This window comes from Corapipo altera, unplaced genomic scaffold (genome assembly GCF_003945725.1).
Source record: "Corapipo altera isolate COAL_440 unplaced genomic scaffold, ASM394572v1 57, whole genome shotgun sequence".
In the NCBI taxonomy this organism is placed as follows: domain Eukaryota; kingdom Metazoa; phylum Chordata; class Aves; order Passeriformes; family Pipridae; genus Corapipo; species Corapipo altera.
In genome coordinates this window covers 4,613,977-4,686,065 of record NW_020884905.1, presented here as the reverse complement: position 1 = coordinate 4,686,065, position 72,089 = coordinate 4,613,977, and the positions used below count along the sequence as shown (strand labels likewise).

The window sequence follows — 72,089 nt, the reverse complement described above, 5'->3', positions numbered from 1 at the left end:
CTACTGTCTTATGTCACAGCTACCATCTGGGATTTAGTCCACAGTCTGCAAGCAGTAATGATAGAAACTCAAGACAGGTCAGGTTACTACAGCTTAGCTATCAGACTCCTTGAAAACACACTGTGTAACCTTTAGAAAAACAAGCTTCCAATAAACACAAGAAGCAAGTTCCAGTCTCTGATCAAGAGTTCTCTTATCTCTTAACCCTGGTTCCCAGGCTAATGAGACTACTTTGAGAAAACTGTCTTTAAGTGTCTCCCCTTTATGGCATCCAGAATTCTGCAGGCTGTACAGCTCATTACATGTTCTCATAATACTGACTAGCCTTGCCATAATCTGCCTCCTTGCTGCCCGAGTGTAGGAACTCCTCACATCAAATTAAAGGGCCAGAAGCACAGGACATTTCAAGAAGGACAAGGAGGTGGCAGAGTTCGCTGACTCTACAGGGAGTAATTGCTATGCATTCTTAAGGAAAGTATTTCATCCACTCAGGAAGTCTGGAAGATGTACTTTCTAGGAGAAGGTGGTTCAGTGCTGATAGAGATGCTAATATAAACTATACATGAGACTACGGTTATAATTTTAAAATTAAAGACATATACAGCTAATCTTTCAGCCTTTCCTCTCGCCCAAAGTCAGTATTTTATTGTTTTTAAAGCTTTGCATTGACACAGTGCCAACCAAAGGCAAACACTACAAAATACAAGCACAGACCCAGCATATCACTTTGCAAAATAAAAATAGAATGGGGAAGAAGTGCTACAATGTCATGCAAAACATTTCCAGGCCTAATTAAAAAAGAGAAAAAGAAGACAATTTTAGACGGAATTAATTCTCCTTAACCTAGGAAAAGAAACATATTCAGACCCAAGAACTAGAAGAAAAACAGTACCATACACTATTACACTAAAAAAAAGTGCCTTAGCTAAATTCTGTAGCATTCTGTAAATGAAGATTGAATGAAGAATTGCAAGCACCTGAACACTGAAAATTACTGTCTTTTGCTACAATCTGTAAGAAAATAGCACCTAAAACTGGAGACAAATTTTTTTGGGAACCATGAACTTTGTTTACAACACCTAGCCACACACAGACAACAGGAGTAGAGTACTTGAGATGAAGGAGTTGTGGGGCACTGTACACACACAAAACACACAGAGCCACAACTGATCTGTGATTAGCACAGGGCAGTGGAACAGCTCTTGATAATCAAGACTCAGAATAGGATCAGACTAAGACCAGAGCTGCTCTTGTCAGTAACAACCTTATTAAGCAAAGCACTGACATCCCTCCACATCTAAATAAAAATAAAACCCCCAAACACTTATTTTTATTGATTAGGCCTTTCTTTTGGAAGAGTAAATTTTCAAACAGCATGGTGGAGCTTAATCAGTGCCACTGTAAGCTTAGTTCAACTTGCAGTGAATTCAAGAAAAGGGTTTGCCTTTTACATTGTAGTTAGTCTCACTGGGCCAGGTTTACAGAGAGCACATCCCTCTAAATGTAGCCAAGCTGAAAACAATGGCACTGTTCATACACATAATGAGAATTTTGTACAAGTAATGCTCATAGGAAGGAAGGTGTTCAGGATACAGCCCTATTGATAGCTTTTGTGGCACAAAATCACCTCAGTGAAAAAGAATCAGGCTACATATACTGAAGTTTCAAAAAAGAGGAAAATATACTTTGTTATAGAAAAGACAAAACTAGAGTGTCTTTGGATACTTCCTTATCATGAAAACTCAAAATAACACAGAAAAATTCACTCAGCATTTTCAATTATCCATCCAGCATGAAAATAATTCTCTCATAATAATTTGTGATGGTTCTGAAACAATAAAGAAAACATGCAAATTACACCAATACAAAAAAGACTTGATTATGTAACTGCTTTGCTTATTTCACTCCAGCAATAAGCAAGTAAATAGAGACTGAATTGAACACAATTTAGCAATCTTATACTGCAAAAGAATATTCACTTGTGTTACTGCTTCAGCTACTTAAAATAAATAATTTTGGTAAACCATTACCATCAGGGGACCTTATTTAAGGTCTATATCACTGGGACTAGTTTCATCATGTTTGTGCTCCACTTCCAGATTTTCAAGACAGAATTGCTTTGCTGTTAAAAGACAGTAGAATACTTTTTACAAAATCTGTTCAATGAATTTTTAAGTGTGTCAGCATTCTACTTTTCAGAATTAATATTTTGAAATAATCTTTCCTAAGCACTTTTTCAGTGAGAATACTTAAGCATGTTAGAATTTACAAGTATATTTTAACCTCACTAGAGCCAACAGAACTTAAGTACAGGCTTAAGTGTGTTTCAGGATATCCCCTTGTATTTTAGACTAAGATAGAAAAACACTGAAAACTATATCAGGCAGTTTTCAGAGTGCACATATAAGACATTCTACACAAAAAATGGCAATATAATATGCTAATATACTTGGTTATTTCTTTTTTCATATCGTGGTAAAAAAAGACACCAACAATGTTGTTTATGGGGTTAATGAGAAGGAAAATGAACCTTTTATTCAGCTACATGAAATCTAAATTTAAGGGAAGGTTCCTCTTTCTTGGTTCCTTCTCAGAGCAATGGACTTTCCCACACCACTGTGGATGAGAATCCACACTTAAAATCTGATTATTCATTAATGGTGCTTGAAGCAGCATTAACTCATCCTTCAGGCTCTATGAGCTGTGTCAGAAGGGGTCACAGAGTACTGGTGCTGGCCAGCAGCCAGTGACAGCATGGCGAGCAGCCAGCCATTCTGCTATGAACTGGAGGGGGTTCCTGAGAGAATTTTACAGTTTTTCTGTATTTCCACCTTTATTACAACCCAAGATCTCCTGCAGAGTTTGCATGTACAGCTTATGGATACCAAAGGCTATGCTCCTCTTTCGCTGAATGCTCTCATAAAGAAACCAAATCAACAGTGAGATTTTTATGCAACTTCACGCATCTTAGGTGCATGAACTTCTTTTGGCCAAATCACATATAACTTTGCAGAATTGAAAATGTGAGGTAATTCCTGCTTTCCTTGCAAGCTGAGAACAAATATAGGAATTAATAATACTATCTTATCCAAGTTCCCTATTTAGGAGGAAAATAATCTTCTTTGTTACAGTTTCCTGTACTTTAACATTCTTACCCATAAATCATTGGATTTGGTCCTGAAAAATTCTGTAGCAAGATTTGGAAAATTTGTACATATATTATGAAATAAAATCAAGTTACACGTGGCTTCCAAGAAAATAAAATAATTAAAGCTTGTATATAACAAAACCAGTATGGGTTATGGAGAAAAAAAATGCACTTTGGCATGGTACAACAGAAGTAGGCAATATCAACAACACATCATTTTCTCATACATATTTATAGAGGTCTATGTGTAAAGGCAGCTACCAAAAAGGCACAACACAAAAATGCACAGTTCTTTGGGAAATGGACTTTGTATAATCTGATAGAAAAACTTTACTGCAGCATACTTGAAAAAAGATTGAAAATTATTGCCTCACTTTGAACATTTCCTGAAATGCACTGTAATATCAGTACAAAGCTGACAGCATCAATCAGGAATCTTCAGATACTTCATTTGATTTTTCAGAGATGAGAAAGCAACAAAGTGACTAGACCAAGCAATTCCTGATACTTATAGCACATTAATCAATCTGAAACGAACTCTTTTTGTCTGCAGCTGCAATGGTTTAGAAGATATTTCCTAAACAAATAGATAATATTTTCTTTTCTATTACAACTGATCAAACTCTGAGACTTACATGAGAATTTTAAAAAAAACCCACCTAACAATACTAGTACTTTTTTTATTAAAGAGCATGCTTACAGTTGTGAAATAATGGTTACAGAAGTTCAAATAAAGCTTATTTTTTAAATTCTATCTGACCTTGGATTTGACAAAATTGTATACGGGTCAAGATTATGAAAGGGTTTCCATTACATGAAGTTATCTAAGTATTGTTCAGACTGGTTTTCAGGATGAAATACTAGCTGAAGTTTGTATTTACTTCATGTGCAATCACTTTAACCTTGCTATTTGCACAGCAGATGTCTTCTTCACAAGACTACAGAAGCTATTGACTATAAATCTTGATAAAATAAGCTGTTCATTCCGTGCTTGTCAGAGCGCTCTAAAAAGTCGCATAAAAGAAAACAATTACTGAACTGAGGCAAATAGTAAATGCTGATCCTAGAGCTCTTATCGGGACTGAGAGGGCTTCTGACCAAGTAAAACCAGCAGAATTAGAACCCTTGCAAGAATGTCATTATACAGAATTTGATTCACTTGTGAAATTTAATTCATATGAATGCCAAAACTGCAGTTACAATTTTTCTAATTGGCATCATTGCTGAAATCTCAACAGTTAAAAAGAAGATTAAATGAGCATAGTAATTCTGCTACTTCCTTTATCCTTGCATCTACCCATTCAGTCATCAGTGACACAATGTGTGACTAAAGTGGGAATGGAAAAGCTTGTATTCCCATCCTAGTGAGGAAGAGAGTAGCCAAGACTGCCAACTCTATAGTTTACATTAACAAAAGCCTCCACTGAGTGCTTTCCACTATCTCTGGAAGTAGTTTTGGAAAGCCGGTTCCATCCATTTTTCTGCTTTACTGAGTTGATTAAGGAAGTCCGTTCCACTTAAAAAAATGACATCAACACAAGAAGAAGGACTGAGGGCTGCAACTTCCTGTTAAATAGAGAATGGTATGAAAAATACACAGCAGACGGTATTTTGGGCACACGTATCTTCACAATAATGGTTAAAAAAAACTAGATAAGGGCAAAGTTTCTAATCGATCCCAGAAAAAGTTTGGTGTTTTTGAATTTAAATTAGTTGCCTTCAGAGAACTCACTACAGGAGAAAAGTATTATCTTCTTAATCTTTGTCTGCCAGGTGAAACAAAACCCCACCACTCCTGTAATTTCAATTGTCTTCTACAAATGAACTTTCTAGAAATACAAACCCAATTCTGCTTTTACTTACGTGATGCTAATGAGCTGCTCCTCAATTTTCGGAAGCTGACAAGCAGTTGGGCTATTTTCTAGGGCAAAACTGACTTTCTGTGGTGTATCAATTCACTAATGCTAAGCATCAAAAGATGTATTAAGACTGAAGTAGTTTTTTTATACAGGATTCCATGCTTTGGCTTATAATATTCTACAGCCTCTAGGCATCTGGGAATCTCAGAACAAACAGAAAAGTTATCTGCAGCCCTACCCTAAAAGACAATGGATAAAATAAAAAATAATTTTATAAAATTGATAAAATAAAAATGGATAAAAATGATAAAATAAATAATAATTGGATAAAATAAAAATAATTGGCCAATCACACAAGAATGACATATGATAGTACCACCTTTAAGGCATATGTACATAGGGACAAGCCTCAAAAAACAACATTAGCATTCTTCATATCTGTTTAACCAGCTGCCCACGGGATCACAACACTGGGCAGCAGGAATATGTAAGCCTCCTCAAGAGCTCCCTTCTTTTTTGTCTTTCCATCTTTTCAAGGTGTGCAAAGGAAGAAGGCATCAGAGATGTCTGGATTAAACCTTTCCTTGAACCTTTTTCCTTTTGAATTTTCTCCTCGTTTTCTTATGACTGGGAAACACAGGTGTTTTCGCCTTGATTGGCATAAGAATTCCAACTGCTTACAAAGTATATTGACATTAACAAATCATCCAGTTAGTTCATTATTATTATGAAAAGTACAGTATCGATGCTAGTTAAGGTTTGGATGAAGCAACCTGCAACTGAAATTTATCTCATGTTAGAACATGAGATGTGTCTCAGTCTGTTGTACTCAGTACATGATTCACTGTGTATTTTAACTCTTCAACAAAGAACCAGAGACTTCCTTCCACTGACATAAACAGTAAAATTCCTCAGAAGAAACTGGAGGGAAAGTCAAAGTTTTTACCTTGTGACATGTGGAGTTCCCTTGGTAGAGGACTTCCCATGTAAAAGAAGAATTCAATCTTAAATTCCTAAAAGGCATAATCACTACTAAAGGATAATAATCGCTACAGCAAAAAATCAGTTATAGCAGATTGCCACTAGATGGAGCAATTTAATATTAAAATTTCCCTTTATAAAGAGTCTTTCACTAATTCACCTTTGCCATTACCGATTTTTTTTTCCTTTTCATGCTAAGGACACTTAGAAATACTGTGTCCTTGCATATTATGCAAGTAAGAGGAAAGTTGCAAATAAAAAATGAATAAACACTAATGTTTCTATATTTTGCCTATATTGCAGCAAAGACTGGAAACAGTGTGAGGTAAACTGCAATTCTAAAGCTCTTCAGTTAAACTGTTAATTTAATTAATCCACATCCACTAATCTTCAGAAACATTAAGCATTAAGAAATATTAAGCAGTTTATCAGAGTACTATGCTCCCTATTCACCAGAGACAACAGAACTTTTTGCCAGTAGAGATTATTCAAACCTACCCTGAACCTTAGCCTATTATATATTTAGAATTCTTCTATACTTTTATATCAAACTGAGAATTAAGAATATTTTGTACTGACATGAGAGAAAAAGAAACTTGACCTCATTAGCTTGAATCCCAATTTATATCAGTTGTATCTAAGATGGTTGTAGAACTACAGTGCCAAAAGTTGAACCTATGTCTACTTAAATTTCAATTGTTAATTTCAAGCGAAAATTTACAGTTGTGACTATTCAAAATACTTCCTGATAACATCTATCTGTACCTTGTAAAGGTGATGTGTATGCTTAAAAAACAAAACAGCAGTGTTGTTGCTAAAGGCAGCTCTGAGGCACCAACAAAGTAAATCCTCAATGATTACATGGGTCTTACAATCCTTCTTAAATACTGGATTTGCTGGGAAAAGGGAAGCAATAAACAGAGTTAAGGACAGCCTGCGAATGGCAATCCCCACCGGCCTCTGCTTCACCTTTTCCTTTTCAACGACTTCTGTTATACTATACTTATGAAATATTCATATTTCTGATTGATAAGCTGAATGTTATGAAAACAAGTTATAATATACTGTCTGCTGTATCTAAAGTCTGAAAGCCTAATAATACAGTATACAATTTTATTATCCTATTATTATCCTGCTTATTACTGCACTTTTCTAATGTTAAATCAACTTCTACCTGCATAGCAAGTGTAAATAACAACTGGATTTACTGTTTTGTTTAGGTCCATGGGAAAATACATGCTTTTAATGTCTAGTTGTGGAGTTTTTTTCTAATAACTGTTACTATTATCTATCGCAATTAATTAAACAAAACCCAAACATTAGGCTGTTCATGCAACTATCAAGGTAATTGTGCACTTCTGTGCTACAGAATTCAGCCATGAAACATAGTGAAGACATATCACTGATATATCCTCATCATGTCCATCATTATCACAACCACATTCAGCACAGGTCCAACTAATCTAAGCTCTCTTATCTCAATCAAATAGTCATTAAGGACATTGCAGTGCAATGGCCTACTAAATTGATCTCAGAATGGAAAGAAAGAATACAGGACAGGAGGAGGGTAAACCTTTTTATTTTGGTTTTAGCTTATTACACTTCATTTTTATGCTTTGCTCCATCACTGCATTAGTTCCAGTAAGGGGGGGTATGTGCAAGCAACAGATAGAAGAAAGCAAAGAACATGTTGAGAGGAAAAGAATGAGATCATACTGAATAAGGCACTCCATTAGCTGGAGACATTTCTAGCACTTGTGTAAAAGCTGCCTTCATTAAAGCTAACATGTCAACATTGCAGCAAGCAGAGGTAAATGAGCATAAAGAAAACCTAAATTATCATGTTTCAAATATCAACCCAGTATGCTTTAGCCCTCTCCTCCATTAACTCCACCTCAGTGTTTGCCTCTGGCTGACTGCTCCTTGTCAGTGTAGATACAGAACACAAATCAAGGTTCCAAAACATTTTTCCACGTGTTCTTCAGTAGCTTCTAGCTTCATTTTTCTTATAAAGAAGAAACAAGTTCACTAATTGCAAACTACCTGCTAGGGAGCAAATCAACTTGAAAGTGTTTTATGTTTCTAATATTTCATTACGTGATTATAATAAATGGTTCAAATCCAAGGCCAGATTAACAACGTGGGATTTCAGTGAATGCATTTCAAGATATTTCGAAGCAACTTAACCCAAACTGATTCAGCTTAATCCTTTAGACATCCAGTGTTTGCTCTAGAACATAAAAACCATAACATTAAGTGCTTACAAGAAAATTTATTAAACTTCAAAAAAATCAGTGGCTTCTCTGTATCTAAGAAAATTAATTGAAGCATAAAAATTTAATTAATCTCTCAGATGCCTAATAATTTCACTTTCCAGCCAGAAGATTCACTCCACAACCAACATTGCAACTATTTTCCAGTACAGAAATCTCACCTAAGCCTTTCTACATTGTGTTTTTCTCAGAAAACATAAGAGTGCCAGCAGATTCACAAAAGAAAATGCCTTTGAAGAACCTGAAATGTGTGAAAATTTCAGTTATGGCTAGTTAAAAACGTATGTGTGATTAACTTCCCTGCTCACTCATGACCATCCCACTCCAGGGGTGGGGGAGAAAGAAGAAAATAAAAAAAAAAAAGGAAAAAAAAAAAGAGAGATACTAGTCTTACTTCCTCACTTATGCTTAAACAACACTTAATTAAGTGGAATACACTTTAACAAGCCATCTCTGAACCACAGGGTTCATAAGCAGCAGAACATGAATCAAAGCAATGCGAAGCTGCAGTAAATTACACGACAGCAAGTTTGTCTGCTACAGCATGAGAATAAAAAAATTGAGGGTGAGAGAAGACAGAGAGTTAAGACAAGGAAGAGAGAAGGGGAAGCAGTAACATATTTTGTATCAGCACTTTTTTGACTGTCTTTCTCTTGATACTGTTTGATGCAATTGTCATTTTCTCTGAAAGTTGTTCTGTTCTCTCCTGCAGATGTTAGTCCCAGCAGAGCAAGGAGAATGCAATTAGAGCTAGCTATAAACCTGCCGGGTAACTCTCTTCTTCTAAGTGTTCATTAGATGAAGATAGATCTGCCCTTTTAATTCAGAGATGTTGCATACTAAGTACAAGTTAATAACTATTTAGGACTTTAATCCCTGACAGAGTTACATATGCAGGCTACTGTCTCTGAGAAGAGATAAAGACATGGAGAGAAAAAACAGCCATCAAGTTAATCATGACCAAAAATCATTACCATCTAAGACTGAGTGTCTGATGAAGTTCGTTTCAGGACCATTTGACATAGTTATACGTTGTGTCCACGAACATATTCGAGCTGAAGAAAGCACTGATGTATAGACACTGTATCACCAGACACCACTGCAGCTGTACATGTTTTCATGCAAAGGACCCAGTTCCTGTTTCTGTCGGTCTTTGCTGTAGATTTCAAAACAGCAAATTAAAATTGGTTGAGGACAACCAAAAGTTCACAAGTCACACACATCAACTTCCACATCACAGGGTGAGACCAGTCTATCAGTACCATGATGCAGAGGAGAACAGACACAACCTTCTGCCTTCTGCAAACCCTGCTGGGAGCTGCTGTAAAATCTGCAGTCCAGTATTCCTGGCAGCGAAACACTGCCCACAGGCAGGTCAAACCCCACCTTAGAAGAATGCAAGAGACATCTCTGCAGCAGCCTTTCAAGCACAGACCTCCTGCTCCTGCTTTGCAAAGATTTCTCTGGCGATGCCCATGTCTGACTCATCCTTTGCAATACATTTCCCTTTCCTCCAAATGCAGACTGGTACTTCAGCTATGTTGTGAAACTTTTTGTTTCATATTTGAAAGGCCTTTTAGGAATTTGATTTTCCTAGAATCATGGAAAGTTGCACACCCTAGTGCTGCATAAGACGACCTTCAATTACCTCCTGAGCCCAAATTTTCTAATGTCTATTCACAGCAACTTTAGGTCCCAGCCACCTACATTTCTTCAGAAAATCACCCTTCTTCGTAACATATTGTGAATCACTCTTGAATGCATCTTGCCTTGGTTTTGTAACAAACTAAGGTACTTTCAACTAGTCACCATCTGAAGGAATGTGCATGCAACTGGCAGAAGTAAAGCAACGAGAGCAGGAACTATCCAAAGGTACAGTTACCTTGCTTGGCACGATCCTTTATCCACATTGTTACCAATGCTGCACCAGGCCTTATTCACTCCCTGCATTCAATGCAAGAGTCCATCTGGGCACAGCTCATTGCAGAAACACCACCAAGTATAAGCTGGATCCTATAATCAAGTTTAATTAGAATCACTGGGACTTAGCAAAGGTGTACAGATCGATCACGTTGATCCACTTGTAGGCTCATAGCCTTACTGTAAAGGCATAAAGCATGTTGTTATTACTTCAAATAATCCAAGCTGATCTTCTTTAGAGAAATGAGGTCTGATCTTACAGTTGGTTCTGCACAGGTAGGGCTTTCCTCTCCACAAGGTTCCAGAGACATTAATTGGCATATGGCAATTTTTCCTTGTAAGAGGATGGAAAAGAAAAACAGGAGGTAATAATAGGAATAAACCTCCTTCCCCTGGAGCACTCTTTTCTCACTGTCTTCACGTCTTCCCAGGGTCCAGAATTATTAAAACAGATAGAAAGATAAAGTTTGTTGCACTCCTCGTAACATCTGCCTACTTGGCTGGGTGATTATATGCCTACACCCAGCCCTGGTTAATAGTATGTAAACACAGAAGACAAATTTTAAGTAGAACGTGTGCAGCAATTGCTAGGAGGGTTGTGATTACATCACGGAAATCCACTCAAAAGTTGTAAGATTAGTTGTGTAATTAAAAGAGTAATAAAGGAATAGTTTAAGAATACACAAAATTTGCAAGCTCCACAAGAGCTAAATAAACTTACGTATTCATTTCAGTTTCCTGTTTATGACATGTCATCAACTTGTGCTCGTCACTGTCAGTGGTACATCAGTAAGAGCCTCAGAGAGCTCTTATGCTCTCTCTCAGGAGCCACTTCTTAACACAGAATTCCCTTTGAGAAATCTGAGTGAAAGCCAGGTAATTAACTTTTCGAAGTACTATGGAAGAAGTGAGTTTTCAAAAAAGGAAAATTATCCACACTTTTTTTTCAATTTTTTATTTTCTCCTTTTCGGTATTTTCTTAAATAAACACCAGTAAGTTGTTGGTCTAAAAAAGATTATTATATTAATTTATTTTTTTAACTCAAAGTTCAACATGACCTAGACATTTATTTCTAAATCTATGGTGAGATGTATTATTGGAAGCTTTACAAAACAAGGATTTCTCCTATCGTCACAATTTTTTAAGAAGCAAGATAGAAAGTACTGTTCTTCATTAATATACTATTTTTTCAACATCTCCAGGCTGAAGTAAACAAACAAAGAAGGCAAAGATGTATACATTCTCCCATCACATTTTTTTTGTGCCTTATAGTTCCAGGATTTCATAAGATTTTCCAAAGATCCAACCTAGACATGAGCACAGTATTACAAGAGTAATACTGCCATGTCTAGAAATCAGGGTCAACAAATGGTTGCATTATTAAAAATCTGTTGTTGTTGGTATTGGGTTTTTCTTAAATTAATGTGAGGGCTACACTTCTTTTACATAGTTTTCATTATTGCTAAGTGAAAGAATTTAAATATTATCCCAAAGTAGACTTGAACTGTGAATTTTAGCATTACTGCTTTGTGAGATAAGGATTTCCTATTACAGGTATCAATATTACTTGCAAAATTAAATAACCTTTACCCCACCCCATTAAAAAGGTCACTAATTTCTGGAGTTCATTCTGGGCCTAAAAAGGTGTTGAGCTGGCCTAGAATTGCTCTGCCTCCACTCATCTACTAACAGTCCATGCAGAATTGTATCCAATTTCTTCCTTCCCGAGAGTTTCATTTAGCCCATACCCAAGCACGTCTCTACATTGTTGTCCCTGCAGACCTACATCACTAATTTAAACAAGCAAGATTAACCAGAAGCTTAAATAAAAAAATTACTTTTTTCCTGGTAGAGTTTTGCCAGTAGTAAGTATAATAACATAATTAACTCCTCTCTGGGGTTCTTCACATCTCAGTCCTCACTTCTATATGCATCACCACGTGAAAGCAAGTTCTTCCTTAGGTAGTATATTGGACTAGTTAGAACTATTCTAAAAAGTACTCTAAAATTTGCTTACAGTACCCTGCACATTCCTCCAAGAGTTCTGTACTATGCTCAAGGGCTCACAAGGTGTGTTTTGCATAAGGAACACTGAAGTCTCAACTATTCACTTTTCCAGGTCTTTGGGACAAAGACTTTAATAACACGACCTGAAGAAAAGGAACAATTAAAGGCCTCAGTCAGTTGTACTGGCATCCCTTTCATTCAGTTTGCTTTTCTAGCACGCTAATTGAGTGCAGGAATGAGCTAAACATAATAATGGCTGAAGAAATAGCATTCAGATACTTTAAGGCACGGGCTGAACTCAGGATTCCATATAATGCTAAATTCTTGGACTTACGTACTTAACTGCCTTCTATTTTGGGACTCACTCAGAATGTTCCCGCTTGCTCAGTAATTCACTGTCACAGTACTTAAAGGTAGAGCTACAGTTGTCCAGGGCTGCCTCGTGTTTTCCAGACTCTGAAGGAAGAATGATTAAGTATCAGAGATTCAGCTAAAGCAATGTTATCAACCAGTTTCTCTTTTGATTCCTGTGCCACTACACTTCCATCAAAGAATCTAGGACTTTGTCTTTCCAAGTTGCATAAATAACATCGGGAATACAAAAAAAGATTACAGGCCTTGTCTTGAGAGGGGCAATAATATGTTCTAGGCTACACTCAATAGGCAGGCTAGGTTAAGCATCAACCAAAGTCAGCTGCCTGTGTTTAGAGAGAATCTCAAGCTTCACTAACTTTGCTGACACCCACTCATACACCTATGAATTTTCTTTGGGGCACAATCTGTGTTTCCCTCTGACCACATCTTATAAAATACGCGTGCAACCACATTGATTCTCCGCCTTTGCAATGGGAGCAGGCCAGGAGATGAGGAGATGAGCTGTAGCAATGGACCACACACACTGACAAGCGTACGAAGACACTTGTAACCCAGTCATTTCTGATTAATTCTTTATATCCTTCAACACCTATTCTCAAGACCAGTTCAAATGAAGTTTAAATACAGTTTGGAATCATTCTATCACGCTCAAAATGAGAAATTAGTCTATAAATGTCTTTCTTTCCCCACCAACCCCCATCACCTTCTCCTTGCAATGTGCCCAAAACCACACCATGCTCTACAAGTAAATCCATTTCATGGCTTTTGACACATGACCACTAAAATAAGACTACTTCATACCACTGACACTGAAGCTGTGCTGGCACAAATTTTAGATAGTATTCTTTGTAGAACAGTGAGTTTTAGACAACCAGCAAGTAGGTTTCTTCCTGAGCCTGTAGATGCCTGGCCACATAAAACAGAAGTTAAGCCACTGGCTTCATGTGAACTAAGTCTATACGTAGATTTGCATATGTGGAAGATTATGAACTACATCAAACGGCTACATAGGTTTAAGTAAGTGAAAAAGTGTCATTTCAGTAAAAATGTGCATTGATACTGTAGAGCTGTCTTAGTATTACTTTTATGTGAAATTAACTGTGTGCATAAGTTCATAAACTTCTTTTGTACTGCAGCACAGTACTTCAGATTGTCAGGTTTGTTTGGTGCTCAACAGTAGAAATATAAGCACCCTTAAAATGCTTCAAATTTGCTAGGAACAGTAGTGGTAATTTAAATGTTTACTTCTCCCATTTCCTTTTTCCTCAAAAAACCCAAAACAAATGAACCCAACCCTCCAAAGTTTAACTTGCAGTTCTAGAGCAAACAGACTGCTACTGGCCTGTATCCACACAGAGATGCAGTAGTATAAACAGAACAATTGCTGATCCTTGCATGAGGTTAAATCTGTTGAAAATGCCTCAGCTTATATGAGTCTGCACAGACTAAAAAAAAAAACCAAAAAACCAGCTGTAATTGCTTCCACAGAGCATTTTCCACGAGTCCAATTAGCCTAATGTAGCATTCAATATTAGGGTGGAATGAGAATGCACATGTGTATAGACTGGACAACAGAAAGAACGTTTATGGACAGGTGCAGAACCCCACCAACACTCGAAACAGGCAGGAAGCTGAGAATAAATGGTCGTGCCACATGTTGCCACGAGGGAAGAGAAACCATTTCCTCCCAGACACCCAAACTGCCTTTGAAGCTCTCAGCAGCTCATTACTCCGCAAATTGACTGAACTGTGCCAGCCCCCCAAAAAACTCACCAAGCACCCCACGTACAAACGTTTAGCCCTTTAAACTATTAAAAACGGTATTTACAGCCCCCACTCACCACAACCTCCTGGGCCACTGCTCCAGGTCCCCAGGGCGGCAGGTGGCTGCCCTCTCTCCGGGCGCTTGAGACAAGCGTGACCTCTCCTTCCTGAGCTACCTGGCTTAGCTAACCCACAAACCGAGGGTTTCACCTGCCTCCTGGGCCTGGGGGAGCCGAGCCCCTGAAATCCCCAACACCAGGGATGTGCCACTCGCCCCGCCCCCCCACTCCCGCCACCACTGGAGGATTTCCCAGCACCGGAGCTTAACGGACGGGGAAGAGGCACCGGCGGAGTGTGGAAGGAGGGAGGGAAGCGGCGAGGCGGCCGCGGGGCTGAGGAGAGTGAGGGGGCAGAGGGGTCTGAGGGGGCTGAGGAGGGTGAGGGGCCCGAGGAGGGTGAGGGGCCCGTGAGGGCTGAGGGGCCTCGCGCCGCGGAGCCCGCGCGGGGGAGTCACGGGGGGTCGCGCGCCGCCCGCGAGCGAGGCCGCTCTTCCTCCCCGCGCCGTCACGTGCCGCCGGGAGCCGCAAAGCAGCGGCGGCGTTTGCGACAGGGTGACAGCCAAATGGTGCGACATCGGCGGCGGCCGCAGGCGCAGCAGCCGCGGCGCTGCCAGGGCCGAGCGCCGCGCCCGGGAGGGGAGCGCACGGCGGGCACCGCGACGCGCCCCGGACACCGCTCCGCTCCGCCGGGAACGCACGGCGGGCAGCGCTCCGCACCCCGGACATCGCTCCGCTTCGCACCGCGGGCACCGCAGCCCGGGTACCGCACCGCGCCCCCGCGCCCGGCGCGACCCCCATGAGAGCAGAGCGGGCGGCGGCCGCCCCCCCGCGCACCCTCGCCCGCCCGCCTGCCTGAGCACGGAGCGCTCCCCCCGCCCCCGATGCGCCCTTAGTCCCGGCCCCGGACCCGCCTCCCGCGCTCCCCTCCCCGCCGGCGGCGGCGGCAGCGGCAGCAGCAGCGCCCAGGTGCGGACTTCAAACCCCGGCGCAATGGCGTCCAACGCGGCCGAGAGGGAGATCCTCTTCACCGAGATACAGGTAAGCGGCGAGGGGCGCCCCGGGGGCGCCACCCCAGCCCCGTTCCCCTCCTTCCGTGGCGGGGAGCGCGCAGCAGCCGCCGCGCCCCGCCGCCCCCTGCCCGCCGCTCGGCGCGGGACGCCCACCCCGCACCCACACCCAGCCCCGGGCCGGGGGGGCGGCGGCGGAAGCCCGTGCCCACCCCAGGCCTCTTCCCGCCGCTCTCCCCCGGGAGCGGAGGCGCCGCCGCCCGGTCACGGCCCCACCCCGCCGCCGGCCGCGACCCGCTTTTGTCTGCGCTCGGCTCCCTCCTTCCCCCGCCGAGCGGCCGCGTCTCTCCGGCGGGGCCTGCCTGCGCCGCGCCCCCCGCCCCGGCAGAACCCCCCGCCCGCCCCGGGGCTGCCGCGCCCGCCCCGAGCCTGCCGCAGCCGCTGTGGGGCCCGGAGCTCTCGCCCTCCCTCGCCGCCCGGGCACGGCGCTGGTCCGGGCCCCGCCGAGCGCTCCGGGGGCCACCCCGCCGCCCGCGTCAGGGTCAGGCAGAGAGCCTCCTCTCCCCTGGACATGGCACCGCGCAGCAGCCGCGGCAGCTTCCTTCTTATAGGCCTTGAAGAGGAGAAGCCCGGGAAGAGGAGAAAATGGTGCGAACAGCGTTATTTGTCACACCGCGAGGGTTCTTGTCACTACATAAAACTATCTCTAAACAACGCGCGACACTGTTAGAAGTCCTGAAGACTCGAGGGTTGGAGTTTTTCATCCCTGTAGTTTGACCACTTTTGGTTGCCTGCGCAAGTGTTATTTTTCTGCTTGTCAGCTGCAGGGTTAGCAGGGTTAGATGCGATTCGGGAGCTTCACTTTTGTGTTCTTATCTTTAAACGTCAGCTCAACCTGCTACCTCTTAAGCTTCCTTGTCCCGAAGAAAGTTTGCTTTCCTTTTTTTTTTTTTTTTTTAATATACGTCGTTAAGTCTATGTAAGTTGTTATGTTTAACCAGGCAAAGAATGTGTCTCTGAATTTATTAGAGAGACAATAAACGAAAATAAGAAGACCATAAATGGAAAGTATTGAATTTAATGCTCAAAAAGAAAACAGAAAGGCGTGTTTTGAAAAGGAAAAATTTTATTTCCCAAATGCTGTTAAATTCTCCTGTAATTTTGAATGTTAGCAATGTGCTCACTTGAATAACAAAGGAAAAGAAGGCACAACAGAGATGTAGCAGTCTACTTAATATTGTAGCACGTGAGATGGCTGAAGGCTAAGAATCCATCTAAAATGCTGAACTTTAATCAGTGGCTCATAAGTGCCTAGGAAGAATCACTATGTTAATACAAACTTGATACGATGATGTATAAGCTGGTAAACCTGTTTGAAGTGGTGAGCTGTGTGAATAGCTAACTATGGTAGTGTTACAGGCAGGATAAATGGAAGCAACATTTCTGTAGAAGTACCAAGAGTGAGGTTCACATTACTTTAAACAGAAATGAGTGAAGTATTTTGGGAATGGGGAGGGTTTGTTTTTTGTTTTGTTTTGTTGCTTTTTTTTCTTGAAAGATGAGACTGACTATGATATTAATAAAAAAAAAAAGAAGATAATATAAAAAATAGTAATTTTTAAAAAACCAAAACACAACAACAAAACAAAAAAAATCCAGGATGGATTAGATTCTTTGGCTGCACTGCCTCTTCCATTATATATAGTAACTTCTGTATTGATAAATACACTTCCTCGGGCAGGACAGAAAGGTAAGAAGTTAACACGGGAATCCCGGGGGTTTAAGCTTCGTGAACTGCTAACTTTTAGGTATTTTTAAGAGGAACTTGTATATTAGAAGGAAACATTGTAAAGATGCTGTTTTGTTTGCGGTGGTGTATATTAGTAGTGAAACGTGAAGGCATTAATATAACTCTTCTTGGTAATACTTCAAAACAAATTGCTGTTCATATACCTGTACATAAAAGTTGGTTTAGTGGTATGGCCCGAAAAGAAAGAGAACTGCTGTGAAGTGTGAGATACGCCATTTCACACATGTTTCTTCAGGAGGGAACTTCCTCAATCTAAAGAACTCCGACTTAAAAAGTGCTTATATGTAAAATGGGCTTTTGCTTGCATATTACAGTCCTGCACAGAAAGATGAGGAAGTCGTAGAATGCGTGGTTACAGTAAAGGTTAAAAGGGTCAGGTAGTTGGATGGATTTAGATCATGGACAATGGCTTAGATGTTTTGCCAATACTGGTGAAAACTTACTGAAAACAAGCTAAACCCAGTGTAAATCCCAAGCTTGTTCCTGACATGGACTCTAGAGTGAGTATCAGTCAGTGATCAATATAATACATTGCTTTCTGCAGTTGCATGTTCTGCATGCACTTGGTTATGACAGCCCTGTGTACTCCAGCATGGTATAAGTAAACTGTCAGGCTTGGGTCAAGTTAATTAAAGTGGATCACTAGTCAAGAATCAGTTGAACTCTCCTGATTAAAAAGATTGTCACAACTACTGACTTAACAGGATGTGAAGTGGATTCTGAGAAAATATGAAAAACAAAAGACCAAAATAGCTAACTGCTAATAAGAAAGTGGTGGTACATGTACTTGTTTCAAAGTGTACTGGGCTTAATTAAACGGGCCTTAAATAGGCCCTAGGTTGCACTTCTCACAATGACAGTTTTGTATTGTAAGTGACTCCATAACTGTTAAAGCAGTTTCTTAAAAACCTCTGCTAGCAAATATCCACTTGATATTTTTGTCCTGCTTTTCCTACAAAATATGGTATGCATTCTTTTATAAGATGTGGAAAGCATGTCTTGCTTCTTAGCAGGTTTTCAGCTGAGTTTGTTCAAGGTGAAAAATGCAACACTTATTCCTCAGTAGTTAGCAAATGCGTAATATGAAGTAAACTTGGCATTAAAAATCCTCTTTTTGGTTTGTTCTCTTTAGTAGCTTCACCAGTGAAATTGCCTGATTACTAAAGATTGAAAAGATTACATAAAGCCAGATTACCCTTTTTTACCTCCTTTTATCTCCAGTACAGGTTTTTTTGTAGGAGCGGGAATGAGTTTGGGTAAGAACCACTATTGCTGATGTTGCCTTCCATTCCATTCCCTTAGAACTTTGTCCACCAGGTAAAGGAGCCTCTCCAGTGCTTGCTCTCAGGTTAATTGCACAGTCTTTAACTCTTTGCTTCCTGGTGGAAGTGGCAACTCTGTTACTTCATAAAATTAAACTTTAACATATGGTGCTGCAGGCTGTTAAATAAGGCATCTGTAAAATAAATTTTAAGTTTCTAATGGAAAAAAGTTTGTTCAGGTTTTTTTTCCAAATCATTATTAAAAAGAAAAGAGAAGGTCTTTTGTGAAGTTGTGTGTATTTCCAAAGATGTGTGCTTTCATTGGCAGTGGTGGTAGATGTCAGCATAGTAAGTTGATATGAGTAGGTTAACAGAAATTATTACTAGGATTATTTAAATAAAACTATTGCGTATGCATAGTAATTACACTTTTGTACTTTTAGTTGTTCACTACCACTTCTTTTCTAGACAGTACTGTAAATCTTTTAAACTTGGGACTTTTATTGTTGATGTTACAAGATTTATTTTAAGAAAACTTTAAGTTCGCTCAAAATTGTGCTTTCAAAACAATACTTGTTTAATACAAGGGAAAAAAGAGCGTATTACTTGGTTTTATTTGCTTAAATGAAATTGTTTGGTCAAGATAGAGAACTTGGGCTGTGCCCTGAAGTAAAGCATGTAAGAGATCTTCAGTTATTTCAAATGGAACTGTAGAGGACTATGCCTGGAATTAACTTTTCAGACTCAGCCATAATACATGTTTCTAATATCACAGAACATTGGAAAAAATGTCTTTATTTCTATATTTGTCAGAATAAGAGGATTTTTTAATGGATATTTTGTTTTAATGCCGTAGTCGTCTAAGTTCCTAAGATGCTGTACTTAGGGATCTTAAAGCAGAAATGTTATGACAGAATCATGTTTGAAGTCTCCTGGTAACTTTTTTTGTTTTTTTCAATAGTGATGAGCGGTACCACAACTGAAATATAAACTGAAATATATGTAAATTAGGATTATATGATGGCACACTCACTATAGTTTTTTTGTTTGTTTTATTTTTCCATTTCATACCAGGGACAAGAATTTTCATAAAGTGAATGTGACTGAAGAGTGCTCAATATTTTGTTAGTCTGCATGATACAAATGGAACAGTTGAGTCTTAGATTATACAACTTTGTTTTGTATATAAATGTATATGAAATTGGGCCCTTGTACCTCGCCATGTTGGGTTTTACTACCAGATGGGACTCTGAAGACCTGTATTTCATTCCTGGCTGCTCTGCTCTCATCTAGGTGACATTAGGCAGATGACTTTGCTTACTCATGTCTCAGTTTCCTCATCTTTAGAATAGAGGTAGGGATGCTTGTTTTTTTAGAGATAAAAAGTACTGAGTATTTATTATTAGCTGTGGTCAAGTGCCTAAGGACACCATAAAAAGGCACAAGTAACCTAATTAATCTGTTTTGAGGAGGAATTGTAATTGGGTTGAACACTCAGCAGTAAGATTGCCTTCAAATAATGTTCAGCTAGAACAGATTAGCTTTAAATAATTTTGAATCACTCTTGTTTCTTCAGAAGAAGAAAATGTCACATTCAAGTGAAAATATCCTGAACTAGTCTACTGCAGTTTAGAAATGAAAATGTGTGTACAGCTGCTTGGGATTTCTTAGGTCCCTACAAATGCTTTCAGAACCAGTGGATCTAGGGAAGCGCTTCAGGTTTTTTTCCATTTGTGGATATATATTACTCTTTAAACAGTCCTCTATTCAAAACTTGTATTAGTAAAATATACATCCTGTTCTCAGTGGAACATAAACAGTCCTTAAAATACCTCTAGGTAGGTGCATGGGTGGGGTTTTTAGTTTTGTTTTGATTTGGGTTTTTTTCCATTTGTTGAATTCTGTTTGTCTATTAACATAAGAACTTGTATATGATGTAGACTTTTATACATTTGACTGAATTTTCTTTGTCAAAGTAGCTGTCTTTTTAAGACCCAGATCTGTTATTTTAACTCATGATTAATTATTAGTGATGGCCAGTAGAAAAGTATTTAGTTACAGTATGTGTAATAGTTCTTCTGGAACAGTTTTATACATTGTGAGTGGTCATTCATTACAGTGTAACCAAAAGTCTGTAGTAGAATAAGTCGATAAACATTTCCCTTACATTGGGAAACAGTGGTTTAAGAACTTAATGATAGGATTAAGAATTTTTTCATCAGTGTCTCAGTGCTTTGCTGAATTAGAGATAAGACCTCTACTTAGATTCAGAGTTACAAAGCCTTATATGTGTGTTATATGCAGTGCAAGGCTCAGTCTGCTTTTTCTGTGCTTTTGCTAGAAATCACTTGTACAACTGTTACAAAATGGTAGATGGTAGGTTTTTTATTTGTTTGTTTTGTTTTTTCTCTAGTGGATTGTAAATAAATGGGTTCAGGAATAGACTGAGCTAAAGCATCTCTCACGAGATACTGCTCTGTAGCATGGGCAAAGCATTTGTATGGTACTTTGAAGCTTTAATAATTAGTACTTGTTCTGCAGTTCCTGGTGCAAGTAAAAGAGCATCTTTGCTAGTGTTTGGTGTGGGCGAGGGAGGTTCTTTTTAGAAAATGAGATTTATGTTGTAGGATCCAATCCATGACCTCTGTTACTTTGAGACCCAATTCAGAAGTACTACATTGAAGCAGAAACTAGTAGTGCCATTAGCTAACGAAATGCTTTGGGCCTGTCCTTACAAGTAACATTATATCTGATATATATGTTTGTTTATTTGAACTGCAGCTAAACGATTATGTCACAGTGACACAAGTTGACACCATTTTTGTTACTGCCATGTTACAGTACTGGTTACTTACTGTTTGACAGCTCGCCGGTGAATTGAACTACTTGTGTGGCAGTCTGGACATGCATCCTATGGATCAAAGTGCTGCTCTGTGGATTTTCTCTGGGATGATTTCACAAACCTTGAGGAATTCTGTGACTGTGTGTCAAATTAGTGAAGTTTAGTGTCATCCATCAGCTTTGCTGGTGCAACTTGGGCAGCTGGTGAGGATGATATGGCTGAGTTCTGTGGTGAGCAGACATTCACGTGAACAGGATAGTAGTGTGCAGTTGCAGGCTTATGTTCAGCTAAATGGACCAGCCCTGCTGGGAATCCTACTGCTATTGTACTCTGGTTAATAGAAGAGGCTGAAATCGAGTTATTCGGGCTAATGCTTTTAACTTAATGAGTAGGGCGAGTTGAGACAGTTCACGTGGTGAGTTACCATGGCTCAGTTGTGGGACCACCAGCTGGGTAGTGGTGATGTGATTGTTTTTTAAGAGCAGGCCATACCTTATATTTTTCTTGACATGAGGTGTAGATGCAGTTTCCTATAGTCTGTATCAGCATTATGCCCAGGGTGGCTGTACTTCCTGTTTACTGCTGCTGCAGTGTACAGAGCACTTCTGGAGTGGGGGCACCGAGATGGCAGAACTGTGCTCTCATCAGTGCAGTCTGTGGCTTCCGCAGCCAGGGAAAAAATAGGACTATTAGCATAAGTGTATTTCCTTAGGACAGCTCCATCTATACTAAAAACCTTTGTTATTTTATTATAGATATATAGATAGCTATCAGGTACCAAATAATAAATGATTGACTGGGAAGGGCTGGGCTGGGTTATGAAAGTTTAATATATGCAGCTTTTCCCTGTTCCTTTTTTTTTTTTTTTGAGACATAAAGAAAGGTTGATATATGTCAAGACCCAGGGAGTGTTTGCTCTGGCCCATCATACAAATCAGGGTTAGTAAAAACCTTAATGTGGAGATGACTAAATTAGTTAGCTTTTTCTGCCTCCAATTCCTGTGGATTTCTTTAAACCTTGTCTTCACTGGAGATGTATTGGGTTTTAGATGACAGAGAATTTCTGACTTCTTCTCTAAATAAGTGCAGATCAGAGAGCTTGAATCGAAAGCCTGTGACATGTGGTTCATGTCTGCAGTGTTATGTATGGGAGTCCGGTGCTGAAGCAAACTGGTTTTTCCCTTGAGGTTTTTCAAACACTTGTTACCCTGCAACATGGTGGTAGGGCTCACAGATTTTAAGTTTCCATGAAACACAGGAACATGTTAACCTGAAAATGAAAGTAGCAGAATCAGTTCTGTTTCTGTTGAGTAGAACCAGGGAGACAAGCTTTCCATCAGCTTTCCACAGTTGTTATTAGAGTGTCACAAAATACAATAGGTAGCAGATCTATAGCCAGGAGAAGGAATAATTAAGTCTGCAATACCAAGGTACTAATAGATTGTATTAGAGTTCTGAGATAAATCACAGGAATATCTGTCTGTCAGTGTGATAGAAACACTCACAAGCAGATCAGATCAGAAAGGAGAAGGTTTTGTTTGTCTAACTACAACAGTAGTAGTTTTCTGAACTAGTGCTGGGCCTTAAACTCAGAGAATATTGCTCAACTCTTGGAATGTAAGGGCTGATATACCTTTTTGCTAGCTCTTAAAAGTTAATACTCAAAGCGCTTGAAGATGACTATCATGTACATTTTCTTTAATGAATTTTAAAAATTAAATACATGTACATGAACTTCATAAGTACATATATAACATTCTTCTATGCACTCACATTTGTTAGGCTATTGAAATAAATAGATTATTAAAATGAATAAGAAGTGAGATTAACTGTAGTTGTTATTTACCTGAAATAGTACTTGCAAATAATTTTGGTGCATAGGTGTTCCAAAATTATTCTTTTATTCACCTGTATGTAATTTTTTTCATATATGAACTTCATGTAACTTTTGAGGAGAAACTGAGAGTTGATGATTAAAATAGCAGAAAAAATCCTTTTTTTATTTCCAAGTCCCACACACAAACTGGCTAATTAAACAGGAAATAATAGTGTGGTTCAGTGTATCACTGCTGCTATAGATGGCTTGTGAACTTAGGAACTTTCATACATGTTTTTTTGAAAACTGTCAAAAGATGTGCTTCGTTTGGTGTTTTTGTTGCAGATCACTAAGATATAAGACAGGTTTGTGATGTAAATTCAGGATGGAAGAGTTCTGACCATGTCATGTGCAGAAACTGGATGATTTGCCCGTGCAGACTTGAGGCTGTTACTCAAAGAAAGTGTCAAACTTTGTCAGCTGATACTGCTGCTGAAAGTGAGGATGTTCCATATTGTGTTGCTGTACATTTGCACAGACAGCTGCATGGTGAACAGATTTTGTTGTTTTGCTTTGGTGGGGTTTTTTCACTCTAAATTAGATTTCAGTCAGATCAGGTTCACAATCCAGTTCACTGTGTGGCCATATAAAGGTTTGTACTGGCATATTATCAGTGAATGGTCTGGGGCAGGAACAAACTGTTAGGGGCTGAGACTGATGGTTCTTTAGGATGCTTTTTTTTGCCTGCAGTGGTGGTTCATGCAGAAAATGTTTATCAGATTACAGGCTGAGATTTGCTCTCATGTATGTGGCTTTAAGCTGAGGACTGGGGAAAGAGTCCAATTCTGCTGCAGATGAATATACAGATAATGAACAGTCCAAGCAGTGGCTGTGGCAAGTCTTTTCTAGCTTTGTATTCTTCAAGCAGAAAGTCTCACAATATGCATGTGACAATGAAAACCTGTTTGTCTGAAAAAGCATTGAAAATAGAGAAAATGTTGAAAGTCATGCATGAATAGATAATGTAGCTATGTTCAGTTTGATGTGGAAGGCTGAGAGCAGTGCTAAGGTTTTGTAGCAGTATGCCAGCTGAATGTAGGAATATGACCCAGCTTTATTATCTGACTTTCAGAAGTTACTGTTAAATCTTTTATGCACTCAATGCAAGAAGTAGTTTTGAAAAATCTTGAATATTTTTGTTATTTCTCTAAAATGAAAGAAAAAGTGAGTATACAATCAAGATGGATGGGATTGAATTTTGGAGTGAAGGCAAAGTATTGTGCAAATAATACTATAAATTTACTATCCATAAAGATAAGGAAGAGAGTGAGGTACTACAGGTTGATATGAATACATCTGTCTGTTAATGAATAGCTCAATAAATGTGAGACATTTGAATATTCAGTAGGAAAAAAATCCCTAACAGTGATGAGTTCAATGTTTGCAATAACAAAATATCTCAAAATAGTCACATGAGCATCAATTAAAGCACCAGTTAGAGAACTTCAAACTATTGTGTACAAGATTGATGCTGTGTTTCGGAAGTCTAGCCAAATTTAGAGGGGGAAAGGCCTGAGAATATGGTGCAGAAATAAGAAATTTGAGGTAACAAAAGTGATTAAATGTTTTCAAAGTTCTTGTGTTCAGTTAATTTCAAAATTATCAATTCTTTCTCATTCTCCTTGTACTTATTGACAAACTCTGAGTGTATTATCTTAAATTTGTATAGTTGAGATGAAGGATTATATTTAGAATAAACAAGGAAATTGTTTTTGGTGATTTTAGGTGTTCCAAAGCTCTCTACTAAGAACTGGCTTTTGTGTAATGTGAGCTAGAAACTTTATGACAGTCCTTAGATAAATGGAAAAAACTTGCTTGGTTCTGTTATTCTGCATACCCTTCTCTTCTACAGAAAAAGGTACATAATCCCCTTTATTATAGATTTTATGACTTTCTCTGTTTGCATCACTAAGGTTATTGGATATGAGATTGAAGTTTCTTTTTCATCATTGTGATGCACGTTATCACTTGGATTTTTAAGTAACGTAATCCCAAAAGCATCCAAAACTATTGTTGAGAATTTAGAAGGAATGCAGATTTGACTGTGTGGCCTGTTGCTTTTTACAAGCATACTATGTAAAAGCATCCACTGCTTTTCAACTTCTTATGTTTATTTATATGGGAAGACACTGCAAAACAATTAAGTGGAATGTATTTTAAGAGGATGTTTCCTTTATAGATAGATCTGCATAAGACATGACAAGATTATTTCTTTCCTAATACTCAGATCATGTAAGCTAAAATTGTAAGACAAATTATGACAAAGAAGTGTCAGCTTTTCTTAAAGATATTAAGCTCTGCAGTTGTAAGGATGTGTGCTGCCTGCCACCCATCAGGAGCACATGGGGAAAAACATGGGCATAGCCAGGTGGGGAGACAGAGTACAGTAAATGGATCTAGCAAAAGGTTAAAGACAGAGTCAGGGTTTCACAGGCTTGTATTGAAAAGTACCAAAATAAGCATACTACAGATCTACAGAACATTTTAAGATCAGCAAGGCCTTTTTGTAGGACGTGTTCTAAACTTAGTGGCAGCAGTAGGAAAGTAAAAGTACTGTAAATCGTACATGCCTGACTACTAGTGTAGCATTCTTGAACTGCTGCCCATTTGGGACTCGGCAATCTCCTTTAATGGAAGCATGTTTTCCTCAATATTTGAGTTTGTTTGTTACTTATTTATAAGCTCATATAAAGCCGGTGTTTTAGGCTGAGAATGATTGGATGTCAAAAGTTATCATTTGCAAATTATAATATCTATATTATTAGAGATCCTTAGGAAAACTACTTAAATGTTGTTATTGAAACTTAACCCATTATTTAATGATTTTTCTTCAAGTTGCTAGGATTTATCTTTGGTTTCTTCTCTCCTGAAGGGATGGGAACATGACATTTTGAAATATAAAACAGATAGTACTTAAACATTAGAAAAAAAAATTTCTTTCAAAGGGTTTTTTAATGGTTGTTCTTTACTTTATTCATACCAGTTAGTGGGAGTCAAACTAAGTATTTGTCTGTTGGATGAAAAATGTAGTTTTACTATTCATTTTTATGTAGCTGGTTCAAATTCTTCATCACATAAACCACTTCACAAAGTAACATGTGGATCTTTTTTCCTTTTCATTTTGTAGATGTACTTTTTAAATAAAAGGTTTATCTATGGCAAAGTAGGTGTTATCTACAAGCAGTTAATTTTTCGTTTGGGGGGCAAACTCCTTTCTTGAATTCTTCATTTAGTTGTAATATAGTACATAATGCAGAAACTATTTCTGATTGTTATTTTAATTGCTTTAGAAATTTGTGTTCGTCTGTATTAGGATTCCATGCAAGAGAGCGAATTTATTCTCAAGCTTTAATTAAACTAATTCTAACAGATTTTTTAAAAAGTTCTTAGAAGTTTCTTAAGTGCAGAAGGAAAAAGAATGATGGTCTGTTGTAGAGTGGTATTCAGTATCATGATCTATTTTTCAGGTTAGCAGCTAGCACTAATTCTAAAGTACCCTTTTTGAAGTGTTTCTTTTTGCTGGGAGTAACTCAGTGACACTGTCAAGGCAGCAGCTGCCTTCCACGTGGGAATTGGTTTCTTTAACTCCAGTGTGATTCTTGAACCAGAAGACCTTGGGTATGAAAGAAAGGCAAGGGAGATGCAAATTCTGCAAAAGGTCTCCCATATTTGTATTTTTTTTCCCTTTCTATAATAGACAATACTGTTTATGAACTCAGAAGTAGCATTTCTTTTATTTTGCATTTAATTAATTCACTATCAATTTAAGGTTTATGCAGTACTTCAAGTAAACAGATTTGTAAAACTTAATTACAGACATATTCTGAATTGATTCACATACACTTTCTGAACTATACAACTGAATTATTTTCTTCTTGATTTTCACCTGTCACGTGGTAGTTTCTGCAGATTTCCTTCACTAATTTTTGTCTTGCACTTTGCCAACAATGTACGTTGAAAATGTCAGATGTTTCTAATTACTTGTATTAATTTTTCACTGTTATAAAATAATCTGTCGACTGTCCTGAAGTATTTATGTGTTTCTTTAGTGCAATGAATATACTTGAAACTTAGTACGTCGTGAGGTACATCTGCTGGGAATTCCTGCAAGTCTGAGATACAGAAGCAGTGAGCATTTTAGTGGCATATACTGGGAATGATCAGAGCTGCTCCTTGCTCACTTAGGGTTAGCAGAAGGAAAGGGCTGGCTGTGGTTCTGGCATCTTCAGAAAATGGGGAGAGCTCGTGCCTAGAAGCAATCATGCCTAGTTCATTGTGTCCTGATGAGGTAAAACAGTGGGAAGGGCATGAAAAAGAAACAAGTAATGCTCAGAGAGGCCAGGAAAGTTTAGAGTTGAGAGGATGGTAGCCTGATCTAAATATAGTATCTTAGTTTGGAAAATGGTGTAGACAGATTGGAACTGTACTTTATTTTTGTGTAGTTTAATTTCTTTTTTTATTATAGAGATTGATTTTTATTTTTATCCTGTGACTCTTGACATCTTTAATAGAATGCTTGAGAGAGCATCAAAAGAACACACCCCACCCACTCACAATCACCCTCTTCAAATACAGCTAGGAAATAGCCCCAGCCTCCTAAAATTGTAAATTTCTGTCAGAATATGCGGGTCTCTTTCATCAAGTAGAAGTTATCTTCCTGCTGGTATTTTTCAGTCAAAAGTTAGTTTGTATATTTTTGTCTCCTAAAGATGACATGCCTTAGATTAGATAGCTCATTATAGAGGAATACATTGTAGATACTCTTGGGAATGCAGCAGGTTAAACTTCAACCATAAATAGCGTCTGACTGCAGTACTTTCTTTCTTTAGCTTAAAGGACTTCTTCATGAAGGTTTTGCTGAAAGTCATATCTAAAGTATTTTTTTTTGTAGCTCTTGGTTATTGATAAAGCAGAATAATCTACTTCTATTTACCACAGTTTTGATGCTACAGTTTTTGTTACTACCTAAAGGTTTTTCTCAGGCTGCTAACTGAAATGCTTCTGAGCCGAAATGAAGTGGAAAACTTTTAGCCTTGAAGAAGAATGCCTTGAAAGTTATGAGCATACCAAAATCAGTTACACTGGAATATTGGCAACAAATATTGCTAGGACGTTTTTTGAAATTGTAAGTGTGTGGGAAAACTACTGTTCATATGTGCCCTGTAAAACAGAGTGAGGCTTTTAATATTCAAAAATAGATCAATTTAGGATATACAGAGATTACATAACACATTCAAGATTCCATTCACATGGTTGGTGCTGGAAAACTTATAGAATGCATGTGTAACCTTCCCTTCTCTGAAAAAGGAAGGGTATTGAGGTCACTAACAAGTATACCTCATTGTGGGTTTTCTGAATGCTCAGCAGTATAAAAAATAACATATCATTCCCCTAATTCAATGCAGCTGTAAGGTGAGAACTTTTTGCCATTGATATGTATACTTGGGTTTATAGAAAATCCTATAAGATTTAGTTTTGTAGGTATGTCTGTACATGATGCATTGAAAAGCTGGTTTGTGCTGCCTTATATCTGTTATGTTACAGGTCTCGTTGGTGCATTGGTTATTTTGAAACCGATGCTTCCCATTTTCTATTTAACTGATATTGAAACTGTGCTGATAACAAGAGCTAGATGGAAAAGAGTCCTATGCAAGTACCTATGCAAAACAGGAAACAGCTTACTTGAGAGATGGTGCTGAGACTGAACATAAAAAATAGAACTTGTTAAATATGCATTAGGCAATCCTTTGCTAAAATCCTAGACTTTTTTCAACACTTTCATTGCAAACTTCATATATAAGTCAGATGTTCGTTTTGGGTCATAAGAAAGTAGATTTAATTAGAGTACTGTATTGCACTCAGTAGGGGATCAGGGCTCCTAAAAACTAAGAAAATGTAGAAAATTTTTAAAACCAAAATTTTAAGCAGATTTGTATTTAGAAATGTAAATGTATTTAGAACTTTTTGTAATCCATGTAGTAAATGAAATCACCTGCCTCTTTTTCATTGCTGTTGTATGTAAAGCAGTAAAGTCAAGCAATTTTCTTTTGGCTTCTGATGTAGTTTAAGACAGGGTTCTATTTCTTCATGATTCTATAATGCCTAGGGAATTCTTAAATAGAAAATGGACATTAAGAGCCAATGAGAAATTTTCTACCATATTCTAAGGGCCGGAGAAAGAAGGATTGCAAAAACACTATTCAGATGTATCACAGCATACATCAGTGATGCTCTGTAGAAGTCTCAGACAAATGGGGATGTGAAGTAATGCTTCCATAAATAACTCTGTGTTCATCCATAAACTTTTACTGGAAAGGCATGGAATGAGATGCTTGCATCTCTGCAAGTGGAATTTTGGGTGTGGCAGCCTCAGTAGGAAAAAGTGATCTTTTCTACTGACCACCTGTAAAAGATGAGGAAAGGATTTAAGGAGACTTTCCCATCCTTCTTTTACTGCTGGAGGTGAAAGTAGGAGCAGGATTTCCAGCTGGTTGGAGTATAGGCTGTGAAATTCAGTAATTTCAGATATAATAACCCAAAGTACTGAGAAAGGGTTCTCAATCCTAGAATATAGCATAACTCCTTGGTATAAATACAAACATAACATCCCTTTCCTGTAATAACAGATTCAGGTATCAGGCTGGGAAACCCGTAAGCTGTGGTAAAACCACTGTTGCAAAGTCCTAGAAAGCAAAAAAGTCTGGTTCCTTCACAAGGATCTAGTATTTAGCCACTTGGCCTCTTGCCTCATGAAACAGATGTTAGTATTATCTCTGATATGTCTTGCTGCATTTATAATGTACAAAATAGTTGGCTGCTAAAGGTGATGGCTTAATTACAGTGGAATGTAGACTCTCAACTCTTCCATTAGTTTTGCAATGGCTAAAAATAGCTCCTGTAAAATATGGTAAAGTTAAATGGACTAACATATCAGTAGTCTGTCCTGAAAGTTGAAGTTGCCAGAAACAAAGAAGTTTGGGGTTTTTTTTCTTTTCAGTTGATAATTATTCATGACAGAAATGGAGGTTCTGATACATGGACCACTTTGTTGTGCTTTTCAGATAGAAGAAGTTAAGTGTATTGGTCTTTAGCAGTGTCCTGGTACTTGTATGTGTTATTGAGAAATTCCTGTTTATTAGATGAGGATTTCTTTTACATCGTTTCAATGTTAACCTGCACTAAAAGAACAGAGAAGTTCCAAATGTAGTGACTTCTTTGTGTAGTAAGACATTTTAGTATTCTTCTCTTGCGGTTTAGTTAGACCGTGTTACATTGAAGTACCACCACTTGAGATTGGCAATTGCTGATATTGTGATTTGTGGATGAGTAGAATGGTCAGTCTGTTGCATTATCTGAGATAGATAATAATACCTTTGTAACAGAAGCTATTATATAATTTAGTTTTATCATAATGGAAGAAAAACACCTTACAAATGGGAGTGGACCTGATTGTCAGTATTAATGGCTGGGGTTTGGATTCCTTGGGATTTTATTTTTGTATTTCTGCATAGTAACTAAAACTCCTTCACAAGCAGTTTAACCACACATGTTTACCTTAATATTAACATTACAGCTGTTGAAAATGTATACTTGCAATGTTAACTTCACATTAAGGTAAGTATATTTTTGGATGCATGCCCAACAAATTATCACCTTTGTACAGTGTGCATTGAGTTTGAGGGGGAGTTATTGAAGTCATAAGGTGTGACTGTGACTCATGTCTGTTGACTTGACCTTTCTACCTTTGAAAATCTCTTCTACCAAGTTAAATATCACATCTTGTAGCTTGGTGTTAAGGTAATGATATTTTTTCGAACATCTTGAGCTGTATATGTCGTATTATTCTGTTCTGAATGTTAGACAAAACCAGGCAAATATTTTATATTTAAAAAAATGAAAGTATTTATATTGGGATAACATAAAAAATTTACTTTCTGTAGCAGCAGAAATCCTTGAGTTTAGGTGTTTGCTTTAACACACACTTCCACAGATATGCTGGAACTAGTATGGGGAAGGGGGAGAGTGTTTCTCTCTTGTGGACAGATTACTAGTTTCTGTATTATTAGTACTTAGAGGCAAATTCTCCACACAACATTTGCATGACCTTAGCTTTATCTTAGATAGTTCTGTTTCTTGAGTAAGTCATGTTGGACTTCAAGCATTTCAAAGCAGTAAAACAACTTCTTGCACCAAACTTGAGCTTAATGTAACTACAGAGGAATCAATCAAGTCAAACTGAGACAAGTCGAGTGATAAGAATTTCTATTAAAAAAACCCCTGTTGTTTCAGTCTCTAGCAGTAATTCAAAATGGGTGTATTAATTTCTAAAAGAAATGGATATCCATATGTACTATTTGGCAAGTATGTTAAAATACACACTTTATTTTAAAAGTACATGCTGTATATATTCAAGAAGTAATTCTAGGCCGTTAGGACAAAGTTGTTTATATATTTATATGGTACAGAAAATTGCAGATGTTTACATGATTAAAACAGTAACTCTTGTGTGTATTTGAAAGTGTTTAAAATAACAAGCAAACCAAAGTTCACCAATACCTAAGTCCCGTTCAATGCATGTATTTGCTATCAATTTTAAAACTTAAAAGGTTCTTATTTTAAAGCAGCCTCAAACTGTTAAACACTCAAAAATAGTAATTTCTCTGCTATTTACCAGTCTTCATATTTTTATGGGATCCTAAAAATTTTTCACCAAAGTATGTCTCAAAAGAAGACTAAATTTTCCAGTTCAAATTTAGAAAATGCAAAACAAGTTTGTGCATGAAATTCCTGTGTTGGCAGTAGGAGGTAGGACACAGATGCCTGTCCGTTTTCACTGCCCAGTCCAGTACAGTAAGTGTACAGCTCCACTTCAGAATCTGTGACTAAGGGATTTAGTCTTAAAATATTTTGAACTTGCTTCTCTTTCATTTATTGAACTGTCACTTAATCCACCTGGCTTTCCTCATCTTCCAAAGGGGGGTGTGTGTATTTACCACATTATGAATATATGCTATGATAATGTTGCAGGAATTAGATGAGAAATTATCATTTCAGTGCCTTGACTGCATGCATCTTGGTGAGGCTGCATTTTAGGCTGAACTACTTCAGTCTTCTTGACACAGTTTTACGATACATCATTATTGGTGATATTTTCAGTGTGCAGTGTGGTATTAACATTTCATGAAATCTTTTTCCCCCTATCTTGAAAGAGATTGTTTATGTTTTGGTATTTAATAGAGTTTCAGCTAATGTGTGTGGTCTGCTTGAAAGCATACTAATTATGTAAAATGCAATTTTCTTCTGAGTGTATTATTCTCATGTATTACGAGAGGCTAAATGAAAACTAAGACAGCGAAGTGTCAGAGAATGGGGGAGTGGTGGTGTTATAGGTGTCATTTCATGTGCTGATCTTATTCACGGACACGTTAATAAAGGTTATGACAGCAGGCCCTATTCATTGTAACTGGGATTCTGCTGTTTCTTTTTCACATCTGTAACTAGAAAGATTAAGGTTTGTTTCCACCATGCTGGACTCCATTGGAATTTTTTGGCAGGGAGTAGGAACTTCAAGTTACAGATAAAAGCTTGGAAACTGCTGAAGTGTTTGTACCATGCCTGTTGCCAGAATATCTAGTCACGCTTCTTGGATACTGTAGCCATCTGTGACCTCAGATTTGGGTGCTCATCACCTGTGCTGTGCCATAGCCTCCATCAAGTCCTTGTGATCGTGAGAAAGGTCACTGTGGGGATTTTCTTTCAGTGTCACGTTTCTTTGCAAGCCTCTTTGCAGGTTCTTCTCCTTGTGTAAAACCATCAGAAGCTGCTACAATGAGAAACAGCTGAAGGCTGCATTTCTTAAAATGTTTTCATTCCCTTCTGTAGCAAAGAAATCTCTCTCTTACATCCCTTTCTCTAACTGCTGTTGGCACAGCACTGCATGGAGACAACTTCCAGTTCTGTAAGAAAGTCTGTACTGCTGTTAGAGCACATTTTGGGGAGGGGGACATGTTCTTTCTGTTAGTAAATGCTGGCCTAATCAGGGATTGTTGGTGGCTGGAAGCCTGGATGTTAACAAGGAATCCCCAGGGAATTTTGTTACCTGTTTAGATGCAGTGTTCTGGGGCGGGTCACACAGCTTTTCATGGAGGAGCTGGAGGACCAAGTGCTGCAGCCCAGCAGCTGTTACCTGAGTAAAAGCAAACATTCCTCCTGAAGTATTAGTCAGGACAACAGCTCAGACTGAGAGAGAGGCAGAGAGGACCAGCTGATCGAGGACCTCCCTATTTTAAGGAACACTTTTTTTCTTTTTTTGTAAATCTGTTTCATCTCTTATAGTTGGGCACTCACTGTTGGCTCACAGGAATTGAACCCCATTTAATCAGTGTCCTACTTGAATTCATCCACGTATAATGCAGTGCACTATGGATATTTCTGCCTTAAACAGCCTCTTGTTACAAAGCAGAGAATTGTGACTGAGATTAAATTTAAATCCTGATTTGTGACATGTTAGCACAGCAAACTAATGCCAAAATCTGTTAAGCCTCCAAGGTTTTTTTTTTTTTGTTCTTGACGTTTGGTGAGTGCTGAGATCTTGACCACAATCACATTTGCTTCTGGGCAGGAGGAAATAGTCCATGTAGTTCCAGTAATCCAGACAAGCCGTCACATCTGGTTTTATGAATGACTTCGGGGGGGAAGGGAAGTTTGCAATTGATTAACATTGTTCTTAAAATCAAAGACTACTCTAGTTTCAGGAATTACTGTAGAGAACTTCAGGGACCTTGGCAGTTAACTCAGAAAAGCAACTTTTTTCCTTTTCCTCTTTTTTTTTTTGTATCCTAAAAAATTATTCAGAACTTATATTAAGAGACATAGTAGTTCCAAATCTGTACTTCCAGCTCTTCAAAATTAAATTACAAATTTAATCATGCATAAGATGAAAATCATGAAAAACTTATTTTTATATTCAAAACAAGCATGCTTATATTAAATAGCCAAGCATTTTAGCTATACTTGTCAAACAGGTTTTCTTACTGCCTGATTGTCTGTAGAAACTGTTACTAAAATTCAAGACCATGTAACAATGGAATGCCAATACTTCGAGGAAAAAATATAAGCAGTTTTACTGTGAGCTTTTGTCTGGTTTGGGGTTTTTTTCTAAAGGCAGGTTCAGTGTGTGCTAATAACACATTGGAGTGAAGTGTAAATAATGTGCATGAGCTCTCATCGGGTGTTAAGCATGCTCTATTTGAAGGCTCCACTTACCTTTCTATAACAACTCCTACCGGAGGTCAGGAATCTAAATTCTTGCCCTAGTCAATATTCTCTATATTGAATATATGATATAACACAGTACAGTTGTACTGTGCTCTTAGGAGCAAGTCTTTGGGAGTTATTAATGCCCAGGTTTTTAGAATTATCTTTTTTTCCCTAAGAGATGACAGTTTGATAATCTCATTTTGAATTCAAAGTCATTCAGTTTACACAACTTAAGCAGATTTTCTAGTATCTTCAGCTTTATGGTCCTCTCTTCTGTTCAGCAGTGCCTTTGCCATCATTCAGCAGTTTAGGTGTTTTATTAAATGGGATTTTGGGTGGTAGATGCAGTATCTCAAGGCACTTGCTTCACCAGTTATTTGGTTCAGAATTGACCTGAGGCAAAAGTGTAAGCGCCCTATGGGTTCTCATAAACAGTATTACTACTTTCTTTCACCACATCAGCCAGAATAGACTGTATTATTAAAAGAAATGCTCAGACCACTACTCATTATTTTCAGCAACTATACTTAAAACGTTTCCCAGGAGTAGAGAAATTGAAGGCTGGCATCTTGAATTAATCTATGTAAATAGATAGTTTTGAGCCAGCAATCAAAGTGAGGTTGAGTCTATTGCAGAGGGAAAGCTGAATATGTGGACTCCTTTGTTTTTCTTTTTTTTTTTTTATAATCAGTAGTATCTAATTTGTGGTCCTTGATAGTTTATTTTGATAAACATAGCTTTGGTTTCATTACATGCTGAAATGTTTCAGAAATCCCCAGTGTGGCTCCCGAACATGTATTTTCCCACTGCAGAGGTGTGCGCTGCTGCCTCCAGTTGCTGGGTGGGCGATGCTGCCCTTCTCTGCTGCTCAGGCCGAGAACTGGGTCACCAGCAGCTGCTGTGCCGAGTGGTCCAGTGTTGGGACCTCCCAGCAAAGACTGGCCCTTCTCTTCTAACCAGCAGTCAAAACACTGCCAGAATTTAAAAAGAAACTGAGATTCAGTAACTGGCTGCCCATTCTTTTGTCTTGGATTTTAAAGCAGTGAGGCCTGTTCTCTGTTTTGCCAGCAGGAGTGGTTTAGTCATTATCTGTTCAGAGCATTTCCACTCTTAAAATATTTTATGTTAAGTGATTCTAAGAGGGAAGGAGCTGTGCAAAATTCAGTGATGGCTTCTTGACACAGAGAATGTGAATGATTTCTCCTGTCTTTGCACCCTGCCTGCTTGAACAGTGCAAAGGAAGGACTTGGGCCCTGCCTCCAGCTGTTATTTCTTTTAACAGATTTAATTTTCAGGTTTAGGGGACAGAACACCTACAACCTAAAGGATGTGAGGCTCAACCTGGGAGGGAGTTTATCCAAGTGGGGAAAATAATTTTTTGAAAGAATATTCAGCTCTAACAAGAGACTTGTAATAGGATGTCATCAAATAAAGCTGGAATACCCTGTATTTTAAGTCACTTCAGTTTAAAAAGTGTATTTTTGAGTTTGGAGTTCCGGGAGGTGCTTTTCTTAAAGAAAAAATCCTACCTCATTTTTCTTACTCAGCTATTAGACATTCTGTCCAGTTGTGCCAGTGTGGGCATTATCTCCATTTTAAATGCTTTAAAGGCTGCTCATCTCTGCACTGTGAGGATCTGTCTCAAACCTTTGCTGCATCCCAGCAGCAAAACTCGTCAGCACAGACTCGTCGGCAGGCCCAGAGCAGCTTCACACTGCAGAACACATTCTTGCTCTACATTCACAGTGACCTTCAAGGGTCACAGGGGTCACTGGGTGCCCAGTTGCCTCCTTGGAAGAATTTATTTCACAGTGACCTTTGTGTCAGGTGACATATCTGGGTAACTAGGTGAGGGAGTACTTTTTGCTCAAAAGTGTCATTAACTCGGAATGTTAGGAGAGACTGAAGGAGTATCATCTGTGGCTTTTGGGGGGATTTAAAGATGAATATTTAAATGCACAGGCAGTGTGACTAGCTTCCAGTGTTGGTATCCACAGCGTTAACTCTCAGCTTTCTTAGAAGCAGATTGAAGAAGACAGCTCTGTATCCTGAAACTCTTAGGTCCAGGGACAAAGATGCTGCTAAGACTGCTTAGGCTGAGGAGAACTTTAACTCAATTACTGCAAATTTGGAAGGCAAATTACTAATGATCATGAAGATCTAATTTCGTTGAAGACTTGCTAGAGACTATATCTGGAACAAGGGCTCCAAAAACCTGTTTATGGAAGAACATAACATCCCTTTAACAGATGGGATGTAGGGCTTGTAAGAGGGATAAAAACCTGCCCTGTAACAAAATACGTTATTGTTCAACAGATTAACAATTAACTGAAGTCTCTTTGGTAAACCCTAGTGAAGAATATTTCTGAATTATTTATATTTTAATTACATTGTTCTGTTTGAGAAGTGTACATTCTTGGCATAATTTTAGCATACTTCAGGTGCTATTGAAACAGAATAAAGGTTTTCTTTTGGGTTTGGGGTGGGGTTTGATGGTTTTGTTGGGATTTGGTTTGGGGTTTTTTATTTCCATTTATCGTTTATCTTCCTTCTCTGAACTTTGGAAAGTGTAATATCTTACTTCGAGAGGGTAGATGATGAGTTTATTTCTAGGAAGCTGCAGAACAGGCACAAAGGATTATGGTTTAAAAATACATACTTTTTATTTAACTGTTTTTAAAGGCTATATAGTAGTTTGCGAATCTTGATGCTCTTTTTCTACATCTGAAATTTTTATGTTAGAAAAACAGGGAAATCAAAGATCTTAATCTAATTTGGATATGTTTACTGCTTAAACAAATAGTTTGCCATACAGTTGCTATATTATTTTATTTTCAGTTTCAGGTTTTTTTCCAGAACAAAACACTCAACACATGTTTTCCTTCATTGTGGATATGCACCTTTTACTAGTTGCTCATTGCTATTGATTATTCTAATTAAAAGAAAGTTGATTCTTTTTATATGCCTATATATGAAAACAGTGTCATGTATTTCCCAGTCCAACTATTAATAGCCTCTCTACATATGCATAATTATTTATTTTAATCTGCACAGAGAAATGCACTCCCAAGTGAACTTAAAGTAAATTTGCATGGTTTTTTTTCCCTTTTGTTTCTCACTCAGTTTGTCATTTCTACATTGCTTACTTCTTGTCTTTCTTACTGATAGTCAAATTCTATGGCAAGATAGTGCTTCTGACTGCTTTTAATACTTAAGAATCCTTGAGCTGTTAACTTTTTGTACTAAAAGTAGCAGCTGTGGGTAGAAATGTTTTAATGAGAGATTCAGGAAAATAATAAAATTATAGCTGAGGACTAGTAGATTGGATCTCGCTTGTGGAAGACAGTTATCGCTGCAACGTGCACAGATTGAAATACTTTGACCAACATTATCTGTTGTCCTGTATGGTCCAGGCACAACCTTCATGATCCAGAGTCTTTTGAAAACAAAATTACTGTGGACTATCTCTAGTGATTACATGTTCTGGACATTCTTCAGTTTATTAGCTGATGCTGTCCTCCTTGAACTGCTTCCCAAATGTTTTCTTCTACTGTTTACTCTGTTATATTGTTACTTTTTACAACAGCAAATAGTGATAACAACTAATTTTACAGCAAAAACATTCAAAATTTTAGTTACCCCTTCAAATACCTTACTGTCTACCCATTTTTTCTGAAGTCTAAATAATTTCATTATCGTGCTTAAGAAAATTTACTGGAATTTTGATCTCTTGGGTAGTTATGTGCAAATCAGACCACACATTTATTAAATAAATCCTGAATTAGGACTGGATCAAATTCTAAGTTCAGGAGAACTCTTCTTCAGTCTTCACTCACTTAGCTCTACCTGTGACTTCTGGGTAGGACCCAATGTCTACTCAGTGTCCAGGGTCCCTGTATAAGACAGAGGAAATTCTATCACATGTGTAGTTAATTGTATTTTAATTTTATTGATGTAGATTCTATAACATGCCCTTTGTGCTCTTACTTCTCAGTGATATGTGATTGCATACTAGGCACAAGCACGGGCTCCTGTCCACTGGGAATCTGACATTTCATCCCTTGCTCCCTTACTGCACCAAGTCCTGTTCATCACTGCAACAATTTTTTCTTTTCATTTCAGCCTAGCTTGCCTGCACAAGAAAGCAAGATATTTTTTTTTTGCTATTATTATGATTTTTTTTAAGTGAAAGGCTTTACTTGAGGAACTTAAAAAAATAAAAATAAAAAACCCCTAGCAAATGTGTTTGACAAATCTTCATAAAGATGCCAGTATTTCTTTAAACAACTGAAAGCAACACCGTGGGTTTTTTTGGTTTTTTTTTTACAATCTTTAAAAGGAATGTATTCTAATGAATGTATAAAAATTCATCATAGATAATAATTGTTAGAAGTTAGTCTTATTTCCTGTATCCATCTGGTCTATTAAAACACAAATTAAACCTAGAAAATTACAAATGTGAATCATTAGCTCTGGGGCATTTAACTGCCAGGCAAGCAGCCATGACAAATCCAAAAGTATTTAAATCTTTTGGTGTTAAAAATAGGCATAGTAAAGTTGTCACTAAATATAAAATCTGTTGTAAAATGTAACTCCAGTGAACATGTAATATCTCGTGAGATTGTTGCTTTAGGTCAACCTTGGTGTAAACCCATAGTTTGTAAATGTTCTTGCAAAGCAAGTGTTAGGATGGAGGGACCTGGATCGGGTCACTTTAGGTGTGTGGCACGTGTTGACAGAAGCAGTGTTTCCTGATGGTTATGTTACTGTTTTTCTTCCTAGGGGGATGCCAAAGGTCTTGTAACCTCTGAGAACGTGAGCACTGGCCAGAAGTTGGACTTCTCGGATACAATGGTACAGCAGAAGCTGGATGAAATAAAGGACCAAATCAAGCGGGAAATAAGGAAGGAACTTAAAATCAAGGAGGGAGCAGAGAACCTCAGGAAGGTCACAACAGATAAAAAGAACTTGGCATATGTGGACAACATTTTGAAAAAATCAAATAAGAAGTTAGAAGACTTGCACCATAAGTTACAGGAGCTAAATGCACGCATTGTTGTAACGGATCTAGAAGATGTTGCAGGTACCATGTGTTACTGTGAAATCAGTTTTTCCTCATAGCTGAGATAAGCTGTACCCCATTTCACTGGAAAAAATTGCTCTGTGAATGAGAGAATCCTTAGTTGGCAAGCTTGTTACTTATGTATGTCTCTTTCTTTTGATTCGCAAATGAGTGTACAGTACTTTTGAGTTTCTAGGGAACACTGTATTTCATGGACTGTGAGTTCTTCACTTTCAGTTCTTACTGTATTAAAGTATTTTCTTAGTCACTGTAATATTTCCTAATAGCTTTTCACTGTAAAAAAGCAAATATTAGTAGCTCTCCCAGTGACATTCTCTAACTTACACTGTAGGCATCAGCATTAATGCATCTTTTTATTCTATGGGAGAAAAATTTACATTTATACTTGAAAGTTTTGTTGTTTTTTTTTTTTTAACTTAAGACTTAACTCAGAAAATGTTATGCTGTTATCTGACTAACTTATCAAACATTTCTTACAGTGACACTTCTTAGGATGTGTTAAGTCTCCAGGGCAAAGCTACCATTTTAAAGACAATTGGAAATTGTTTTCACAGAATCACAGAATGGTTGTTGTTAATGGTTTTAATTAGTATTTTCTGTGGTGTGGCACTGAGTCAATACTAATTTTGAATGTATTTTTTAAGAATACCAGGCTTGGTATTTTAAGATGGAATGTTGTGAAAGTAAACAGTCCTTTTTCAGCTTTGTGGAATGACCTGCTGGATACTGCCAGCTTGATGATTTCACATTGCACAGGCTCTTCTTGGCAAAAAGTTAATAATGTGCACGAGCCATTGAAGGTTTATGCGAAGTGAATGCAAACCCTAAAGAAGCTGGGGCAGCAGAACAAAAATCTGCGTCATCCCTGTGATGGAAGGTTGGTTACCATGAGAATTTAGGAAAGTACTGGCAGGACTATCTGGCCCAGTGACATACTGCCAAGGTGTTCAGGTGTCCATGTGTGGTCCAAGGTGGCCTGCACAGTATCCTCTGTATTCTCTGCTCTTTTTTGCTTTTGATCTGTGCGAGATAGAAGAGGCGGAACGGGGACACAGCTGGAACTAGTGAGGCAAAGTGGTTGCTGCAGCGTGAAATGGGAATGAATACAATAATGTGTGCTTCTTAGATAGCCACTGGGCTTTTGGTAGGCATAAAGCATTCTGTTCCGTATCAGCTAAGGTTTATGAAAATCTGCCTAACTGTCAACAGTAGTGTGGCTTTTAAAGGAACAGGAAGAGTGGAACAGAAAGAAAAGGGTATATAAACTGTGCATAGACCAAATATTAAAAATCTGTGCAGACATAAATTCACAAAATTTATCCAGTACTAGAACTCAGAAAGTGGATGAGCATGAAATGCTCTTGTTGAAATTCTCTCTTCCAGTGTAGCATTTTTAAAACCCTTATCATAATGAGTTAATGAGCAGTATTGTCATTGTGCGTGTCCTAGGAAATGCAGTAGAGGTTCAAAGGATAAAAGATCAAGGTTGATAAATTTATGTCCTTCTACATGCTTTTGATGTGTGCTAAACTTCTTAGTACTATGTTTTTAAATTCCATTCCATTCTAAGTGTTACTGGTAGATAGGTTGTACAGTCTTAATTATTGAAATATGCAAGAAAAAACGTATTAATTCTGTGGAGATCTTTACATTGTCTGTAAAGTATCACATCAGGTATTTGCATATAAGAAGCATTTTAATAGGATATTTTGCATAATCTTCTTGAGGAAAAAAAAGTAGTCTTTAGTTCTATTAATATCTGGTTTTAGATCAAAGATTTACAAGCATCCACCCTCCAAAACTGAAATGCGTGAGTTTTTTATACTGTTTGCCTTGTAACTTGATTGCTTGTCTTCTTCCTCATTCATAATCAGTAGTTCATGGAGGAGGAGCACTATCAGTAAATGTTCTGTGTGTCCTGAGACCAATGGGTGCGAGTCATCTGGGTGGTAATCTGATTTTTAATACTGAAGTCTTAGGTTTGACTTAAGGTATTAGTGAACTTGGCCTTTGCAAAATAGGGTTGGTAATATAGAAGCTATGACATGCAAACTGTGCCTGTGTGTGTGTGTATGTGTATGTACACACACTCATTATTCAGGAAGTACATAGACACATAACCCTAAAGGTCACTGCCATCTGACATAAGATACCTCTGTGGAGAGGTCACAGGTATCTCAGTTTAGGAATTCTTTCTTTTGCTGGAATCAGCAGTGAATTTAATAACCATTTACTGATGAATATGGGAGCTCTCTGAATAAATGTATTGTTTCCAGGGGTTATCTTTATTCCATGTTACTGCTTTTCACTTTAGCTCATGTTTGACCTTCTTTTGGTCAGTTAGTAACAAGTTATTTAAAAGAGAGAAGGAAATATATGGGAAATTTTTAGGCTGTGCAGATCACTAATGCTGAAAATAAGTTAAAGAAGGGTTTGAGAACTGTAGGAGTCAAGGTCTGTGTTCTCTTTATGTACTTGAGTATTTTTCAGGGGTGGCCCTGGTTTTCATTCTGTCTTACAGAATGTATTATTTAGGTTTTTCCAGGGTCTAAGTAGCAAAGTCAGGATTGAGTTGCATTGAGGTGATGACCCCTTTGACTCATCAGGCCTGAACTCTGAAATTTTTTCTTCTGTTGACTGGTTGAAAGGTCATTATGGTAGCTTAAAACAGTCATTTAATCTTGCCTTGTTCCTATATCTGAAAAGTGGGTGTGAACATACATTTGTAAAGTGCTCCCAAGTTGGAACTGAAAAGTGCCATGAAGCTGTTGTGACTTACTGTTGTTTATGGTATCAAGCAGTAACTTCTATTGCTTTTTAAACAAACCACTAATTTTTAGTGTAACTGCTTTGTCATCAGCATAGTGTAATCAATACATGTTCCAACCGTTAAATATAGTGTTAACGAATCTACTGTAGAAGAAGGTGTTTTTGTAACATTCCATTTCAAGTAAGATGTTTTTATGGTAGTTTACCTAGAGCTAAAAGCTTTCCATGTCTCAATGCCATAGGAAATTATTTTCACAATTATTTGAAGAATTGGTACTAATCTTTAACCAAAAAGTATGGTTTGCCAAAAAGCTGTATTACTGAGTGTGAGGGTGGATTTGGCATGTGATTCAGAAACAAATTTTTAGCATAACATAGGTGTACTTTACCTTATGGGTTGCTGATGAGTCTAAGTTCGTTTTAGAAGTGGGACTTTGTACCCAAGTCTGCCCTTGTCGTGCAGCGTATTAGTCATACAAGGATGTGGAAATTTAAAATTTGTAGGTGAGCACTTAAAAGCAGAATCCAGCAATAAGAGTAGGACAAGCCTAATGACCATTACTGCTGAAAGTCTGAGAGATGTAATATGTAACATGGAGATGATTACTTCTTTTTTAGAGATGAAGAAATTTTGTATCTTGAAAACATACGTCACAGTAGGACAGATTAAATTGGTATTTTTCTTGTATGTGTAAAAAGTAGCAGTGCAGATTGTGGTTTTTAATATGATTCAGTGGAGGTGCAAGACTGAAATAGCTTTCCTACAGCAAATCACCAATTTAATTAGGCATAGAATTAATACATAGAAAATCTATACATTGGGAAATTAATTTGTCTCATAGAGCTGAAGTTAAGGTGTATAGAAAGGTGTGATGGTAGAAAAACGTTGAGGGATTTGAGGAAACTGGATAAAACATGAAGAACATGAACTCAAAAAGACAAGTTCATGCCTCTTCTTCCATTCTCCTAACTAACTTGTAAGCTATCGTCTTCACATCAAATTTGGCTGTAGGCATCACAAAGAAAATAAATTTATTTTTTTTTAAGAATGTGATTAGTTGACAGGGGAGTGAGGGAGACTTTTTGTCCCTGCAAATGACTAGGTTAATCTGTCAGACACCAGAGTGTCCATATAACACCAATTACTGCAAACTGGTAGAGGCAGCAACAAAATTGACATAGATAGTGACTTCTTAGACAGCAGACTCCACCTACAAGACTCATATGCACAGGAATTTCATGGTAACTTTTGGGAACCTTAGTGTAGAATACCAGTATTGAAGCAATTTGAAACAATCTCCTGTCACTTTTTTATTAGTTAAAATTGGCTGTTACCTAATGGAAATTCAGTTGAACTCCAAAAGTTTCCAGGAGATCAATGCTGGATGTTTCCTGAGTGCGGAATATCCACTGCTGCCTTGGACCTTCTGATGGCTTAGTTCAAGTGCTGATCCAACCATCTGACTCCCTGAGAAAAGCCTGATGATGCCTCTTTCTTCCTCCCTTCAGCTATGCCTAAACATGCATTGCAGGTATTTCTGTTGGGTATGACACTGATGAGGCAAACTGCGATTAAATATCCTCAGATAAGATTAACTATTTACCAAAGGGCACTTGGTACTAACTGAGTAGCTTAACAGCATGCTGCACTACCATCTGGGAACCCAAATTCAGAAAGTTACTTGGGATCCTGGATTTCACACTGAGCTCACTGAAGAAATAGTGTATGTAAGCATCTGGGGAGGAGTCTCCAAATGAAAGAGCAGTCTCAGTAGAGTAGAGTTGTGTAACTAATCTTAATAAATATAATTTAGATGGGGGTGATGGTAAAAGGCCATTTAGAAGAAAGAAATTTTTGCTGTTGAGCACTGTACTAAGACTGAAACTGAAAAGGTTTTCAGAAGAGCAAAGATCACAGTTCAGATAAACGTTTCAGACTGAAAACTGCCATTGTCCTCATGTAATCCAAATATTAAAAACCAATCCATTAAACCCATCCCTATTAACCTGTTCTAAGTCTGATGAGTAAATTTTTATGAAAACAGGATATTGCAGGTGCTGGGAAAGCAGCACTGCAGCTCTTCCAGCAACCTGGATGTGTGCTAACAAGCCACACAAAACTCAATAGTGTTGAGCAACAACATTCATAGTTTTTCAGGAAAATAACATGCCTGTTTTACTTCAAGTTAAGTTCACTTGAAATGCATCTGTTACTTTACTTGATATTGACTGTCAAGAAGAATATTTGGGCCTAGGAGCCCAAACCTGTACCTAGCAAAGCTCTTGCTGTCCTATGCAAAGCTGTATTTGAATGCATCCAAAATGGCAAGTCTTGTACTGCCTGTGTTGACCAACAGACAGGGCAAACTGGAGAATCTCTTCTGTTCCCCACTCCCTACTTACCTACTTTGAGTGAAATATCAGTTTGGCATGAGTAGTTAACCCTTGTTTAACTTCAAGCATATACATAAATCCGATTGATTGCAATTATCTGGATGAATTTATTACTTATTTGTACTATGAAGATGACTAAATGCCTTCAGAGGAGATTTGAGCCCCTCTGTGTAGTGCTTTACACAAATAGATCTGAGATAACTAGCCATCCAAAGTCATTACAACCTTATATTACAAAGAGAAAGGGAAACAGCTAATACAGATGTAGCTTGTAGTGTTGCTGCTAAGATTGCCAACGCTTTCCATAATAGAACCGGTTTATCTGGCTGATTTAAAAATTTAATCTGAATTCTATAAGAAGCTGCCTCTGGCTGCTTACTGGGTTGTATTGGTAGGGGGCTGTCACCAGGAGTAGAAGGAGTCACTTGGAAACCATCTCTGCAAAGCCGTTGATAAACTTTTTTATTTTCTTTAAAAAGATAGTGTCTTCGTTAGGAAACCATATTGTTCCATCTTTGGGAGTTTAGTGAGCAGCTACTATGCCTGAAGGCAAAAATTTACTTCTTCCTACCAATTAGTCAATACTGCAGAAAAGTTTCCTTTGCTGTTGGTTACTAACAGAGCATACAGTGCAACAATTTAAACTAAATAGTAGAGTGTAGGTTAGGCCCACAAGTACAGACCAATTCTTGAGATGACCCAGGTAAGCGATGTGGTTACACCTTCTCAGTGGAGACATGCAAAGGGAGATAATAACAGCTGCCTGGGCAACCTGAACCGAGCTATCTCTAATTAGTCCTTAACTTGCAACTTGAGTGTTGTTTTAATGCAAAGGGAGACTGGTTTTGTGCATCTTTGAAAGCTGTGAAAACAGACTTCAGGAGCCCCACAGTCTTCACAGGGATCATCAGAGGGCTGGGATCTGTAAGTGGTAGAGGCTTGCATCTTAAATCTAAAGTTGGTAAATATTCATTTATATGATGAATCTGCTTTACAAGGAGACTTGACACTGTGACTTTCAAGTTTCATGTTTGTTCTCATTTTGAATAGATTATTAGGTGAGAATTAGTTAAAAGTGAAGACTTAAGTGAGAGGAAAGCATGTTGTTAATTTTCGTTTTACTAATAACATATTTAAGGTAAAGCTGTTCAAGTGCAGTTTCACAGAGAAACAAAGGCAAAACATTAAGGAGAGGATCAACAACAAAACAGACAGATGAGGAATAATGCAGATTTTTTTTTTCTTTTTTAACATATGGTATTTTCTGTCCTACCTTTAAGTAGTGAGGATGCAGTAAGAGACTTGAAGTGGCTTTGAAGTGAAGAGTGAATTAGCAGCAGAGGAAATTAAACTTCTCCTTTCATGAAATCTGTATGTAGACTCGGCAAAGATTGCAATTTAGGAGGAAATTACCCAGCAAACTTGGAAGTAAAATGTATTGAATCTCCAAAAGTAGTTATCAGAAGCTTTTACAGAAATATGAAATGGCAGATAAGAAATCTCCCTATGGCATCTCTTAAATAACAATTCTTAAGTTACTAGTCCACTGTGTTTTCTGATAATTGAGGATTTCAGGAACTTGATTCTTCTTGGAAAAAAGATTGTACTGTTTGTATTGGGTAAATACTGTCTTCCAGGAGACCAACTAAAGTCATTTGTCCATAGAGAAGGTATTCTCTCAGTTGTTAGGGTAGAGGGAATAAAAATTTTTTAAAAAATTATTAAAGTGGAAATTAATTTATTGACTTCTACCAAAAGGTTGGAAGAGAAGCCATTGGAACTGTAGGGAAGATAACTAAAAGGACAGTTGTGTTGGAAATAGTTGAATGCTAGGAAATAGTCCAGTGACCACTTATTTTCAGCTTGCTAACGGTTCATTTTGCAGAAGCTGACATATGAACCAGTGATTAATAGGCTGGTTAAGAAAAGTTAAGGACTTTGACTGTAATTTAATTGATAAAACTAACTTTCATTTCATTAAATGAATCCAACAAGATGGAGATCCAAACACAGTAATATTGTCAAACAAAAAAAGCTTTATCCTTCTCATAGATCACAGCTGTTCAATAACCTATCTGCCTATATATCCAGTTATCCCTGAATTCTGGTAATGTTTCCAGAGCAAAAATCATTCAGCTTTACGACTAAGAAAAAAGCTTATTTTGTCTGTTCTTAATTTTGACATGAATAGTGTCTTTAGTGTTCACACTAGAATAGATGAGAATCTACTCAATAGCTGTATCCAGATAATGCTCGTTGGTACTGAATATTATTATCCAAGTTTGTTTTTAAAACACTTAGATTTAAAAGGAGGAACATAAAAAAGCTCAGTGTAAAACAGCATTTTTTTTATTGACTCAAGACATTCCAGAAGAAATAAATCTCCCTTGAAATAAAAATAGACCTGGCTGCAAACCTGCCTGTTTGACCACTCCCGGAAGTGATTCATGTGAATTAGGACATGAGTAGGAGTCACTGGGCTTTCGGGAGGCTTTTCATGTTAAGGCGCATTTGCAGTGCTTGTTGCAAAGTAGCTCTGGACAGGAGGGTCGGTCTTAATTCTTAAGTATGATGTTCCAGTTCTGTTTAGTGTATAACTTAACAGAATAAAGTGTAAGGTGGGTTGGGGGGGAGTGGTTTGGGTTTTTTCTTCCTGTTTTTTTTTCTGCACACATTACTTCTCACCTTTAATTCGCAGATTGTCCCAGCACTCCTGATACTCCAAATAGCGATCCTCGGTTTTCTACTAACAACAGATTGATGGCCTTAAAGAAGCAATTGGATATAGAACTGAAGGTAAAACAGGGAGCGGAAAATATGATACAGATGTACTCAAATGGCTCTTCAAAGGTAAGAATTTGGAATACTTGAAGAACATGAAATAACTGGATTTTTGTACTGCTGTAGTGTGACTGTACAATGTATAAACATTATGCAAATTCAGTATTTTTAGATTGGGGTACATTTCTGTTAAATAGTTACATCAGAGCTGCTACAAATTACCATTTTCTGTTGTGGTTTGATACCCACTGAAGTGATTGTTTTATCAGTTTGTGCACATGCAGTTCAACCTAAATAACAAATCCGGCTTACTAAATTTAGTACATCTAGTAATCTTTGACCATGTGTGATTCCCTTAGCAGTAAAGCTTGGTATAACACTGGCTGGAGTCTGATGCTTTTCCTACCTCCGCTCAAAAAAAAACCTCAGTTAGTTTAAAATTGTAACATGCACAATAATTACAAAAAAGACAAAGTATGCTTCTGAAATGATCATCTAGTTGTACTTAGCAGTAAAAAGATTTTTTTAATGGAAGTGTGGTAATCTAGAGGTAGCATCTGATAGTGAAATTAAAAATAAATCCACACTTATTCCTATATCTGAATTTTAAATCCTTGTGCTCACTCTCTTGATAGCACCAGAATTTTTCCAAGGAGGTGGAGGGAAAGTGTCTGCTAACCTCTAAATGGGTTTGACATATTACATATTCCTTACTATGTAATAAAATTCATCATACCCTAAGAATCCCCTAACTCTAGTGAAAGGCAAGCCAAACCTTTTAAATGAAAGAAAACAAACCAAAACAAAAACATTGACAAAAAAAGCCACAGAAACCAACAAAAAAGGGGCTGCAACACATGTTTTATTAGGGAGTCATAGTTCTCAAATGAGAAAAAAGGGAGGGGAAGATCCTCTACTTATCTGCCCCCTTCACCTTTCGTTTGTTACTCATTAGCTGTTCTTTTCATTTTCTAAGTCATTAAGGAGATGAATTCCCAAACTAAGGCAAAACACAAGAATAAATCTCACAAGTAGTATGTAGTGGCTTGGTTATGTTTTTGTGTCCAGGCAGTAGTAAGTAAAATAGAAATGTTTTAAGATCTTAACTGAGGCAAGACCTAGCTAGATCAGTGAACTTACTAAAAAGAAGTGTTTGGCTTGAAGAGTAGGCATCTGTGAATTATGTTATAACTGATTCTAATCCGAGTGTTGGAAAGAAATTTCACTTTTCTGAGTGAATTTGTGCTAAGGGTTGGTGGAGAGGCAGATCACTTCGTATCTACCTACTGTATGACTTCCTTATGCCTTGAAAAAATGGCAGTGAATGCTGCTTTCTCCCAGAAAAATGAGTTTAGATTAGATGGACCATAGGTACCATGAAGTTCCTTCTGTCCCAGATAGCCTTATCTGAAAGTGACCTCTAACATACTAGCTTGGGGCAAATGGAAGAAATACCTGGAGTGCACATTATGACTAAGGGCCTGGGAATGCTGTCCATGCACCACAGTCCCTCAACTCCTGGAAAACCTTGGAGTCTACATCCTCTCAGGCCATATACTTAACATCAGGTACACTTAAAACTAATGATCCGCTGACCCAAATGGATCAAAAGACATACATGAATTAAGTTTCTAATAAACCCTCGGTAAGTAACCTTATAACAGGCTGGAAAAACTTAACTAAACACTTGGGCTGTAATATTAGACATTGTTAGCAGGCTTGGATCAGACTAGGTAGGGAGGATAAATTGCTTTATGATTGAGGCATGTAATTAAAATTTATGATTGAATCTTGAATTTGCAATTGGTAAATGCTTAAGTCAGCCTACCAAATTGGGGTTATATAGTATTTGGGCTGGAGAGAGCAAGCTGGAAAACACAAAAGCGTTGCCAGCCACTTCAGCAAACAGGATGGAAATGGTGCGTATCCTTTCTCTCATTTTTGTAATGGTCAGTAGTGAGTTAGTGTGGTGGGTTTGAACCATAGACTTGAGCATGCTGATAATCTTTTAAAAAGCAGAGTTTGAAAAGAACCCAATGTTTGGATGAGGTGGGCAAAGGGGGTAGAAAATTACAAGTTTGAATACAACCCCAGTAATCCAGTAGTTCTTTAAAAAGTAGTTGCAGGACCCTCTTTAAACATATTAAACTCATTTGTGACCTTTTATTCAAGTGTACAATATGATCTAATTTCAAATCTGTTGTATTATTTTCAGACCTAAATTTAATGGAGGGAGGTCATAATTTATTTTCTAAAAATGAAAAAGCAGTCTGTTAATAAACCCGTCATCTCATGGGAAGCTTTTCCCTTTGTACTTACTCTACTTGCTTCAGTAACATTCAGCTCAACCTATTTGTACTTAAACATTTCTGAGATAAGTCATCTTTTCTTGGATATATGTGGGTTCCCTGAGATCCCCTGACAGCTTTGCAGATCAGCTTCACGGGCACTGTCAGTTCTGTACTCAGAAGATGCATTGAAATACTTTGTATTCAACCTCCAACACTAAAAGAGCTGCTCAGTGTTACACATACATTTTGATTCTGAAGATGAGATCTTCTGTCTCTTGAAAACATAAGGATATCTCTATAATCCTGAATTGCCTCCGTTCTACACGTTGAAGGGTCAATGTGGCCCCTGAGCAAGCAAATCCATTGCAGTAAGAGGCTATGAGGGATAATCAAGAGCAGCAAGATGAAAAATGAGATAAAAGTAAAGATACAGACAAAGAAACACTGAGTATTTATACATCAGAATGATGTGTGGATAAGGTTTAATACAGGATTCCAGACTTGCTTGTAATCTGTTGTTTAAATCCTATGCTCTGCTAAAGAGTGGTTATTTCAAAAATTCACATTTGTACTTGAGAAGGCACCGATTTAGGAAATTCCGTGTGATCATTAGCTCATTGGATAGCTAACATGGAATCTTAAAATATGAAAACTAGTGGTATCTCTCTGAAATGTTGATCCATATTAAAATTTAAAAGCAAGAGTTCTGAGCTTATGGTGTGCAGAGGGGGCACAATTTCTTCCCATACAACCAAAGTCTTTTTATGTGTAGATCTTGGTCTATCTACCCTGCAGAACATAGGGCAACATTAAAATATCTGAGCGAGTAATATGTTAGGTGCAAGGTCACAGAGGAGCTCTATGAAGGTAAATTTCTCAGCATACAAATTTTTCTCACTGTGTGCTTCATGGTGCCAGTATCTCTGGCTCTGGATATGTGCTTCACTGCAGTTCTTTGTCTTGGTTGTGGCAAGGGGAAGAATTTAATTTCTTTAACTTCTTAAATAATTGATAACTTCATTATAAAATTAAAAATACAAGTATAAACCATGTCCATGGGAAAGTAACTTATTAATGAGGTTATTGAGTGACTACAAAATGAGTTAACCAAAATACCCTTTGGGCTATAACAAGGGTGATACTCATGTGCACTGACTGCTATTAATTACTGTGATTGATTGGTACTGCATGGACAGGACAAATAGAGTGCCTTAAATTTTCTTACTTTTTCTTTTTCTTACTGCAAGTCAGATCACCTTTAAGTTATCTGGTAATTTCCAGAGTGTACAGGGAGAGCCACATGGCAGCCCATAGGAGTTCATGCAAGTTCATTTTCAGGAATGTTCTCTTCTAAACGGCTTCTTGTGATACTGCTTTTGAAAACAAAAATTGGTTATCTTAGTTTATTTAGATAAAAAAGTACTGTACTCAAGCTACTGATGAAATAGCTAATGAAGTAGCCATGGTTTGTTATGTATTTACTAATGCAAAAAATCTTCAGCTCTGATTTGTTCAGGAAAATGTACTGCAGACTTATTTATAATGTACTACGTAAGCAACTTCATCTTTCTACTTTCAATATTGAAGATCAGCTCAGATTAACTAGTACAATTACTTTTATATGGGCTTAGTCTAGCAAATTTGTCTATTACAAGAGTTCTTAGCATACTTGGAAGATTTGAGTCATTCTACATGATGTTGGGGGTATTTTACACTTAATATCTTGTCCTTTCTTTAGTATCAGCTTACAAAACATTTATTTACACATGTAATGTTTCTAGATCATGTCTCCTTAATTCAGCTTGAAACACATACAGTTTCCATGGGAGTGGCTTACAGTCTTTAATCAACCAGTGCCTCTGTCCTGACTTGATTTCCATTAATATCCTTATGTGCTTAGGTGAATTTGTCTGCTATACCAAATGAAATACATAGATTTAGTTCTTGTTCCTAAGTATGTATGTTTTGAAATTTTCAATGTGTTTTATTCCATGAAGGAGTTTATGATTTAAACTTGTCTGTTTGTTCTAATAGGATCGAAAACTTCTTGCCACAGCTCAGCAGATGCTTCAGGACAGCAAGACGAAAATAGAAGTTATAAGGATGCAGATTCTTCAGGCAGTCCAGACCAATGAATTGGCTTTTGATAATGGTGATGGTGTAGAAAGGAAATATGAATCAATTATGACAGAATGTCTTGTAGATATGTACCCATATGCACACAGAGATACCGTAAATTTCTAGGAGGAATGTTTGACAAAGCTTGGATGAACCAAAAATAATCAGAGACTAGGCAAAACTGTGTTGGGGTGCCAAATACATCTGATTTGAAGGAAAATACCTTCGACTTAATGAGGAGAATTACAATCTCTTTTCATCATCCTTTTTATGCCTTCTGCAGTCCATTTTTACTTTGTGGTTTCCTTCCCTCCTCATTCATGCTTTATTTTGTCGTAACAGTTAGTAATTTTCTTTAAAGCATATTATCTTTTCACAATCCTAAATAAAAAATCTGATGCAGGTACAAAGCCTGCTTGTCATACTTAAATAGGTTGACCTTATTATTACTAATGGGTGCACAGATGGAGGAGAATTTTTCTTGTCATGATGGGTGTTTAGGATAGATCTGAGTGCTAAACAACTACTTTTAAAGCAACAAAAAAAGTGTTTTTAATGCTGCATTTCAGAAATAGTTTTAAACTTACATTTCCTCGGAAGTCTTCAAAGAATAAAAAAAATTTACCTCTGAGTTCTAATAACTTGATTGTTCTAGACACTTGTGGGCATATCGGTACATCTCTAAGTCTTGAAATTTATTCATGTGCATTTCTGAAGCTGTATGACAATGTCAGGGCCTGCATGTACCCTAGATAATGAAAAACGTGTGTGTTTGTGTTTGTTGGTGTGTGAGGTGTTTGATTTTTCTGTGTTTGTTTTTACACACCCAATTTCAACACCTCATTTTAGTACATGGATTATGTATATCATTTGTTTAAAAGAAAAAGGTATTCAAGCTAGAAAGGGCTTTCAAATGCCTTTTTGTGTTTCTACTGCTCTTAGAACTTTAAACAGAAAGAAATATATCCAGGAAATTTTCTTTTTGGGAAATCTAAAGAGTGTAAGATGTGTACATTAGAATGGTTTACCCAAAGCATTTGGGGAAGGCAGTGTGTGGGATCTCTTACATTCTCTGTGCTGACAGAAGCCAGAATCCCAGAGGCAGGGGGATTATCAGAAGCTGAGCAGGGGTCTACTTGGCTATGGAGTAGTTTAAAAAATAAGCCCTCACAGTGTAATTCGGAAGTGTTGAAGTCTCAAAACCTCCTTGCCAATTGAATATTTGGGAGATTTGGTTCTTGTCCCTTAACTCCCCTGAAGACATGTTCTTTCTCATGTGTCCTCTAGCAATTATAGCTCTTCAAACAGTAGGATCTGTTTATTGAATTGAGGCCCTGATCAGTTATTTCTTCATTCAAATGCAGATGCTTAAAATGTTACTGTTGCTTTTATGACATACTTGGGGCTTCTCTTTGGACTGCCAAATATACGTCTCTCTTTTATTTCTTTTTCTTCTCCCCTCTGTTTATGTGTGTGTGGGGGGGTTAATATTCAGGAAATTAAACCTGAGTGTTGTCTTCATTGAAGTTTGTTTGTTTGTATCTCTTTGCAGCAAAACCTGTGATAAGCCCTCTTGAACTGCGAATGGAAGAATTACGGCATCATTTTAGGATAGAGTATGCTGTAGCAGAAGGTGCAAAAAATGTGATGAAATTACTTGGATCTGGGAAAGTTACCGACAGAAAGGCACTTTCAGAAGTAATTTATGTCATTACAATTTCTGATAGTTTGCTTTAAAGTTTCTTTCAAGAAAAAAAATTGAAATATTTCAAATTTTTGTCTTATTTTAAAAAGGCGCAAGCAAGGTTTAATGAATCAAGCCAGAAGCTGGACCTCTTGAAGTATTCACTGGAACAGAGATTGAATGAACTTCCTAAAAACCATCCCAAAAGCAGTATTATTATAGAGGAGCTTTCATTAGTCTCTTCACCCACATTAAGTCCTCGTCAGAGTGTGATATCTACTCAAAACCAGTACAGTACACTGTCCAAACCAGCAGCTTTAACAGGTATGATTTATGGAGCTTTTTTCTTTTTTTAATCTTAATTAATGCTTTAAAACAAGTCTTTAATGCCAACTGTATTTCTTTCTGGACATACTTAATTGTTGTTCTTTTCCTAGACAAAGGCATTTAGAATTTCCAAGTGTCTGTGCACTGCAAAAAAATGCAGATAAGTTTCTATGATTTATTTGTTGACCTTTTTATAATCCTGTTGAAAAAGTGAAGTTCTGGCCTTAAATTAGCTCACTGTGGAATGATATTGCTCGCATTTACCTAATGCCTTTTGTCTTTAGATTATCAAGCACTTTAAAAGGTGCATAAGTATCATTATCCCCATTTTACAGATTGGGAAACTAAGTTGCAGAAGGGTTAAGTGAATTGCCCTGGTCATACAACAAGTAGGTGGCAGAGCTGGAAATACACATCCAGCTTTTCTAACACAGTTCCTGTTGTACCCACTGAACTTCACTGGATTTCTGGAAGGTGAGATTTATGCAACCAAAACATGCATTATATTTGTATTCCAAAGAAGGAGATCCTAACGAACATGCATGGAACCCTTGAACACTCTGTTGGTGTTGATTGTTCTCCTGTTGAATAAACATGGAGGCAATTTTTATTTAAGAGACTTAGCCTACCTACTGTAAAGGACCAGTACATTTATTTATAAATATAAGACTTAGGAACTTCTCATAGTTTGGGTTCACCTGGTTGTCCTTCATTGGAAGTAAACTTTCAAGAGATGAACCCTACTTGAACAAAGGTCTTGAGCATTTGCCTCACAGTGTTATTAAAGAAAAACATGCTTTTGACTACTTGGGATATGTTGCTTTATTAAATTTATTTAGTGAGTGGTCATAGAAGAATTGCTAGAACAGATAGGTTTGATTTCATGTGTTTTGTCCTCACACATTTTACATGTAACTATTAAGCCTACTATTAACAAAGTAAGTTTATTACAAAAAAAATCTGTAATTCAAAGGTTGCTCTGGTTAGACTTGTATAACTGAAACCAGAATTTAGTTTTGAAGTACCGTGGGGTTATATTTTAAAACAAAAAGAGGAACTCTTCTGCTGAGCTGCAATGATAATAATAAAATGGAGCAGGTCTGCTTGTCTTCCACTGTGGTTCATCAGGACCTCAGCTGAGAGTCCTTGTAAAGTTGTGTGGTAGGAGCAACGTTTTTCATCAAATGAAATCTCAAATGATCAGTGACCATGGGCAGGAAGTATCATGCCTTGGGCATAAAACAGCTTTTTTTTTCCTTTTCCTGTAATACCATAATCAAGAGTCAGATTCAATAGAGTGACAATTTCTCTTTAAATGTGATTTACTGATACATATGAACAGTTTTTAATAGAAATTGTCAAAACAGAACTAGATGCTTTTGAAGTTCTTAATAGTTTCACTTTCATATTGACTACACAAAGAGCTTTTGTATTGAGCTGGATTTAAATGAACAGTGTCTTTGTGTTTTGCCTCTAATGCTTTGTGAAAAATAGAGCAGTGCTACTGTCATACTTCTTAACATGCATCAACATAACTTTCTGATATAAAGCCATTCCTTATACAAGCTTATAGCTTTTCTGCTTATTAATTTCTTTTTTTTTTCTAAACAGAGTTTGGGAATGAAGTATTCTTTTACCTTTTAACCTGTTTCGGAAGCCAATAGCATCTCTTTGTCTTCATAGCCTAATGCTTAGCTGTCACTTACGGCTGTTAGTTTCCTACAGGTTGGGATTTCTTCTTGGACTGGTTTCTTGGTGTCTGTTCTGTGGGCTATGATGTTGCCAGACCATTTTTAGGTCAAGTCTCACTTAAGTTTCTGTTGCAAAGGAGTACTTTTAAGTTTCACGGTTAAGTACATTTGCTATTAAAAGAAGACTGCATTTCAGCAGTGCATTTCTCACTGACACTGTGATTATGAACTGGCTAATTTCACCACTTCTAGTAGTTAATTTTGTCAGTATCAGCGGTGTCACAGTTTTAAAGATGTTATCTTCTACAGGATGGAGTCAGCCTACGGTTCTTTTAACCATCTGTGGTATTTAGATGTTTCTGTGCTGCTGGAGGAAACTCTTTTCAATTCGAACCGCAGCTTCTATACCTCATTTGGTTAAAGATGTAGAAGACCTGGAAGAGTACCATCTTGAAGAGTAGCTTCTTGTCTCAGCTTTTATAAATCTAAATTCAGTAAAGTTGGAACAATTCAATGATTTTCAATTACGTACTAACTCAAATTTGACTTTAGCATGTAACAGGCAAATGTGATTTCTGAGTGTATCTTAAACAACTTTGTAGTCTCAAAGTCAGTATGTTATTTTTATCCAATATTAATTAGTTATATAAAACTCACGAAAAATTGTTATTGTTCCATCCACAAGATCTATTGTTTTAATAAGAAATTCAAAATTTGTCAATCTTAAAAAGTGACATTGATTACAACTTAAACCCTAGTCAGTTAGGTTCTCAAGTGAAGAAAACAAAGATACTTCTGAGACCCAGAACAAAAACTTATTTTGTGTTAATTTGGTAAACGGTTGCTCTTTCTAGAAGGTTGAGTCCCACATATTTGACTTTTGATGCATTTATTTTCAGTATATATGTCTGTCTTGGATTTGTCTTTTGATTTCATCTGATATTTCTGTTATACCCTGTGGGGGTCAGAATGTGAGCTATTGCCATCAATCAATCATTAGTCATTCACTTGGTTTACTTAATAGCAGAAATCTTTGATAAATTGTTGTCTGTCTTCTTCTAGGTACCCTGGAAGTTAGGCTAATGGGCTGCCAAGATATTTTGGAAAACGTCCCTGGTCGATCAAAAGCCACATCAATTACGTTACCTGGTTGGAGTCCAAATGAAGCCAGATCATCTTTCATAAGCAGACCCAGTAAAAGTAAAAGTGGGAGTAGTAGAAACCTTCTGAAAACTGATGACTTGTCCAGTTCAGTATACTCTTACTTCTCTTATTTTTATGGATATCTTTTATTTACATTTTCATGTGCAGGATGTGTTCTGTAATTTAAAATATTAAATTGATTCAAAGCTTTAAACTTACCTGTTTCTTCACCTGTCAAGCTGTTAATAGAAGCACAACCACACTATTATGCCCATAAGAATCAGTTAAATATGAGATTACATTTTTAAGGGAAACTTACTAGAGATTTTTTTGTTTGTGGAAAATCCTCTTAAAGACTTAAGCTGAGTTTGTGTACTTTACTTTCAGATGAAGTCTGTGCTGTACTGAAGCTGGATAACACGGTGGTTGGTCAAACTAGCTGGAAACCAATTTCCAATCAGTCATGGGATCAGAAATTTACACTGGAACTAGACAGGGTAAAAATGTAGCCTGATTTCATTGACATCTGTAGTTGATTTTTTTGATTAATTTGATGTTGCCTTTTTTTCTTTTTTTTCCCCTGTTGCTGTCATTTTGTTCAAATTTCATACGTGCAAGTATTCCCATCCTTACCAGAATGAGCTACCTGGGGTTAAGCCATTGTGCTGGGCCAGCATTCTAGAAATTGTACTTTTTCTGGCTTACAAGTTGATGTAATGTTTTTACCAAGATCAAACAATTAGCAGTTTTTTAGCCCGTGGTAGATGGTTCTTACATTTTAATTTGGATTACCAGATTTTAGTTATTTATCAGTAAACTGTAAAAGCAGCTAGATACAGTTTGGTATTTTGGTAAAGCTATGTCATAGAGTTTTTACAGTGCTTCTACAGAAGTGTTCTCGTGTAAAGCTGATCAGTTCTTCAGGAATAATAAATTCAGTCATAGTTCTTTCTTAACAACTTTAAATGTTACTTGAAGGACACAAGAATTGAACTGATACCCTTGAAGTAGAATTTATGTTATATAGGTTTAATCAAGCATTTGTTTTTTAGATATCTGATAGTCACAGCATTTTAAGGTACAAGGATTATTTTTTCCATCAGTGTTTAAAATAGACTGAAAATTAAACTATATTTTAGGAGCTTAAATGTTACCTCAAGTATATGTCTAAAACATATGACAAAAAAAAAAAGCTACCTTCCTGTTTTTGCTTTTTCCCTGACGAGCCCCACCCCTCCAGCCCCAAACCAGACTCCCTCTGTCTAGGAAGGAAGGAAGCAGCTTTAGAGCTACAGGTAGAGAGAGAACTTCAGGTTCTGGTCAGGAGTAGTGCAGAAAAAAACGAGCAGCTGTGGAGCCCTGAAGCCTTGACTGTTCTCAGATTCAAACTAGAACTACTCAAAGCGTAGTAGCTGCTCACACCAGCCTAGTATGTGTCATGGTCTCTGTTTAAGAACTCAACTTTTTGGTGCCAGAACAGGACCTTGCTCCTGCTGTTCATGACCACATATTTCATGTATTTGAAATGCACAATCCAAACCCCGTCATTTTTTAATCTGTTGCTTCTTCTTATTTCTTTTAAAACCTATCATAGCTATCACAGACAGTAAACTGATGCATCATTGTGGAATTAAACTAGTAACATACAATGCTGCTGTTGTATTGTATTGCAGGATTCTTCACATTTTGTGACAAGCTTTTGTAACAGGCATGTAAGACAGCCTAAGAATATATAAATCCCACCTGCAAGATACAGCAGTAGTTCTTGTTAGTTTAAAGTTTTTGGCCCTGCTTCCCAACCGTGTTACAAAACCTGTATGTACTTTTAGAAATACTGTGTAAAGTTTTGCATCATTGTGTGTATGCAGGTACTGAATTGTCTGCAGCCATGAAATGAAGTTGATACTTGTAAATAACATGGAAAACTACTAAAGCTGAGGATAAACTTTGTTGTCAGAGCTTGAGCTAAAATATCTTGAACAAGCAGTATTGTTAGACTGCTGGTGACTGCTTGTGACTCTCTCCTTTTACTCTCAGGGGAAATTTTACACTTGTACTTTTATTTGTACACTGGTGTTCACATCTGAACTGAATTGAAGTGCCATGGTCATCCTTGTGAGAGCTTGTTAGTCTGGCTGGTTAAGCCCTGACAGTCCATTAAAGTAACAGCTCTGCATCTTGGTTGTTGGATCTTATGATTGTACAGTGGTAACTCTTGCAGAACAATTAATTACTAATAAGTAATTTCCTGTGTATATGTTTCTTGTCATAGTCACGTGAATTAGAAATCTCAGTTTACTGGCGTGACTGGAGATCTTTGTGTGCAGTGAAGTTTCTGAGGTTGGAAGATTTCCTGGATAACCAAAGGCATGGCATGTGTCTCTATCTTGAACCCCAGGGCACTCTGTTTGCTGAGGTAAGAATGTGTCTTTGAAGCACTTGAATATAATTGCAAGTATTGTGTCGCAGAATAGTTTAAGAAGTTTTCCTTAAACTTTTAAGAATGCATTTGTTCTGAAAATTAAATTATAACGCACATTATTTGAACTGCAGGTTACATTTTTTAATCCAGTTATTGAAAGAAGACCAAAACTCCAGAGGCAGAAGAAAATTTTTTCGAAACAGCAAGGTGATTGTTTTATATAAACACGTAAAGCTTAGAAATTGTATAGATCTGTGATATTTTTATACAGTCTTAATGTTTGCCTGCAAATAAAGCTGTTGATAATGAAGGATTTGGCATTGCATTTAGAAATGTTTTGAATTAGAATTCCTTATTGCACATTAGCACATAATTGTGAATAATTAGGAATTGCTAAATAATATGACAGATTTATTTTGTTCTTGATAAACTATAAATGGATTAATATTGGGGGGGTTTAATTATTATTTGTGGTAATAAGTAAGGAAATGACTTGCACCCTGTTTTCTTTTTTCACAATATCTATAGGCAAAACATTTCTCAGAGCTCCTCAAATGAATATTAACATTGCCACTTGGGGAAGGCTGGTAAGAAGAGCCATTCCAACAGTGAATCACTCTGGCACCTTCAGCCCCCAAGCACCAGTGCCTGCGACCGGGCCAGTGGTGGATGCCCAGCTCGCTGAACTGCCCCTGCCAGCTGGGTACGTGATCTCTGCAGGGTTTAAGTGCTCTTAAGTGCAAGAGGTAACAGTGAGATGCTTCTGCCCTGAAGCAGAAGAACGTAAAGTTTGTTGAGTCTTTGTTCTGCAAGGCTGCAGATCTTTCCATGTTTTAATTGTGGAGATCCATTTTATAGCTAGATCCACACACATAAAGTTTGGTTTAGAAGAGATCTACATAGATTAAAACGGTCTCAGCTGTACACTGAGGAGTTATTTATTTTCTTGTCAGTGACTCTCCTGTAGCCAAATTGGACTTTGAACTTGAGCCTGAGCCTCCACCTGCTCCACCCCGTGCATCTTCCCTTGGGGAAATATGTGAATCTTCCTCTGAGATAAAGGCTCCTGATGTGCCTTCTCAGGCAAGTAACTTTTAAGAATCTTTATGATGGGTTTCTTCCCTTATATATCAGCCTATGCTCCCTTAACTTCCACATACAGAACTGTCTCAACAGAATGCTCTGACTGCTCTTGGTGGCAAACTGTTTCCATGGTTGGTGTGTTTAACTCTCCAAGTCATTGGTTCCACCACAGGAAAAAAACAGAAGTCCAAAATCATTGGAGTATTCAGGATAAAATGGTTGTATTGAGAAAGAGCAGAATGACTGGAGCAGTAGGTTTCATCAATCTGTTAAAAGCTTGCTTGTCTGTATCATCTGAAAGGTTGCCATTTTAGCCTAGGTAATGAGTGTATTAAGAATTTTACACACTTTATAGTAAAATTTCTATATTCATTTGCCTTCACAATCAGTTTTAAATTTTCTGATCTCTTGTTCTTCACAGGATGAAGTAACAACTTTTGATTTTGAAAATGGCAGAAATAGTATTGTCCCAAAACTCCAGCCTGAAATAATTTGTGAGCCTGATGCTCCCCATACAGACATGAAATACACCAACACCAGAGAACCTGAGGATAGAAGGTGAGACAGCAATGGGTTTGCTGTTGATCTGAATAATATTTCTTAAAGTTAATAAATTAGAAACTTTGTGATCTTTTTTTTTTTATTTACATAGATCACAACAAAGATTTCAGTTCAGTCTGAAGGATTTCAGATGTTGTGCTGTACTGGGCAGAGGACATTTTGGAAAGGTAAATGTCAAAAGGCTGTATCAAGTGTCAAGTCAATATCAAAAACTAGATGCAGCTCTTAAATTTCTCTCTTCTGTTTTAGGTGCTGTTGGCAGAGTACAAAAACACAAACGAGATGTTTGCTATTAAAGCCTTAAAAAAAGGAGATATTGTTGCTCGTGATGAAGTAGACAGGTCAGTTTGTGAAATGTGACATGTGGATTCCATAATTTGTTTTCTTTCTGCATGCAGCTCTTCCTGCTGTCAGCTCTACCAAGCAGTAGTTGAATTGAGTGGATGAGCAAAAGAAGTTGTCATTTCCCTGTATAGTTGGCTGCTGCAGACATGTATTCTTGTTCTGGAACAAGGGGAGAGCAGGGTAACCCAGGAATGCTGCTTTGGTTTAGTGCCCTTACCATGTCTGTACTACAGCTCTGACTTAAAGCTGGATCTAGTTTTGATTTCAGGTTCTCTTGCAGTTATTTATTCTAATTACTGGTTCTGTAGATTTCCACCATGTTTCAGGACAACAGTGACTGTTTACTTGCAAAACCCCTGTGTTGCTTTTCTCATCCTGTAACATACTGTCATACTTTATCCATCATATTTTTCCCTGTGTATACTCCACTGTTGGGAGTGGAGTTTCAATCTTTTTGACCCAAAACTGAGATTTATTTTTTTTTTTTTTTTAATTTGCTTGGAAGTGAAGAGGCCTTTACAAAACTGTTTTTAGTTTTAGTGCAAGGTGTTTTTACAACTGTTTAAGAGTGAGTATATTCATTTGCAGGAAGAAAGATAACTGTATTAACAATAAGCTAAAAATTAACCAGTTAGCTTAAGGAGAAATAATCAGGAATTACCATAGATAGATATTTATAATGTTGCCACTGGTTTTCTACTTTATGTATTATATACAATTAAAATGGATTGAAGTGAATGTCATATGATATCAATGCATAGTTAATGTGATCTGAGTATTTGGAAGGAAAATTATCAGGGCACAATTTTCATGGACTACTAGGTTTCCTCTTTTCATTTGGGGAAGCTAAATGTAACTTCACAGAAATCAACTTAATATGTGTGCAAGTATTAAAATCTCTCTCTTTTTAAAAAAAAATGTTCTTACCTTCTCCTGAGGAACAGAGGAAAAAACATAAGGTGTAAAGTACCAGTAGTTTCTGAGAATCAAAAGCATTCAGCTTTAAATTGTTCCTGATTTTCTGTTTGCAGCTTGATGTGTGAAAAGCGAATATTTGAAACTGTGAATAGTGTAAGACATCCCTTCTTGGTGAACCTTTTTGCTTGTTTCCAAACCAAAGATCACGTTTGCTTTGTAATGGAATATGCTGCTGGCGGGGACCTGATGATGCACATTCATACTGATGTCTTCTCTGAACCAAGAGCAGTGTGAGTATCACCCCCCTTCTGTGCCACCAAGGGAAGGGCGCTTTGTTCACTGGATAGGAACTGAGGTCTTTGTCACCACATGCCTCCATATTATGTCACTTCAGCCAATGCTGCTGAAGTTTTTAAGAGGGTTAGAGATTCTAACTGATTTTGTTAGAAAACAACATGCAGATTTAATGTACCTGAATCTACACTGAATTCAAAATGTATATACAAATGTTAAATTTTTATAATTTGGGGTTTTTAAGATTACATAACAAAGCTGAACAAGAAGTAAAATAGCAGACAAAGCTAAAAAAGGAGAGAATAAGCCTGTTTAGAAAACCTTCAATGCTCTGGCAATGGACACTACAGAAAATTTATCCTCCAGGACAAGCAAATATACTACAGTTCGAAGGCTGCAAGTTTAAGCACTTTTGCCATCTGGCTTTAAAACTCTGACCTCGTATAAAAGTAATCTGTACCCAAAAACAACAGTGGGTAATCTTCAAAGGATGGCTCATAAAAAAAAATCAGTAGTGATGGACTTCACATTCTGAAAAGAAAGACTAAATTCCATTGAAATTTTAACTTTAATTTTTTTGACAGATTTTATGCTGCATGTGTGGTTCTTGGACTTCAGTATTTACATGAGCACAAAATAGTGTATAGGTAAGTAGTCACTGGCCCATTTGCAACAGAGGAATGTCAGCTATTCTCAGTAGTACTGAAGAAACATCAAGTGATGCAATTTTGTTCTCAAATGTTCATTTAGAGATTTGAAGTTGGATAACTTATTGCTGGACACAGAAGGCTTTGTGAAAATTGCTGACTTTGGTCTTTGCAAAGAAGGTAATGGCAGTTAAATTTTCTTTCTAGAGGAATTCCATATTCTGTCCTACTCTTGACTGTTCCTTGAAAGTTTTGGACTGCCAGATGTGTATAGTGTCTATTTACCATGTGTCATTTGAAGGGAAAAAAATACATCTCTGATTGTGTCAATGTGGAGATAGAAGGAAGTTCCTTAGTGAGGAAGTATCGGGAGCACCTGAGCATTGCCCTATTCTTTTTATATCTTTTTTTGTCAGTTTTGAGCATCACCTGTTCTGATTCTTACTTCATAGCATCTCTGCTTTATTAAGAAGGCACACTGCTGTGTTTTACAAGTTAGAAGAAAAAGCATTAGGTTGTTTTTCTAATTCTAAACATGTTGACACTGTACAATGAAATCAAGTGCCTTTATAATCCATCCCGAGCTCTTACTGTTTTACAAATTCATTATCTATTTTTCTAGCTCTGAAATAGTTGCAACTCGAAGCATATGGAAATGATGTGCAAAGTATATTATAGATAAAATTGAGAAATTATCCCAAAAGGGAAGCCTAGAAAGTTACTTTCAAGCGTCTCACTATTGTCCTTTTAAATAACACATAAAATAGAGGTATAAATTACAGTGTCTTTCTCAAACCCCATTGCAGGGGGAAAAGATCTGGCAAGGTCCATTTTCCTCTCCAGTTTGTATAGCCTGCCTTCCATATCTTTTCCTTTTGGGTAGCCTAAGAGGGAATTGGGTAAATTCAGTAGGTGTTCAAACATGACTGCTGTCTTCAATCTCCTAGGGCAAGTCCTGTGACTCTAGGTACAAAAGTTCTGTAAATGACAAAAGGAAATGAGAAGGAAAGCTCTGTGCTTCACTGACTGCTACAATAAATGGCTTTTTTGAGTTTTCTGCAGCACCTCCCCTTGTAGTGTCACCTTGTGGTGCTGATGTCCCAGACTGTGCCCCCCTGGCACATACACAGGGCTTATTTTGCTCAGAGTTGTTTCACTACGCTTGATGTTTTACTTTACAATATGTAGTTTGCCACTACAGAAGTACCCAGAGCAGGCATGTTTGACTAAACCATCGTGCTGCATTTGCTTCTACTACCTGGCAGTACCTTCTGCTTCTGCTTACAGAGCCTAAGATTGTTTGTGTCTTTCCAGACAAAGGTAACTGGGCAACAGAGCTGTAACTGGAAGCTTAATTTGGCTCATTGTATATAGTTAGGGATAGAGAAACTTAGAAAGAACCACATGGGCCAAAGGCATGGGAAGGTAGAATGAGGGAATGTTTTACCTCATTGGCCTGAGCCTTCAGGACACAGCCCCAGGATCTACAGCATCTGCTGAAGTTGCTCTGGAGAGAGGTTCTGCTTGGAGGAATATGTTGTGGAGTGGCAGAAAATACTGCTCACTTTTCATTATCTGTAACTTTTCAGGAATGGGATTTGGAGACAGAACAAGCACATTCTGTGGCACACCGGAATTTCTGGCTCCTGAGGTGCTGACAGAAACTTCCTATACAAGAGCTGTAGACTGGTGGGGTCTTGGTGTTCTTATCTATGAGATGCTAGTGGGTGAGGTAAGTTCTAGTAAGGTACAGTGGAGTCATAAAACTAAGAACTGTTTAAAAGGTTACAAAACTCAAGATACCAGCCTGTCAACATTGAATATGCCCTGTCACAGACTTAACCTCTAGATTTTTGTTTTATTTTTAATTACATCATTATGTCTTAAATCAAATTACAGTAAGGCCACATAACCATCCGTGTCTCTAAGCAAGAACATAGTACATCTGTGCATCTAGTTTTGGGGACCTCAGATTCCAGGACATACCTGTTATCATCAAATTTGGATGTGTACAGCAGTACTGCTTTCAAATGCTTTTGGGAAAAATAAACTTCTTCACTTCCATTCAAGGTACAGGAGTTAACTTTAACACATAAAACTGGATAGCAGTGAAAGACTGTTACAGTATTTCCCAGATGGCACAGTGAGAGCTCACGTGCTAAAAACTGGAGAAAAACTCATCATTTTGTTCTCTTTCAAAAAATATGACCATTCAATTTACTTTCACTTCCTTTCAGGTAAAAAAAGGACAAAAAGCTTGTACAGTGTCACCTACATCTGTCAGGCCACTTCAAAATAGTTTGAAAACCCTTGAGCTGTAACATGTCAAAGATATTACAAAAACAAATTGGTCTTGATCATGCTACTTGTGAATGGCAGCTCTCCCAAAGAAGAGCTGATACTTTCCACGTTCCCCATACACCCTGTGTCAGACTTCAAAGAAGACCACGGTTTTAGGTGTTCCTACTTCTAAAAGCACATTTTTAAAGCACAGTCCTTCAGTAAGAAGCAAGGGATAATACCAAGTTGCCTTCTCTCTCTTCCTTATGGAAAGCTATGTCTCTGTTTCTGGGAAGGAAAACTTCATTTCAGGGTGTCTAATTCCAAGCATTCAGCTGAGTATATGTTGTTCTCAATTATAAGTGATTTCTAAGCCTGTTTATAGCATTTTTTTATTAATTTCATTATAGTCTCCCTTCCCTGGAGATGATGAAGAAGAGGTGTTTGACAGCATTGTAAATGATGAAGTAAGATATCCACGATTTCTGTCTACAGAAGCCATCTCAATAATGAGACGGGTAAGAACATAATCATAATATTACAGTATCCCCCTCTTGTCCTGTTTTCTCTCCAACAATTACATTTATGAGGAAGAAAATACTTAAGAAACATTTGCTTGGTATATTTTTTCTGCAATTAAATTTCAGACTTGCTTCATTTATGCTGTGCCATGCTGCCTATCACCTTAAATGAAAATTGTTGATGCCATTCCACTTTATTCAAGAGAATTTTTTTCTTTTTAATATGTAAAACACTTAAGGCTTGATTTTTGTCTCTGAACTATGTTTCCTAGTTGTATATAAGCAGAAAACTTCAGCTGTCTTTTCCTAGCAGAACACTGCTGCATTGAACTGTTTGGTAGATTAACATTGTCACATGCATATTTTAACTCAAAGACTTCTAAATCTTTTTGGTTTTATTCCAACTGGGGCAGGGAACACCCTACACATGGCATCTGCAGTTCCATTCGTGGCAAGCAACAGCTGATTTTGTCTATGATTGTTATTAGTGCTGTTCTTAGTGCAATGCCTCTGCTTATCAAAAGGAGATGGTTGAACCTGTCTGAGTTAGAACCTTATCACAGCTCATAGAAAAGCAACTACTGGAGGTAGTTCCAAAGCCTTTGGAATCATCCTCTCCACTGAAATGTCTGATGCTGAGTATCAGTCTAGCACCCAATTCAGCAATGTGCTGCAGCACAGTAACTACCGTGACATAAGTATTTAAGTAACAGCATAAATATTCTATAACTGAAAGAGAGTGTGTTTGCCTAGAGAAAGAAGGCAGAATACAGTTTTAAGGCAGTACCTGGGGAAGGCATTTCTACTGTGAAAATTATGATGCCAGTATCCACAGGGGACAGGGTCTGCTACACTGCACTCACAATATGTGTACTGTGATCTTTGTGCTTGCACTTTACTAGTTGTGCTGTTTCCATCAGAGAAATTTGTACATAACACAGTAGACATTATTTTTTGATGGCTACATCATGAATATCCACCTGCCCTGCTGCTGGGCACTGCCTGGAACAGGGGACTGCTCACAGCAGCACGATTCACAAGTGGGAGCATCAAACTCCTGGAGTTAACTAGAAAGTCTTTCCTTTGCCTGAGTGTGTGAAGCAGCATTGAACCCTCTCTTGGTAAATCAACTGCTGTGAAATAGCTGAGCACTGGAGCCAGCAGGGTAGTTTTCTTCTGTGCCCTGCAAGAACGACTGGCTTATGTAAATCTGTGCCATCAGCAGCAAAAAGCACATTCTGCATACTCCCTGTGCTGAGCACTTGCCCCACACAGCCTCTGGTACCAAGATCTGGCAGCACAGGTGTGCAGGGAGGCAGAGAAGTCTGCTCTGTAGCTGTTGTGGCTCAGCTGTGGGTGGAACTGTGCTGGCAGGCTGAAAGAGCACTGCTGAAAGCTAAAGCTTTGTCCCTTTCTTTGAGGGCCAAGCATTTTCCATAGATCACGTAGTATGAATTTCACTGTCCACCTAATCTTGGTGTTGGCTCTTACTCATCCTCCCTCCTACCTCTCCCTTCCCCTGAATTTCTCTGCTGAAACCTTGCATATTTTGTCAGCTGCTGCGTAGAAATCCAGAGCGGCGTCTTGGAGCTGGAGAGAAAGATGCTGAGGATGTGAAAAAGCATCACTTTTTCAGAGTGAGTACAAACTAATAGTATTTCTAAGGACATGAAGGAGTAGAGATGAGAAACTAAACATCAATTCCTTTATTTTACAGCAAATAGATTGGAATGCTTTACTGGCCAAGAAAGTGAAGCCTCCTTTTGTACCCACCATTAGAGGACGAGAAGACGTTAGTAATTTTGATGATGAATTTACCTCTGAAGCACCTATCCTCACTCCACCTCGGGAACCAAGGATACTTTCAGAAGAAGAGCAGGAAATGTTCAGAGATTTTGATTACATTGCTGATTGGTGTTAACTTCCAGACACTGTGAACCCCCAGCTGACTGGCTCACAAGAATGCCTCTCTCAGAAGAATACCGACCCTTCAATTGCTCTCTGTGCCACCTGTAGCTTCTGGGTTTTTTTTAAATCACATGAAGATCCTTTTAAGTACTGTTTTAACACTCTTGTGAAGAGTGGCCTCTTTGTATATTGTTTTTTAATCTGAGCACTGGAAAGCTGGTCTATGGCGTTCATAAGCTGAGTTGGTGAACCCAGGCTGTATTGAGCTTCTCGCACACGGGCACACGTGGATCTGTACAGTCTCTCTCGCTCTTCCACAGCAGATAACATCACTTTTTAAAGTATCTGCCTTAAGTGGGAAAAGCAGACTTTGAGCTAGGTAATCTCCACTCAGCCACATTGGAGTAAGTTGGGATACTGGTGACACTCACACAGAACACGGTTCTAGTCTGAGAAGGCAAAATGATTTCAGCTAAATATTGTGCAGTCTATAAAACTACACATTTCTATGTACACCTTCATCTTGTGTTCTTAAAATAATGGTATTGAGAACAGATATGCCTTGTTTTGTAAATTTTCTATGGTATTTATTAGGAAAAATGTTAAATGCCTTGCCTTTGAGATAACAACTGTGTAAGTGCTTCCATTACAAAGAAAAATCCAGAAAAATCCGGAAAGTTTACCAAAGTCACTTGCCAAACAGTTTTGCCTTCAAGCTTCTTAAGCACGGCTTAAGCCCCTGGTTGGTATGAGGAATGTAACAAGGACATTGCTCAGTGCAAGCCCAGAGTGAAGCATCCGTGTGGCCCCAGCCCGGCCACTCCTCCATCGGCCTCCTGCCTTCCCCAGCCCCAAGGGGGCAGAGGAGTTACCCAGTCCTTATCTAACCACCTCCATCATCCTCTGTCTGTCCTACCATGTCATTTAGAAAACATAAGGATTTTCAATGTATACATGTGAACATGTATATTTGGAAGTTGTAATGTATTCTTACCTCTAGGCAAGTAATTTAATTGTACCACTTCATCAATATTTTACGGTGGCAAAAAAATGTATCCATGTAGGCCACTGACCTCCAGCCCCTGAATTGGCAGTTACTGAGAGTAAAAAGCAATACCTTGTAACAGAATGTATAAATATTTTTGATAAAAGGAGTGTATATTTTATAAACCCCTTAACACTAAAAGCTGTACCTCAAAAGTTGAAAAAATAATTTTGACCAGACACTGTGTGTATTTGTAAACCAAGACCTACTTTTGGCATCTGCTGTTCTGGGGGCAAACATTAATTCTTGGAAAATAAATTTCCCACATAGTCCTTATCTCTAGCACCATTCAGCACTAACCTCACAGGTTCATCAGGGCCAGGAGTTTGCTGTTCATGGTCTAAGGCAGTGAGAATCAGCACTCAAATTATTAAAGAACTGGTAATTTTATTAATTCAAAGAAGAAACACAAACCACTGGAATGTGCAATGCCAAGGTGGTGGTTTAAAATCATGATGCTGGACAGACCTGCAGGGTCAGGCAGGGGAGAGGCTTAAGGGAGAAAAAAAAATAATGGTTAATAGGTCTAAATCAGGCAAGTCCCCCACAGGAAGGAGGCAGGCACCTTCCCCAGTGCTGCAAACATGTTGGGCAAAACGAGTCAACTCCTCAGCACTCATTGTTTCCAGGTTCTAATAAGAAACAAATTTGTTCCTGTATCAGGCTGAAACCAATACTTTTGAGGTACAGTCAGCTCGCCCTTTTTTGGTTCCCAAAAATTATATATATATATATAAGCATCGAACAGGGTGCTTAACACTTACGAAACTATCCTCAAACATACTTTTTTGTAACTACATCTTGTACAGAAATCTTTTTTTTAATCTAAGCAAATCACTAAAAAAAAAAAAAAAATTAGAAAATATTAGAGGGCAGGGTATGTTCACCCAGTTAAGATGGAAAAAAGCACTAATTTTATCTCTGTAGTTTTTTAAATATTTTTAGGCAGATTAAGATTTAAACCCTAGATTGTAAATATATTTTGCTATACTTTATCTGTATGTGGCTGCTCAAGCACTTTGTAAGGAAATTAGGATATTTTAGAATGGTACACTATGCATTAAAATGAAATGTGCCTTTAACAAATGTCATTCTAAGTGTTTTGCAGTCATTAATATCACAAATTAAAGTTCTAAATAGAGTAATTTGTAAATTGTGTCGCAAACATGATTTTGCTGTTTCTTGAAGTAGCTGGTCATGTTTTCTCCACAGGTAACTTCAGAAAAAAAACTTACAATCAGGAGGGCACCCAAATCTCTTGGTAATAGTTCAGTGTGCTTCCATTCTTAAAAAAAAAAATCAAATTTACTAACTCCCTCTGACCGTACCTTCTTTCTGAAGGAAGGCAGCCTCCTCTTGCTTGGAGCAGTCCTGAAGGCAGCAGAAGGCCACCTCAGTTGGAGTCTGGCCTGCTTGAATCAGCATTCTTCACAGGCTTCTTCTGAGGGCTGTGACCCCTCTCCTGAGTGCTGCACCATTACAGTCTCTTTCCTCCCCACCCTTACACAGCAAGCTCTGTAAACAAGCCAAAACCTATACCCAGCCCACAAGGAGCTTTTTCTTTAGGCAGAGGATGAAGCTTTCTTTTCTGAGTGCATTTAGAACAGAAATCTTTACTCTTAAGAGCAAAGTGGAATTTCACAAGGCCGTTGCCCAGAGACACTTCATATCTACCTAAGCAATCATTCCAGAAAGGGCTGGTTCCAAACCAACAGTTTCAAGTATCTAGTCTGAACTGGAGATGAATTAAAGTAGGAAGTGCTTGAAGATATTATGCCCTTGCACTTGTGTGTGGGGAATGCAACCCTTCAGCCCTCCTGCTTTCTCCGGGGCTGGCTGCTGAGCTGCCTCCCACAACTACAGCCAGGTGTTAGCAGAGAACCCAAAACGTGCCACCACCCCAAGTGCAGCCGGTGCCTGCGGCACTTCTGGCTCTGCTCCTCAGGCAGCCTTTGCTGCCCCTGCCCCTGGCTGACACAAGCAGGTCATGAGCTAAAACAGCTGCAAGCAGCAGCTACTAAAGGGGTCATAACTGCCTAAAAATTAAATCAGAGCTGTACCCTTTTTTTGCTGAAATGCTTCACATAACTGCAGTCTACTGGGACCAGTAGTAACTGTTTTTCAGAATATACCTGCCCCTTCAAGCATAGTCCCAGTTCTGCCTCTTAGGGCTGCAACAGTTACTGCCATCTCCATACCACAGGAGATACAGCAACTGCTTTCAGAACTGCAGGGTCAAGCCAGGATAGCCTATCCTGCCTCCATCTGCTGCACTTCAGAGCCTTGCACAGATGTGTTTAAATTCCTGTCCAGACAGCTTTTGCTGTATGCTACAATTTCAACTGCAAACCCTCACCCCTCACGTGTCAAGTGCTCATGCATAGTGCCTGAAAGGATTTAAAATATGAGCATTATGGGAAATGAAAGTTTCAGTCACTTTTAACCTTCATGTAGCAGATTTAAACCACTGATTATGCTGGAAAGCAACACTCAAAGCAACTTCCACCTTTGCACTTCCAAACTGTAACACTACATTAAAGGTCAGGCCCTGCCCATTCAAAGCATCCCACCATCTCCCACAGAGGAGGCAGATGGAGTAGCTCAGAGCAAGACAGGGAATGCCCAGGTAATAGAAAATGTTGCAACAAAGTCAAGGCAATACATCAGACACTTGAATACATGCCCTCCAAACTACCAAGCTCACCACCTCCAACACCTGCACCCAAACCTTTCTGGCTGCAACCAACAGCTTCAGTGGTGTAACAGGACTGTACGACCTTTGTTATTTGTTTACAGAAAAAACGTTGAGCTGCCACATTTCAATTGTCTCTACTGGCAGAGGAGGATTAAAACTAAACCAGCAAGAAAACAGTGAGTGCTATTACAATTACTGCCATAGTACTGGACACACAGCCTTCCCTCTGGGCAGCTTTAGGACCAGGCATGCAGCAAGCTGACCCTCAGCTGTTCATTCGAGTGGTTAAACTGAATTTGCACCTGTGATACAAAATGAACTCAGGAACCAGAAGACTCCCAGTTAAGTGCATTTGTTGATTTGCACACAAAGGGATACTGTCAGGAGGCATCTGGTGTTCAAAGCTCTTAGTCTGGGGAGGGCTAAACAACTTCAGGCCTTCCCTCAGCACCTGGCACATCATTTCAAACAGGCAAGGGCTCATTTAGAACACAATCACAGGCCAGCCAGACTGCAGGGTGGACTGGCAGGTCAGAACGTTCAACAGAAACACACTAGAAATGCTTGGGATTGTACAAAGGAATGTAAAAGGCATCATGAAGTTACCAGGAATTGAACTAAAGTGAGTCCTCATGCTTCTCTTTAG

The 72,089-nt window shown here is 38.0% G+C and overlaps 1 protein-coding gene across 2 annotated transcripts; it reads left to right on the top strand.

Moving 5' to 3' along the window:
• Positions 1-15,181: 15,181 nt before the first annotated feature.
• On the top strand, positions 15,182-69,893 carry PKN2 (protein kinase N2). 2 transcript variants are annotated; one of them, XM_027651638.1, is made up of 22 exons: positions 15,182-15,425; positions 39,226-39,526; positions 47,388-47,539; positions 51,796-51,913; positions 53,432-53,577; positions 53,674-53,887; positions 56,644-56,829; positions 57,112-57,221; positions 58,997-59,140; positions 59,278-59,353; positions 59,675-59,849; positions 60,100-60,229; positions 60,651-60,787; positions 60,882-60,957; positions 61,040-61,131; positions 62,167-62,343; positions 62,932-62,994; positions 63,098-63,174; positions 64,584-64,726; positions 65,685-65,792; positions 67,352-67,432; positions 67,513-69,893. In XM_027651638.1, exons 1-22 carry the CDS (start codon positions 15,378-15,380, stop codon positions 67,714-67,716), a joined length of 2,958 nt encoding a protein of 985 aa, XP_027507439.1. In that variant the 5' UTR covers positions 15,182-15,377; the 3' UTR covers positions 67,717-69,893. The 2 variants fall into 2 exon arrangements, with proteins under 2 accessions (XP_027507439.1, XP_027507440.1); XM_027651639.1 differs by lacking the exon at positions 15,182-15,425 and adding an exon at positions 15,949-16,042.
• Positions 69,894-72,089: the final 2,196 nt, after the last annotated feature.

Bases quoted from the DNA above. Each gene is read 5' to 3' on its own strand.
- PKN2 (XM_027651638.1), top strand. From the start codon at position 15,378: ATGGCGTCCAACGCGGCCGAGAGGGAGATCCTCTTCACCGAGATACAG. The intron at 47,540-51,795 runs GTAAGAATTTGG...TTGTTCTAATAG, and splicing joins ACTCAAATGGCTCTTCAAAG to GATCGAAAACTTCTTGCCAC. The intron at 53,888-56,643 runs GTATGATTTATG...GTCTTCTTCTAG, and splicing joins CAAACCAGCAGCTTTAACAG to GTACCCTGGAAGTTAGGCTA.